Source organism: Trachurus trachurus (assembly GCF_905171665.1).
Source record: "Trachurus trachurus genome assembly, chromosome: 8".
Lineage (NCBI taxonomy): Eukaryota > Metazoa > Chordata > Actinopteri > Carangiformes > Carangidae > Trachurus > Trachurus trachurus.
The window spans coordinates 18,875,537-18,947,625 of record NC_139905.1 but is presented as its reverse complement, the minus strand read 5'-3'; the positions used below and the strand labels follow the sequence as shown (position 1 = coordinate 18,947,625).

The window sequence follows — 72,089 nt, the reverse complement described above, 5'->3', positions numbered from 1 at the left end:
TGATCATGTTCAGTCAGTGCTTGAGAGCTAGGAAGCAAACGCTTTTCTTACCTTCCTTCCTGATTAGTAATTAGTTACAACAAGTGTATTAGCCAGCCACATTCATTTGTAAAGCAGTGGAATTATAACTTTGAAACTAAAACTGAGATTTTTAAAATATTTTTTCTTTATTACAACAATGTTTCTGAAGTGGACCTTTGTGGAACTGTATAGCTGGGCTCGCTGCCTGTGGAGGTAACTTCTTGCTAGCAATAGACAACCGAGTAAGCCATTGCAAGATCTCAAGACAATTCAAACCTCAATTAGCATCATTCCAGGGTTGTACAGACCCTTGAAAGCTTGAAAGTGTATGATTTGTTTCATTTTCAATAAAATAACAGACATTTCACAGCAGAACAGCTCTATAGGTCTGGATATTAAAAAACTCCAGTTAATGCAGTATGGTCACAACTACTGATTTTAACTTCACAGGGACAATTAGACATGAACAATAGAATTATTAGCCTCTAGCAATCATAGTGAAAGTCATGGGTGAGCATCACTCAGTTCAATTATGTCAGTTTTCTATAGAAATATATTATGTATATGACATATGATCATCCTGAAAAAAATCACTTACCTATTGGGCACTGATTTTAAAGACAAAGGAAAAGAAAAAAAATATATTTTCTCTTTCAGGACTTCTGTATACTCTTTTTCAATATTCAATCTTGAATGAATTCTCTAAGTGACAACACAGTGTACTTTTATATCAACGTGCCTTGTTTATACAGTTATTGCACAGTCTGCATAATTTATTCCAACCAAATGTCATGCACAGCAGTAATTTAGTCGCGGCAGTGCCAACTCACTGATGCAAACTTACACATGCAAGTCATCCACTGGGTCGGCCAGAGTGCTGTTGGCTGGGAACATCAGGCAGTGGCATGGGAATAGCACATTGGTTTCACTGCCAGCAACATCAGGTTTGATTCTCCAATTATTATATTACAGTGTTTCTGACGGTTCGACCAAACCAGGTGCTCGTTGCTATTGTTACATTGCATATGACAAGAGCTGTCTCTAACATGCCAGGTGCAAGCTAGTAGAGAATGAATACTATAAGGGAAGAGTGACATATGGACTGTGGGTGTGAAAACAAAATTTAAGGACAAGACAACTTATCTTAACTCATGTGGTGCCCATCACCCTGTTCAAGTGTGAGCAATGAGGTAACCACATATTGAGACTTTTCTGTATTTTAAACAATGCAGAACATAGAACAATGACATTCAAAGCCTCTACTTTCATGAAGGAACAATGCTTAGTTAAAACAATATCCACTGAAACTCAGCCATGCATCATATGACTGCACTGTAGTATAAATCTAACAACTGCATCGTCTATGGCCCGACAATGTTTTTCTGTCATGTAAAATTAATTAACTCCTGTCAGGGCGCAATGCTTTCACTTGGGGGCTCGCTGACAACGTTTTTCAAAACCAATCAATATCAAAGTACCATGTACTTCATTAAGTGGAAGAATCAGACAACCGATCCAAAGTACTAATTTAATTCATCAATGTACAGTGTAAGAACAATAGAAGCACAACACACTGCCATGAGACGTCAGAGTAATACAATAATACTTGACAAAAATCTATGTTTTTGGTACACGCGGGAAGTCAAGCTTCAGCTATCACGGTTTTTTTTTTTTCCCAATTTGAAATAAATTGATGAACATTAATTTACCAAATGATCATGTCATTAGAAGTGCTAAAAGTGTTGTATGTCCTATTTTAATACATGAGCAAAGGTATGCGTTTTATTATGAGTTTCTCTGTATTGAGTCAGTGATACATGACATTATGACTACAGCAGATGTACGAGTCAGATCTTTTTCGGAAACCAGTCACTGGACAGAAGTCAGCCAGCACCATACGAGTGAGAAAAATGAGGAGAAAAGTAAATTAAAGCAGCCATGGATGAAGGAGCACAGAGGGCTGCTCTGTGGTTTGGCAGAGGGCTGAAAAATGTGGGGAGATATATGAAGGCTCATGATGTGAGGAGTGTGTGCTGAGCACAGACTCATTGTGTCTTTGGATATCATATATCATGTCATATGGATTTTAAAACCATATAGCATGTTTTTGTATAGTGGTGAGAACACTGTCTTTATCATACATTACATTCAATCCCAAACTGTTAATTTCAGCCAGTCTGTGGTTGTCATCATCATTTTGAGATACAGTATATGTTTAAAATGTTGACATACTGCTGGTATATTCCCAGGATATGATGCAGTATTTCTAGACCATGTATATATCATTCAGTTAATTTGATCATTTTTGTATTATGGCTGCTTGCATGCACAGATACAGACAACAAGGTTATCATGTATGGAGCTAGAACAGTCTCATAATGAATAAATGCACAGAAATTAATAAATGCACAAAAGAAGATTCACAAGTGTATTTGGGGATTTATGACTCAAAACACATTTTCAATGCACACACAAATATGTTTCATTCCATATATAAGTAAAAAAGATTCACATATAAAAAAAATAAGACTTATAAACATATTTCCGATGCACACACTAATAGAAAAAAAATTCACGAATATATGCATGTAAAAATATTTGCAATCTTCATCAAATACATATTTGGAGCTGATGAACTGTTGGACCTGCATTTACAAAGTGCTTTTAATTTGTAAACCTCGCTGCATTTGTGTGTGAGACTTTTGAGACTCCCCTGATGTGACTCTGATCCACAAATGCGTTTTTTCTAAGAGGAGCTCGCCTGTAGCCAATCAGATGTCTCCCTCCTTTACAGCCAATCACATGAGTGCCTCAACACGAGGAGTGTTGACGTAATTAAAATGTGCACAGGTGGCCAGAGGCTGCAGGTATTCAGCATGGATTGATCCCTTCCTGAACAGCCCCGATCGATCGCAACTGGCGGGCTAAAACTCTGCAGCCTCTGGCCTCCTGCATGCATTTTAATGACGTCATCAACCAACCTTTTACATGCATATAGTTGTGATTTTTTTTTCTATTTGTGTGTGCATCGGAATTATGTGTATGAGTCTTATTTTTTATATGGGAATTTATTAATTTCTATGTGCATTTAGGGGACTGTTTTAGCTCCATAATCAGGAAATGTGGGTTTTTAATAGAATTTAGGGGAATAGTACTTTTTAATGGCCTAAAAGGGGATGCGAATGGCATATACAGAAGTATAAATTGATTGATTTTTTTTGTGTGTGTTTTCGTTCTGTATGTCAGGTGGATGGAGGGGAAGAAAAAGAAGAAAATGAAAGGCAGGCTGAGGGCAGCCAGGCAGGTGAGTGAGGAAGCCGGCCAGCAAGTTGAAGTGGCGTAGGCGGATGAGGAGGACACGCAATGGGTGAGAGATTGCAGGAATTCCTGAGCACTCAACACATTTAGTACAGGAACAAGGAAACACGGGAAATAGCTCAAGTATATATTAGACACAGGAGTGGCCAGGAGAGTGACCACCGTGGAGGTTGGCTCAACAATCCACTCATGAGTGGGCGAAAAGCAGGGTGTCCCACGTGGAGGTGAACAGGAGCCATGAGAGGGAGAACCACACCATTCACACACACACACACATACACACAGGGTTGAAACAATCCCAACCACTTTGTCGTGGTTGGTGATAAAAAATTCACACTTCAACCTTGAACACACACAGTTTTGGTTTTCTAGAAAGAAGAAAATACAGTATATTTACAGTTTTCAGAGATAAATGATAAATCAGCGGTGCTCTGTAACACTGTACATGTACAGGTCTGTGGGATTAAGATTGGATGTGTTTGTCATCTGTCATGTAGACACACACGTATAGACTGGAGAGGTGGAGACACACAGGAGACAGAGAGAGAAGGGAAACAACACAAGGCGTAGCTGGAGTCAAGATCTCTGTGGAAATTCTGCCATGACAGTTACACTGTTGTGTGTAAATATAGGCTACATTTGCAAGATTCTCAATGGATGCATTTCATTGGTGATCGTAATTTTATTTTATTGCTGGACAAGTGACAACTCGATGCCTCATGATGCAAAGAGGCAGATACACACAAACACAGCAAATCTCCAAACACCAGCATTCACCCTGGTTATTATCCCACTGGCCTTTGTAGTAGTAGTTAATGCGCATAGACTGATAATGGGTCGTTAACATATACAGTATTGCAGCTCTGAAAACTACAAGCAAAAGCAAAGCGTTGGATTCACAGCTGCTTGTTCAGACACATGTTAAGTACATGTTGCACTTAATGTTGTTTTTGTTATAGCTTCTGGGTTAAGGTATTTGACATCAACAAGGAGCACTTAAGTCTGTTTTGTATTTTGAAAATTGTACATGCCAAGGGTACACTGCATCCTCTCCAAGACACAAAGTCAAACACACACACACACACATGCACACTCACACACACATCCACACAAACTGTGCACTGTAGGGCAAAGGGATCAGTCATGGACTCCCCAGAGCATGTCTGTGTTGTAGCGAATGCATTGCGACAGGGAACCTGACTCACCACAGCACCCGGGGAAGCTCGGAATCAGCGGCGAGCAGATCCAGCCAAGCGCTCGCAGCACCAAACCTCCTTTCGCAAAGGAGACAGCACCCAACGCGCAGGCATCCTACGACTGCCAGCGTCAATTACGATTACTTTTTTTACGAAAAAAAAAAAACATCTTCATGCTTCAATTCATCTTGCCTAAGTGGAGCTGAATTGTCATCATCAGTTATGGTCTCAGGGGTTTGACTGAAAGTGCTCCACGATCAGACCTAATATCGGGTTCAGTGTTTTCTTTGATGACACTGAATACAAGTCAGTGTTAGAGTTAATAGTGCTTTTCATATTAGTGATACATATCCCTCCATGGCCAGATACAGTACCAGATAATACAATGAAGCGTTTGTCAGATGACTGTGTCACACATGTCAGATATAATAGGATCAGCATTGCATGTTAGAGCATCAATGTTCTGTAGGCTTTACTTCTGAATCCTGTGGGATGCAGTAAATCCCAAGAGAAGTTTTTTCAAGGGCATGCTAGTTTCAAAGGCATGCTATTTTACAAATCTCTATGTTACATTGCTACAGAGACTGTTCCCCACTTCCACACTCAGATTACACATTGATTTACATTTCAAAGTTTCCAAGGTCCCATCATTTTTTTCACTTTCCCAATGTTTTACTTAAAAAGTTGATATCCACAAGAAGATAGATTTGTGATCTAATCAGTTGGGCACTCTTACTATAGTTTTACATCCCCCGATTCTCCCCACAAACTCATGGGGGGTGGGGTATTGGGTCCTAGGTTGAGCTTGGGGCATGGCTGTGAGCAGTGACTGTTTTATGTCACACCACAAAGTTATAGAAGTCCTAACGGCATCTCTCGAGGCTCGGTTTTTAAATATAGGCTGCGTGCATTTATCTAAGGACTGAATTCTTTGACACTTTCACAGTATCAATATTACAACATCAGCATTTTTTTTTTTAACTTATTGTTTTTCGCAGTCTGTAAAATTGCATCCTTAAATTCTAATGGATTAACTGTAGGTATATAATCCTATCCTTCAATACGATATAAGAAAGAATAGAAGAATGCATAATATTTAGTATTTTAGTATTGCGATTAAACAAATGATTTTTTTAAATCATTTGACAGCCCTAAAAATATCACATGGAAATTGCACCTACAGTACAGTATATAACATGTAACCTTTAAATAGGCCTACATTTGATGGTTTCTGAAGCCTTATCAAACTTACCAAACTTATCAAAATGAAACACAGTCGATTTCTCAGCATTTATTCCTTCATATAAACAGCTGTTATAGACCACTGTGGCCAGCTATGGTCATAGGAATTAATAATAACAATGTTTCCATTTCGTAGCTTTCGCGCATCTATTTTTTTTCTCAGCAGTTATTGTTCTCATATTGCCTAACATTCATTTTTATGCGCATAGGAGTGAGCGAGCAGCAGTGGTGACTCTGTCTTTTGAAATGCTGACACAAACATTTTAAAGCCTTCTCCCTCTCAGCTTTGATATCAACGTACCGGTCTTCATCTTGGTGCTGATACTATAGATAGATTACAGATGGAAAGTGTCAAATAGTGATGAGAGGAAAACTGAATGTCTCTGCTGTGACAGAGTCTCATAATAGCCTGATGCCAATTGTTAAAAAAAAGGCCCCTATTCTTGGTCCTCAAACCGTGTGAAGGAGTCACTGTTAGAAGATGTAAGGCATGGGACACTGAGTTTCTGGACTTGTCAGCAAAGAAAAGTTTCCTCATTGCATGTGCACTGAGAGACTGCATGCCCACTTTGGATCCACCTTCTTCTGTGAAATGCCATTTTCACAGATGAAAATATAACAAAAAGATGAAAACGTCCAGGAGGCGCTTTACTGACAGACTCCTCGCAGACTGCCTCAGACTGGCTTCTGTAGCTATGAGCCAAACAACAAAACACTCACAGACAGCATTCAGTCACAGCCATCACACTGGCTTCAAGGAGGAACACGGACTGCAACAGATTTGCCTTCTGTTGGTGGTGTGAAAAGGGACAGAGGGACATAAAATTATAATGATAAATGTAATAAATTGTATTATGAATCCTGACTTCCCAAGATGGAGCTATACAGTAGTACAAGATATACTTAAATTCAAATACAAACTATGTGGGCTAAGACTTAGTAAATGTATTTTTCTATCCTCAACTCAATATAAAAACATGTTTTACTGATGACAAAGGAGTGCAGTAGAAGAAAAACTGCCCACCAGTCATTCCCTGTCTCTGATGTCATTCAAATCTCACATCTCCTTGTCCTTTTAGGCAAGGCATGACATCTTTATTTATATAGCACATTTTATACCAAGAGGCAACTCAATGTGCTTTATATAAAGACCAAGCATTTAAAAAGAACAACCTGAAAAACATTTTAAAATTAAAACACACAGTTAAAGGCAATAACAAAGACAAAGAAAAAAGTAGAAGAAAAAAAGAATATATAAAAGAATTAAGAGGACTTGCAGTGCAAATCCAAGATTACAATTTCAAATTCTTTAAAAGAGCTCAGCCATAAGCACATGCAAAGAGAAATGTTTTTAACCCAGATTTAAAAGTGCCTACAGTTGGGGCTGATTTCAGTTCTGCTGGTAGTTTGTTCCAGTTGTGTGCAGCATAACAGCTAAATGCTGCTTCACCATGTCTGGTTTGAACTCTGTGCTCTACTATCTGACCTGAGTCAATAGATCTCAGAGTGGGTTTATATTATACTAACATGTCATTCATGTATTCTGGACCTAAACCATTCAGTGATTTGTAGACCAGTAGCAGAATGTATTCTGTAGCTGACTGGGAGCCAATGTAAGAACTGGGGTGATCTGATCTGATCTCTTTGTTCTGAATGAGCTGCAGCTGTTTGATGCTTTTTTGGGGGAGTCCAGTCAGAAGACCGTAGTCTAGTCTACTGGAGATGAAGGCATGAATCAGCTTCTCCTGATCAGTTTGGGACATAAAACCCTTAATTCTGGATATGTTCTTAAGTTGATAAAAAAAAGGCTGTTGACTGATTTGATACTGTTGAAGGTCAGATCTGAGTCTATCAGCACGCCAAGCTTTCGGAGTTTCTAGAGACACTGACTCAAGGTGTTTACTGACAGCAACCCTCTTCTATTTATAACAAAAACATTTACCCCAGGTTTTTCTTGATTTAACTGAAGGAAATTTTGGTTCATCCAGTTTTTGACTTGCTCTGCAGTGACACAATGTTCTATGCTCTTTCTGTGATTTCCAACGCATATATTGTTTTTCATTTTCTTTATAATTCACTGTCCTCACTTGTTCTTATGCACGCTGACTTTTTTCTTTGTTTACTTTTTTTTTTTTTTACTTTCTCTCATGCTAAGGGACTCTGCTTCTGTTGTGTTCCCTCTCTCCTCTTTGTATCTTCTCTTGCATATCTTTTCCTCTTTCTCACTCAAGTCCAACCGGTCAATGGCGAACTGGATACAGAGCTTTAATTACACCCCAGAGGAGCATCCTCCTCCTCCTCCTCTCGCCTCATCCTCTTATCATACTGCCTATTCCTCCTCTGCTTGCACACTTGCATATATATTTTCTTGCCTTTCTTTTATTCTCCATCTACATTGATGGAATTGTTGCATTTGCTGCTCTTTTTCTTGTAGCGTACTCTTTCTGCTCATGGTCACAATCGTCCTGCTCATTCTCTATATCCATGACAAGACTAGGAGTCCATAGCCTCTCCAGCAGGTCTGTAAGGCTGTATTTAGGCACAGCAGTGCTTTGACAGGTATTGACAAAAAGACACTTGTTTTCTAGCTTCACAATCTCAGTTCAGTGTTCAAATCAGTTCACATCAAATACATTTAAGAGCATGTTAAAACATACAAATGGGAGACAGTCTAAACAGCAACAGATAAAAACAGCAACAGTAAAAAAAAAAAATAATAATAAAAAAAAAAACAGAGAGAAAACACTATGAAATTACATAAAAATACATTCCAGTAGCTGTTGAGACATTTTTGTCTTGACCAAACTGGTGTAGTAGTCAGTGTACTGACTGAGTCTTTGACAATGTAGTGTATTGTTGAAGATGTAAGACCACAATTTATTTTCCTGTGTGTGATGTACACTCATCAGATTACTTTAGTCTTTACTATGTTGTTGTTTTTCTGTTCTCATTGTCCTTTGTTTTGTAATTGCCCTTTGACAGTGGTTTGGTCCCTGTCAGGAAATTGTCTTAATGCTGTCCTTCCACGGGGAGGTCAAAGAATAAGAGTCAGCTCAAAAACGCTTCAGCAGAGCAGATGTTTGCTGTCATGTGGCCATGAACTCTCTGGGCAGCTGAGAGTCTGATCCCACACCACCATCTTGCCAAAGGCATCCACTGATTATGATTCACTCATCTGGATCTTCAGTGGTCTGGTGGTGGTTGAGCTGATGCTGAAACAACCCTAAGGTAGCTCAGCAGCTTAAGATGTGATAGGTCCACACTGCAACAAACACAACCCTGACCCTGCAACCATACAATGTGGGGAGCCAAATAGCTCTATAACAGTGTAGGAAGTGGAAATGGTTGTCACACACACATTCCTTGATGAACATACTATAGAAAGGACCTGGATCCCGAGGCCCATAACACTAACCCTAACCCTAATTTCACAGCATGGGTGCCAAAATGGCCCCATAATAGTGTAGTTAATGGAATTGGTTGTCACATTGAAATTCCTTGATGGACATAGAAGTGACCTGGACCACAATGGCCACACTCAACGTGGCCCATCCCAAAACCCAAACCCTCGGCCCATAACCCGAACCCTAGGCCATTGGGGTTTTTCTTACACCTAACCCTTAGCCTCGTAAACCAGCCTCTCGCGGAAATGCATTTCATTTCATTTCTCGGGAGAGTCTGGCCTCGTCCCCCCTGCAAGCGTTTGGGGTGGGCGGGAGCTGGGCGGGAGTAGTAGCAAAGACGGTTTAATATCTTTGGTAGTAGCGTTGACAGACATCCCCATTCAGCCAATCATCAAGTTGGTGTAGTGACGGGGCTTTGCACCAGTCGGTCCCTGATTGGCCAACGTGCTGTGTCAATCACAGAGGGCGCCGCTGATTGGCTCGGCCTTCTGAGGGTTTCAGTCCAAACGCTTAGAATGGGGATGAGGCCAGACTCTCCCTCGGAATGAAATGAAATGCAGTTCCGCCAGAGGCTGGTTTACCAGGCTACCTACTGTAACCCTAACCCTAAATGAACAAGTGCAGCAGAACATTTTAAAGATACAAACCCAAACGGTGTGAATCACTTTACTTAGGGTGATTAAAAAAAACAACAACACTGGGCTGTTATACTTGATTAGGTAAAAAGGTTACATTTGGCAAATATAATTTTCAGATGATGTTTTCTTATTTGGTTTTCATCACTGATTAATTTTTCAGGCAGTTGAATCATTAGTCAGAAATAAAGACAAACCGATGATTAATATGTTTTGGTTAGTTACTTGCAGTGACTTTTGTTCTCTTCTCTACTTCAGGGCAACAGCATGAGTGGTGTTGGGGGACAATTTTAGTATTTGATGAACCAAGCTGTTGCCTCTCCTGTTGCTATTCTCTTTTTATTTTTAGTCCTCATGTCACTGTTTACTGAACATGTCAAAACAGTCATAGAGTTTTACCATAAGAGCCAAAATTTAAAGTTTTTTTTTGTTAAGGACTATCTGGCACACTGCTCTTACTTAGCATCATATCTGATGTCCATCTAATCTGTGCATGGGTGGACGATTATCTATTTAAGATCATTGTTGCTTGAAGAATTTAAAATACTTCTAAGGTAGGTCTAGAGAGACAGAAGTGGTATTGACAAGAAAAATGTTGATGCTAAGCGAGAGCAGTGTTTAACATACCTACATTTAAGACATTTGGATGTGCCAATATCTTAAAAAATATCCAAGTGTAATGAACACTGAGAACCCAAAAGCACAACACCGGAGACAGGCAAGTAGCAATAAGAAGTCAGTTTACTAAATCATTAAAGTCAGTCAGGCAGAGACAAAAAACCAGGGGATAAACAGAACTAGGCAAACAAATCCGATAAGACAGAGGCAGGCAGGAATCCAAAATCTGAAAAGGGTGACGAGCAGAGTCAGAACAGGAAGTTTAAACTAGAAATGCTGGAGAGCTTGACTGAGATACACAAGACAATCTGGCAGGGATCAAATGCAAATGAACAAGTATAAATACACTGAAGGTCTGGTGAGCAAATGGGCTGCAAGTAAAGATATTTGCATGGGAGGGAGGCAGGATCTAAAATGATAGGATGGTTAATGATGAGATGTGGAAATAAATTAAAATAAGTTGTTGGGACAACAGTGGCACAGGAGGTAGATTGGGTTGTTCAGTAACTGAAGGGTTGGTGGTCTGAATCCCGCTGGGCAAGACATCTTACCCTCCTTGCCTCATGCCGTTTGGTGCACATTGGCAGCCATGCTTCTGTCAGTCTGGCCCAGGTCAGCTGTGGCTGCAGCCTTAGCTTTCTACCACCGGCGTGAATGTGGTATTAATGAATAATGGTTTCTGTAAAGTTTTATATGCAGATCCCTAGAGAGTCCCATTGCTACATCATCACTACTATGGCATTAAGCTACAGTGAACAGCTTCAGAAAGGTGAGACTGTCTTGAGAGGAAATACTGCCAACTAATATTCAGCCTTCGCTGCCCCCGCTGGCCAACAATCTGTTTTTGTGGCACAGGACTCACTTTGCCCAGTGCAGAGTGGAGGCATCCTGGAATTGACACCACCTGCAGAGAATTATTGGAGAGTCTTTGTTTTCTTTCATGCTGTTTATGTTAAGCTTTGAAAGGAATTCCACAAAGTACTACACAAAGCTGCCAGAAACATACCGTTTTTCTCATTTTGCTAATTACGCCAGCTCCATCATTTTGCTTCTTTGCATTACTTGTATTGCATTATATAAAACGGTAATTCTTTATAAAGGAATAAAAACTAATTGATTTCTCACATCTATCACTACTCAGATGTCAGAATGGCTGGATTGCAATCTTGATTCAGTATCGAGAGAAAACTTTTTTCTTTTTTTTCTTTTAGTGTAGTAATGCAGAATATTAATGAGGATTAAATAGACCTGCTCTGGCTTCTATCACATGTCACAACACCCCTTGTATCTTTATCAAATATATATTTCCAAATTCCACGTAACTTTATTCAAGCAACACAGGAGCAACAAGAAGGCTTGATCTAGCCAAACATTTCACAGGGACCTAGAGCTGCCAAGCCAGAAAAATTAATGTTCTGTTCATGAATTATGGCATTATTCATATCCATGTCTTGCTGCTTCAGCACTCCTATTGAAAGTGAAGCTAAAGACAGCCTTAAATTTCATTTCTTCATAGCCGGTGCTAGCCTGTTACCAGGTTGATGACTCATGGTGAAAATGGATAAATCAAATGTTTTCCAGTAACGTACATAAGTCAGTGTGTGGGTGTGAGTCAGTGCATGCATGTGTGTGTGCATGCGTGGCCCCTCTGTCTCTCCCTGTACACCATTCACATTCTTTGTGTGCAGCAGGGAGGAGAGCTAGTGAAGCGTAGCATTGCACAACCCTGCTTGTTATCAGGTGGAGAAGACGAGGACTGAAAGTGGGCTGACAGGCTGGTGAGTAGAGAGAAAGAGGTGAATAGAGGGATGAGCACAGATTGAGAAAAAAAAATATGGGAGAAGGGCACGGATGAATGGAGAGGCAGAAAGAAAAGGGATGGAGGGCAGCAGGCATGGATAAATGAGAGAAAGAAAGAAAGGCAGACAGAGTGACACTTGAGTCTGTGCTGCAGACAAGAGACTAACAAATCCTCCTATGCTGTTTACAGATTGCATTTTAATACTGGTGATGGGATGCTTATCCCCTCTCTAACAGACCTTTGTCATTAGTAAAAGTTATATAATGATTGGTGGTGGTTGATGAGGTTAAGTTTGTGGCGTTGTCAAAGTTTAGTTTGGGTTTAGGCTCTAAAACTGCTTGAACTAAATCAGTGTAAGTCAAATAAACTGAGGAGTTAAAGGGAATAATAAAATGAGTTGTTTACCTAAAGACATTGGGAAATATTGTGAGTAATGGGGGTGACAGTCTAAATATCTATACTGTGTTGTGGGTCCAATTTAGGTTTGTTTACTAATTTCTTTACATGAACATGTTGGCTTTGAGTTAATTAATCCACTGCTGCTCTGAACCTTCTTTCTGGTCTCATGGGCCTGTTACACACACATACCACACCTATGCCACACACTAAAAAGCAGGGCAACATTTAGTATTGCACAGATTGTATTTGAAATCTATAAACACTCATGAGTATGAGTGTTGGCATAAGGAAAAATCTGAGGAAAAATGTGGAAATATTGAGGACAAATGCCACAAATTTCTCACAAAAAGTCCTGTTAACACTAATAAACAATGTCATGAGAATTTCAGGGAGGTTCATGTAGAGGACAATTTATTCAAATGTCCAACAGCCCCGAGCTGGCAAAAGGCAAAAGGCGCTGCCGGAGAGCAAAACAGTTAAAATGACTGTAGCAATTGTGTCACTGTGTAATGTACTTTACTTTGAAACTCATTATTTGTCTCATCCCTGTTGTTCATCATCTGAAACAGCTGAATTCATGTCACATGTGCATCTAATGTAGGCTACCTCAGTGTCCAGAGTGCATGTGTCATCCCAGTGCAGCCACTGCATCATTTTGGAATGTGTATAATGTTTTCCCTATCTTTTACTGTCTTATTACACATGCAGTGCACATGTCAGCCTGTATCAAATGGAAGAAGAAGAAGAAGAGCATTTCAGTCCTACTGATGTTCTAATCCCTGTGGGCTCCATATAAAGTGCTTAGGGGGATCTTGGATAACTAGGCAACACGCAGAGCCACAAATGTAATCTGGGCCATGGAATACTTGAGGCTGACCTCTTCTTCTTGAACATATTCTCCATGGTCAACGAATTGTCCAATGGATATATTATGTCTTCTGAAAAAAGTGTATTTCAAAGGCATTTTAGTCTTTACCTGGTGTGTGAGTCTGTGCATTTTCGTATCGTGAATATATCTTTGTGTATTCTTACGTAAATATGTAGTTTTGCATGCATATGCTACAGTACACATGTCCACAGAAACAGTCCTTTGTGTACCTGTAAGTGTGCAGCATGTGAAACTTTAACATAGAACTTCAATATTTGATTACTTGTACCAAAGCTTAAGGAATTAGTGATGTGAAATGAGTGTCTTAAATATTTGATCAGAGCCAGGTACCAAATACTGCCATGAAAAAGTATGCATCACTGACTCAAAATAGATCATCTCATTACAAATTTTGGCTTTCGCTTGATACTGAACTAGTACCATTTTTTATCAGGTAAGTAAACAGCAGTTAATGCAAATGCTATGTTGCAATAGTAAAACTGACCACATAGCTCATTAGAGCCTTATTATCAGGCTGGCTATTTGCATATTGACAATAAAAATGACAGTACTTTCATTATTGTCAGATTCAAATTCTACTGTTCTAAATTCAATGAGCTGCTTGTTTAAAACCATGCCTCAGAATTTTTTTTTTTTTTTTTTTTTTTTTTTTACATTTTACACAACATTTTGAGTTATGTCATAAAGTGATATTAGCACCCTATGAAGCTTTAAATTAAATACACAGGCAAAGGCAGAGATAATAACCTTTGCCACAAGAGGAAATGCACAGCAACCACTGTATTCTCTGCATGAGCATAACCGACCACTAACCGAGCTCTTGAGTTGGTAAACTAATTATATTGACCCCATGCAATGCAGGTTATTGAGAGCATGTTTCAAGCTGTCCAGGGGATTTGATGTGCAAAACACTTAAGTGAAAAGAGGCGGCTACTGAGCAATAAAATCCATAATATATTGATGCTGGAAAATCCTATATGTATAAACATATTTTACCAAACTGATGGCCAACTTATTATCTACTCAGTGCTAGATGTAATATCTCTAACAAACATGTGCGCTGCAATCTGCACTTAGGCAAGCTGCATCTGGAGAATAAATAAATAAAACCCCTCAGCATTCATTAGTTGGCATGTTGCATGCACAAACCAAAGTGCTCAGACATACTGCTCCACCGGCACTGACTTATGGGGTAACAAAAGTAAAGATTAAGTCCAGTTGTTTGTCTTCTCATCTTGCTGCAGTGTATAAACGTGTGTTTTCCTGTTGCATCTGTGCCGTAACGAGTGCAACAAGAGAAAACAGTACAATACTGCTTTTCAACTGGAATTATGTTGCTATTGATTATAATTTGTTTTTAAAAAAGCACAGCAAAAAAGCTTTTAAAACAGAAAGACTATCCATACTGACCTTACATACATTACATTAAAATAATGCACATACAATGACACAATAATTGTAAGACACCCACTGTAACTATACTTAATGTTTAAATTAGGAATTTGTTTGTGCTGTCTGGACCTTGTGTTGATGCTGCAGTTTGTACTCACTCAGTCAGACAGTCCTGGGGGGTTGCAAAGCTTTTAGGGCCATTTCACAGCAATAAATAAACCATTTGCTCAAAGCTCATTGCCATGTCTCTTTCTCACACATGCACAAATACAAATAGACATAGACACTGATGAGAAGAGATGGCTCTGTAAGAAACCGAAGAAGGTGTTGCAGCCTCAACCAATGCTGAGTTGATGCCATTGAAATTGGGAATTGGAAAAGTTTGTTGGTTACTCTTTGTGTGATTTTAGTCACTCCATACATAATAAATTAATAATGATTCTGTGAGTACTGAGTATATTTTGTATTTGTCATCTCCCACCTCCTCCTCTATCGCCATCCACTCCTCTTTGCTTTTTCCACCTCCTTCACTTCCTATTTTTTCCTGTGATTTGAATAAAGAGCCGCCACAATGTGATGAGCCCATTTGTTAGAAAAAAGACAAGCATCCAAACAAGACTGCAGCTACAGTTCATCACTTTCAAGCACAAGCTCAAGCAGAATTTTTCCCCCTCTTGTCATTAATTAAAAAGGTCCACGTATAAGTAAAGTGTATTTTAAGAGCAGTGCAGCACTCTATCTGCAATGCGCCTACGTCATCACTGTATGTCCATAATGAAATTTCTCATTTATTGATAATTTAATGCTGCAATGGTGCACTTTGCACATTCTCTGATGCAGGGAGTGTGTGCATGTGATGGGATATGTGTAAGATGTTCTGCAGAAATATGTCTGTTCATCTGTGTTTTTGTGCAGGGCTTCATGTGTTGTATAGCCTACCTGCAAACTGAGTTGAGAACAATTGATTTAGATACCCACTGGGATGTATTTAGGTTTTTAATTAAAGTCTCAGTGGTAACATTTAAGACATTAGTTGCATCTGTCCAGCATTTTTATTGAAAAGTAACCTCAACTGTGTTTATTCTTAGTCACATTTGTGTTATTATTTAACCTGTTTGTGTTTCCCTGCCATGTGGTGCTTGAGTGGCTGTCTGGGATCTGTTAGAGAGACTGTCGAGGGCTTTTGCTGTCATCTCTTACCAAAGAACAAGAGATCATCAGGCCAGTTGGGAAGAGGAGACCCCAGTGACCTCTTTACTGCAGGCTCACACTAATACATATACATAACTATGACCTCTTATCCAGTTACACAACTGTTTATAGTGATGTTTCAGACACTCATACTCTCCGTCTTCACATGCATTTATGTTTCTTACTATGCACTGACACTTTCTTTCTTCTTTTTTTTTTTTTACATGCACCCACACACACAAAAAACCCGACAGCATTTATCAGCAGCCGGAGTGTTGACAGAAAGTAAACAGCACTGTCTCCATCAGCCGATGTGTATCAGGGCAACAGGGACCCCATTCATTCCCATTATCAGTGATTACCACCACTGAGTGCTCCTCCTGCTCCTGATGGTTATCTGCACGAGCAGGCAAAATGATCTCTATCAGACACTAGGTATGAATACGTCCTTCATTTATCATTCTCTGTTAATTCATTCACACTTACAGGAAGAGGGTGAGGGGAATTATGTGATTGACAATGTCAATTATTTTCTCTGGGAAAATTGAAATAGATTTAACTGTGGACTTAAAGGGATAGTTCAGCTTTTTTTGAAGTGTGGTTGTTATCAGACACAGGCAGTAAACTGTTGTGAATGAGGGACAATTAATCAGAATATTTTCACCGCCTACAAGAAGTCCCGTCTCAAAATAATACACCAGTTCAAGAGTACAATATAAAGTAAAAATGTATAATCGATCAACTGGTTGGAAAAAAGTTAGCTTATCTGGAACTAACCAACTCATTCAGTATTCCTCCACACAGACAGGTTCTGTAACGTGCTGTATCACTCCACCTATCAGCAGTGTGTGGGAGAGTGATACAGCACGTCGCGGAGCCTGCCTGCGCGGAGGAGTACCGAGGAGTACTGAGTGAGTTGGTTAGTTCCAGATAAACTAACTTTTACAGGACAAAAAGTTTGAGCAATAAATAGAGAAATGCAACGAAATTTAGATGAAAAAGAAAAAGAGAGGGAAGTATTATGATTGCAGTCAGCAGGTTATAGGAAATATCATTGTGTAATATAGTTTATATCTCTTCTGGGAATTTTATATATCTAAATATGACGCTAACCAAATAAACTGCCTGTAAATTATTTCTGTCGAGGTGCCAACAGAAATCTAGAGCGCTATGACAAAAGACCATCTGTTAAAACTGCATTACCACACACACATACATACACACTCACATGAAGTGGCTTTAGCAATTCTACTTTTAACAACTTTATTGACTGATCGACTTACACATGCATTTTCATAATCGTCCTGCTTTTTACCCATTAGAGCTTCATATCACGCCGTCTTTACTATCTAAATGTATGATTACAGCCATTATTGTCAATACATACTCTGTGTGTGCCCATTATTATTATAGCTGTGACATAAGTCAGCATAGGGATCAAGGACACACTGCTCTTTCATCCTCTTAGCCAGCACTTAGTGACAGATGTAGACCACATAGATGCACACACACATACAGTACATGTACACACAAATTTGTAGACATAAGTCATGATCTATATTCAGCACTTTTTCTCTGAGAACTTTACTGTCCCCTGAATCTGTTGCTTGCCCTTTCTCTTTTCTCTCTCGACAGAGACTAATGGAGGAGACAAAGACAAGCTACAGTGAGGACCATCTTAATCCATCTCCATAAATGAAACAATTAGCATACACATCTTCTTCTGCCCACAGAGGAGCAGAGGCTTTTCGTCATAGTTAGATCAGGGTTTTTCTAACAATTTATTTGTTTCAGAATTATGTAACAAAAAAAGACACACATACACATATAGGCTGACCAGGATCTTAAAAAATACAATTTTGTTGAATTCAAGTGGATACTGTTCTTTAGGAAATGCTAATCCTGACACACCAGCTGACCATCTGTACAGAGATGTAGCCCACTGAATGTTGGTAATAACTGTGTCTGGGTTTAACGGCCTTATAAACCATAGCAGGAGCTCAGCAGTTTATTAAATGAACAACAGTGAAGCACACTCTCTGGCAACCCCACTGCTCTCTGCTGCAGTGTGTCTCTAATGCTTAGATGACAGGAATGTTTGGGGAAAAAATGCAAATGTTATGATCCATCTTATGAGACAGAAGCCATGTTCAGTTTCCCATAATGCAGGAGAGATCCCTAAAGTCAATATGCAGTTACTATTATCCTCTATTAGTGTGTAATGTGTATCACAAAACTAGTTCAGCCCATTACACTCCCAATATTCAAACACGCGCTCTTATTATAGTCTGATTTCACCTCAACAAAAAACAACTGCATGAAAGCATCAAAATGCAAATGGAAAACACCAACAGTGTGCTCAGACTGATCTTTGCGAGAAACCATGATTGTCAGGGTTAGAGTCAGGGTTATTGTGGGGTTCAATTTTATTGTGATCATTCAAAACTGTATTTCACAATGTCTGAGTGAAAATATAATGCTGGGTTGAGGTAGCCTATTTTGTGCCTTCAGAACCACACTGCGGTTTTCACTTAGATTTGAACCTGTTTACATTAATCTGCTAGTTCTGCACTATTTTTAGACGTCAGAATTAAATCCAAACAGGCACAGACACTGCAACACAGATAGCCAGGGGTTCAAGGGTTAACAAACATTACACTACAGCTCATTAATACAAGAAAGGAGGGGATGGGTTAGAGGGATTTATGTGGCGACAACATCCATTCATCTGTGTCTGTCACTATAAGACAAATAATGACTGGCCTCCCACCCAACAAATAGCCATGGCAGATGGAAGGAATGAAGAGACATAATTGTTATCCAAACAGCCACTCATGACAAGGAAGGAAATCAGTAATACATGACTGCATGGCTATACATAGAACAGAATGAATGCTGCAATACAATTGATGCTATACTGTGTTGCAAAATTCAGATTTCCTTCCATGGTGATAACAGAGTGGCTCAGGGTTTTTGTGGTACTTTATTAAAGATTTTATTGCAGCGATGCATTAATGCGTGTCTTTTATATGCTGCTGTGAAAATAACATCAACAAATTCTGCTGTGGCTTTACGATCACAATCTTTTCCTCTCTCGGCTCTGTATTTTCCATCCCAGCGCTGTAAATCCAGCCCCCATGCTTCCCTCTGCCTCATTCAAACGTTCAGTATGTTTGTGCCTCTCGACCTTTGTGTCCGTCAACACACTCACCTCATTTGCATTGCATCAACTCCCAGACTGCGTGGACGGGTTCGTATGTGTGTCTACTTGTTGTGACTGCTCGGAGCATCATTACCCAAATGACCTGACCTCCATAAATAATGAAATATCCCATAGATGGAGAAAAGGAAACATGTAAGGTTTGCAAAGTGCATTAAAGATGTCATGATACACATGAGACTCTTGTCATTCATCCCCCCCCACCCCCAACCCCCTTTCATTCCTCCTCTACCGCTCACCCTCCTCATGACCCAGAAAACATGAAACATGACTTTTAAATATATTTTTTTCCTCCTGTCATGTCTATCTTTTTTTCCCCCACTTTCTCTCATCAGATCGATATACAGACATAAAACATGTTTTCCCTCCCTTCTCCTTGCTTCACGTGCTCCACCACATGTACAGTATGGATTTAAAAACACAGTCATAAATACAAAGAGCAGACACTCCCACTACAGCACCCAAGAGAAATCACTTGTCACTGCAATGTGTAGCCTAAGAGCGTCTGCCCTTTACCTTCAATCCCCCCTCATCATAGGAGAGCTCCTCTGAGACCGAGAGAACAGCTGCGTGAAAGCCCATGACCCAGCCCAAGAGAGAAAGTAGTCTATCTTGGCCTTATATATACATAAATGATGTAAATTATCCCAAAGGCCAAGGCCACATCATTCACCTGCAGGCTCCGAGTTGCTTAAGGGGTGCCCTATGCATTTCTGATATGACTGTGAAGACATTTACACTTAATCATGCTCCGGTTCAGTGGTTTCAATTTATTTCAAGTTGGGCTTAGTCCCCATTAAAATATTAGAGTGTGGACATTAGAGACACTTATGGCCCTTTTTGATTCCATTGTGCATGCTGGGAAATATATATATAGGCTACATATAATAGAAATATTCATGCATGTGCACACATCAAGAATATGCATGGAACAGCCCTGATCCATGTGGGCACACAAGCCCGTTTTCGTAAGCATCACTACATGCTCGCACTCGTGCATATGCCGCCACACACACATTTGCATTTACAATAATCTACTCAAGTATGGCCCACATACATGTTTAATTGTGTATGCCGGCCTGATGTGATGCAACAGCGCTATCTTCTGTCCCGGGGAAAAACTGCAAGACTGCAGCAAATTGATCCAGTGTGAACAAGTGGTTCTCTGTGTTTTTTCTGTTCTTTCATCTATCTGCTGGTGTAACCTGCTGGTTCATCTGGATCAATGAAGTCTTTCACCTTACAATGAACATGTCAGTAACACTTGTTCATGTGTGTGTGTGTGTGTGTGTGTGTGTGTGTGTGCGCGCGTGCGTACAAGCTTTTGAGCTGACTAAAAACCCATCCACCTATACCGCCAGGCTGTGAGCCTTAGGTTTCTCTTTGTTCATGTGAACAATATATCAGAAAAATGCTACTTTCAGCCCACATCCTCTCTCCTACCTCTACTTTCACCGCTCTCCACTACCTTCTCTTTATTCCTAACCTTACCCTGCCCTTAATCATTCCCTTTTCTTGTGCCTCAGCCACACACAGACACACACCCTCTTGAATCTCTTGCTCATCCTCCTGTATATTTTTTTTCACACACACACACACACACACACACACGCCCCTTATCGCAGCTTTGTTTCTCTCCCCTCCCTCTCCTGTATCCTCCCACCCCCTCTGTGTTTCTCGATCTCTGTCTGTTTCCTCATTTTTCCCCTGACACCCTCCCACCCCTCTGCCTCTCTTTGCCTCTGTCTGACGTCATTGCAACCGCAGTGCACGATCCAGGGGCTCGCCTGACAGTCCACATCATTCTGTCAGAAGTGACGAAAACAGCCAGACAGATGAGCACAACAGCAGGTGGAGAAGGAGTTGGAGAGGGAGACGTGGCATAGACGGAGCGAGCCACACCCACAACACAGTGGCATTTAAAGGGTGGATGCAGTATTTTTAAGGCTATTTGGCCGGCAAGCTGTGGGCAAGGTCGGTCTAAGCTGCAGCATTTTTAATGATGTGACTCACAGTGGCATGGTGCAGAAAACTAGGCATGCAAGAGGCTTAGAAACAGCAGAGCATCACACTGATGTGTCAGAGGGCAGAGGCGGAAGGGAGGGAGACATAAACTTTTCACTGTATGTGTGAGCGTCACTGGCAAAAGAAGCAAGAACACAAGGAGCCTGAAGTAGAGATACGGGAACTGAAGGATGGACTCCTTTGTAGGTGAAATAGATAAAGACAATGAAAGAAGGTGATTAGCATTTGAAAGGATCATTGGATCCTGCAGGAGGCTTTGCAATGTGTGATCTCATACGCACGCACGCACACACACACACACACATGCACACAAAATCTCATTTTTTAAGAACAATAAATTAAAATGTAGTCTCACACTGTGCAAAATTTTCAGCTCAAGCATCAAAGCACCAGCTCCTGTCACGCATGAATCTTCTCAGAGATAGGAGAAGAGCGGATCATTTGGTTCCAATGCTCATTCAACTTGACTCCCACTAACTAATGTAAGATAACACAGGGCACTGCCCCCGAAGGCCAGTTGGTATTGCATGAGCACACATCTGCGAATATAGTCTAACATCTTATCACAGATGTGTGTGTGTTTGAATGCAAGCATGTGTAAATGTGTGGGGTGTGTGTGTGTGTGTGTGTGTGTATGTGTGGAGATGTAGGATGGAGGCGTGCGTGGGCTGTAATAAAGAAAACACAGTATAATGTCTTTCATTCAGTGTTTAAGCTATAATGAGTGTGCCAGGAACTCTTACTGCACTAGAGACATCTTGTGGAGAAGAATGTAAAAAACATCATGTTATGTTGTAGCATAATTCACAAGAGAAACTGTTTTACAAGATGCTCAAATATCTAAAGATTCATTGTTGAATCTCTTTTTTTGTGGGTTAACCTATTTTACAGTCAGATTTGTTTTTCCTGTTTGATTTAGTAATGTTATTTTGAGTAGTCTATAAAATGTTAATAATAGCCTATGTTATATATCTAGGCTATAGCCTATGTGTTAACCTGAAATAGAGCATAGGACCTCTAAAAAAAAAAAAAGCTTTTCTAGCACATAATGGCTCATAGGCCTAGAGCTTTTTCCTCTTATTGTCAGTTTATTAGAGGCAAACCTGTTTAAAAGCAAATACTAAACGGATAAACGCCTTATTCATACACAGACATCAACATAAACAAAAGCAGATCGGGTTTAGACCTCCACGATCATGTGCTGCTGATTGTATCTGACATGATAATATGCTGTTTTTTAATCGTGACTGCTGGTTGACGTCCGAGCTGCAGTGAATGAGGAAAGAAGAGAGAGGAAAAAATGAATGAATGGAATGAAACACGTCGTATGCCTACGTCACTAGCGTCTTCTGCGGAAGGATACTTTCACCGAGAAGTGTAGTTCCGGGATGCGGAACTACTTCTCGGGGATTGCTAGGGAAAACGTTGAAGGGCGCAAGGATACAACGGAGGTGTGCGTTGCTAGCAGGTGCACAACGCAGGGAAATCACAAATACGGAATGAGTAATGGCATAGCATATGGCGTTTTACTGCTTCTAACGACCGAAGACTAGTCCGCTAGGAACCGTAACCGTGTGTTTTCACTGGGATAATGTCACGGTAAGTAGGTGAGTGAGGCCATTTAACAATATTGTATGTAACTGTAAGCTAAAAGCTAAAGGTAGCTTGTATTGCTAACAGCTGACAACTCAGTGATTACATTACTCGGATATATTAGACGGGTGTGTGTAAACATTATTGACATACTGCACGTTTTATATCGTAACATTTGTAGATAAATGCAGTCGACCACATTAAAAAATATATATACGTGTCGCTCGTCTAACAGTCGTTTTACCCGACCTGACGTCAGCTGGGGTTTGACGAAACGTTAATTTGCTGAATTCAACATTGTGCTTTCTGCAGGATCACGATGAAATAACCGATTAGACACCTGAATACCAAGTATGCAGAATACTTTCCTCACACCCAAAGTGAATCTTTTTTTGCTCCACCACTTGTGCGTCTAAAATGATCGACCGTGCACAACGTCAGCCTTAATGCACAACATCTGGTGCACTGGGTGTTGTAACAGTGACACATCCAAAGCGGATGAATTCTGCATTTTTTAATATTTGTGTATAGCCTACACTATAATCTATCATCATGTTACACCCGAACATGCTGTATGTTCTCTAACCACCTACTAACCAAATCCAGTTGAGTCACTTGTTGCTCGTTGTGATCCAATGTCTTGCACTTGTTGTGAATTAAGTTTTAGAGCTATGGGCAGCTCAGTTTTAACCCAGAATGATCAAGGGATGTTAATACATATAAGCTCCTCCTCTGCCCTGTAGATTGGGGTGTTTAGACATGTATAAGTCCCTGGAAAGCAGAGGATTTGGGTGGATTGATTCTCCCATATCTTCTTATTTCCCTGTTCTTGGTGAAGTGATGTTCCTGTTCATCACTACAGCGACACATGACTACATGTGTAACTCAAACTGTGAATGAATAGATGTGACGTGTGGCGGTGTGTGAATGAGACAGTCTGCCAAACAGAACAAGGCACTGTAATGATTCAGCCTAAGCAAACTTGGGGGAGGGGGGAAGGGGTAACTGTCTGACATACATGGCTGTGTGGGTGGGAGCGTTAAAGAGGGGAAACTGACTCATAGTTGTTGTGGTTACAGTGGGCACAGGGGGAGGTGTTGAGTAGGGCAAGTTGACAGGACAATAATAAAAATATGATAAGAACTTTCTCTACTTTATAGTTGGCAGGAACACACCTTTTTGTGTAGAGGGGGTCTCGGGACAGAAGTATGTTGTGTTGTAATGCTCTCCCTTGAGGCTATTTTGTGATTGTCATGTTGGGCTGTATAAATAAAATTTTACCTGAATTGAAAGCAGGATGTTAGTATTTGCTATTCTTGCAGCAGGGTGTTGACCAGTGTGTGCAAACATGGGTGAGCACAGGCAGGCAGGCACACCTCAACAATAGCCAAGATCGTCTTGTGTTCAGAATAAAAGGGAAAGACTTCCTGTTCCAGGCCCAGCTGAAGTCTTCTGCTGTTACCAGATGAGATTTATTTTCTTCACTGTGTTTCTGGCAGTTTCTGACTGACTGAAACAAGTATCAGGGGTTATGTTTTAATGAGGCTTGTAACAGTAACTTACTGAAATGAATGATGTTTTCCAATTCTCTTCTTTAATCATCTGGTTGTATGTGGCCACTGTGGTAATGCTGTAAATGAGCAAGACTGATGTGTAGTTCACATAAAATCTCATAGACTTTGGTTGTTGACTGTTTTTTATGTTTTGGAAATTCATTTTGATATTATGTTAATGGGTGGTCTTGACTAGAGCTGATACTGGGCTTTTAAGGTCAGTACCATTATTGGAATTTTGTAGTTTAAAGGCCATTATAATTGCTTCTATTCAAGGTTCTTATAGTTTTCAATTTTTTAATATTTTTATTTTTAGTTAGTTTTTCAGTTTGCTTCTTTATTTCAGTTTAGTTTTAGTTAGTTCAACAAGTGAGTTTAGTTTTAGTTTAGTTTATATTTTTGAGGAATTGACTAGTTTTTATTTAGTCTTGGTCTAAGTTTGAGTTTTTCAGGTATTAGGAGAAAGCCTGTGACCTCTGAAGATGAACTTCCCAATTTGTGTGATTTTTCCCTTTTTAGTTGCATCCCATAAAAGTTTCCATCAGTCATCACGTTACTTTCACTCTTGTGAGTCGTACTTGAAGTTGTCCCATATTGAGCTGTAATGTTTTCTTCCTGCAACTTCAGCCATCTCTAAGAAAACTAAAACTAAGCAAATGTTATCTGCATTTCAGTTTTCAGTTTTTTTTGCATTGCACATTGTAGTTTTTTTTAATAGTTATTGTTTTTGGAAATATTTTCTGATTTCTCAATTATTTTTTCACTGCTAGTTTTAGTTTTAGTTAACTATGATAACTTTGGTTCTATTTCGTTTTAACACAGACATTTTTGACATGGTGTAACCATGAAATTATGCAATAGTAAGAAAATGTGTGACATGAGATATACCAAAATGGTTGATTTTTACAGTCACACCATACAAAATGTGAACCGGTAAATATAATGTCATAATGCTCTAAGAAGGATAACACAAGAAAACATTAATGTTCTCTAATCTATGTTCCTATATTTGCCAACATAGCCTACACTTAACTGTGGTGGCTCAAAGCATTTGGTTGTCCTATAATTTTGATGTAATATAAAGTTGTTGATTGGTGATACTTTTAACTCCCAAACTAATATCAGCTGCAGTTATTTGATACTCAAAGCTTTAATGACTTGCTATCAAATTGTAAATATTCAAGTTGCTAAAAATGATATGATTTGCTATAATTATTTGCTGGAAGGATCAAAAATGCCCATGCTCACGATTTCACAGTGTTCATAATAACATCTTCAATTTGGACGAATGCTGGAAATCCAACAACAGCAGGTTTACAGTGGGCAAAATACGTTTTTAATCCCCTGCTGAAGTTTACTCCCCCACAAAGAAATGGACGGTCTATAGTTTTCATAAGTTAATTTTAACAAAGAGAGACAGAGTGTCAACAAAAAATCCAGAGTAATATCATCATATAAAGATTATAAATTAATTTACATTTGATGAAGGGAAATTAGAGCCAAAATAAGATGGGGATCAAATACTTATTTTCCCCCACTGTAGTAGAGTATCGCATAAGACAAAGACAAAGCAGCACATCCTAATATTTAACAAACTAAGCAAATATTTGGGTTTTGTTTTGAAGAATGACTTTAAATCAATAGATTAATCAACTAATCATTTAACTCGCTGCATCCTTTGCAGTTACATTGGCAGTGCATGCAACAGTTTGTAGGGAGGTGGGGGGGGGGGGGGGGGGGGGGGGGGTTCTGTCATGTTGGTTTCCTTGGCAGGTGATTAAACTGTTTGTGTTCTTGTAAGGCAGCAGCTTCAAAATCCCAGTTCTCCCCTGAGCTCCACACAGAGCGAGTCTGAAAGTACTTGGCCATCCTCCAAACCTCAAATTGATTTCTCATCTCTCTTAAGTCTTAAATCCCTCTTCAGATGCCGCAAGTCTGCTGCTGGAATGAATCATTTTGGCAGTGTTTGCATGCTGGTGAGCCTCTTTTGGTTGTTTGGCTGTTGTGCGTGCGTGCGTGTGTGTGCGCGCGCGTGTGTGTTGTTGTGTGAGTGCTTGCATTTATGTGTCTTTATGTGTGGATTAGCAGCTTACATTCCAAATGCTGTCCCTTCTCACAGCTATACTCTACATTTTCTTCGACACATTGCTCCCTCATCTGTTTCACATGTGGTTTCACTGTAATGCTCACGGGTTAGAGATTGATTGGGAGGAGCTGAGAGACGTTTTCCTGAATCTGCTGAGATGTTACTGCCGCCGACTCATCAGTGTACAAGTCTTATTGTGATTTTATTGGCATCCAAATTTCCTCCCTCATACTCTCTCCCTGTCTGTTTCTCTTCCTTTTTTCTATCACTATCTCTTTATCACCCTTTTTTTTCCTTCTCAACACTAGATTCAGTTTGGCAGCAGCTTGCTTTGTAGTGGGTATTTTGGATGTGCTTTCTTTGGCTCTTGCTTCCACACTTCCAGTGTTTTATATGCAGCACATGTTGCTAATAGCAGTGCAACTCTGCAGTCATCCAAGAATATAGAGTAGCCTGAATGCCAATAGCCTGAGCAGAAATTGTTGCGACTGAACAAACCACAATGAATCAGTTTAGGTGAACTGCTCTGTGGGTGTCATGCCAGCTGAATGTTTGCAGACAGAAGGAAAGGAGAAACGCGTTGGTGTTGCTAGACAGACACAAGATTTTGTTTTATTTGGGACAGAATTTTTAAATTGCAGTCATATTCAAAAATTTACCAAGTGGTGGTGAGCGAGTGCTTCCCCAACAACAGTTCAGCTTCAAATCCCCAGAGAAAAAGTGAATACAGTCTTTGTTGTGAATTTCTAGTTAAGAGTTTTCAGACAGAAATGTCCAGAACTGTTGGTTAATTTTGCCCTAGGACTAAATAAAAATAGAGCATGAACAGACTTGAAGCAAGATAATCAGCCTCTAGTAAATGCAGCAGTCATATGGCCAGAAGAGAGACAAGAATCGCTCACAAGAATCTTTCTCTCTCAACATCTCTCCTTTACAGTTGTTGTTTCATCCTTCGTGAAGTAGTGAGTATTGCTTTGTTCCAGGATTGTTTGACTTAAGTTTTGGACTCTGGTTAAGGTACTTGCGTTGTTTTCTTAAGAGCAGCAATGGTGTGTAGGGTTCTGTCTGTATAGGCAAGGTTAGAGAGTGTCACCTTGGCTTGTCTTACATTCTCTATACAGGTTTCCCATGTTGAGGAACTAAACCACCAACCTTTTTCTCTTTCTCCATTTGCGCTGTCTCTACAGAGTGTGGACCATCTGTTGACCTTCCTTCTCCAGAGTGATTGCAGTCTCTGCACATACAAGCCATTCACTCCACCATCAACAAAATGTCAGGTATGGATTTGTGTGAATGAGCCTTTTCAATGTAAATGCTAAAAGCTCTCAGTCTAAAAGGGAAGGCTTTGTAAATTGGTTTCGGGTCAGCATCGAATGCACACCAACCTTGAACTGCAGAAAAAATGCCAGAATCATTAATATTTGATTTATTGCACTAGATTTAATCTCTTTGCTTTATATACAAATGCACTTTTATTAACTTTTTTTTTAACCAGCTTAGTTAATTTCAGAGTTTCCACATAATATCTGTCATATTTGCTTTTCTAACACAAGTGTCTTTTTTAGGAACCTACACACCAGCCCCTGGTGGGCCATTCTCTGCTCTCACCCCAAGCATGTGGCCTCAGGACATTTTGGCAAAGTACCATCAAGTGAGTGCAAATCTTCATTAATAATTTCTTCTGTTTTGATGATGATGTATAGAGATTGGAAAGAGATAAAGGATTTTGGAGCGAGGAATAAAGCTCATACAAATCACAGCACTTCTAAATAACAAAGCAACAGAAAATAAGATGACAAGCAGTGACTCATCTACACAATACGACAAGATGTTAATACAAAAAAAATGCCTCAGGAGTTTTGTCTTAATGTGATACTGATATCTGCTCTGTTGTCACCCAGCAGCATCTCTGTGCTATTAATTAACAAAAATGCATATTATTTGTTTGAATCTACAGAAAGACTCGTCAGAACAGCCTGAACTCCTATATGATGAGTTTGGCTTCAGAGTGGACCTTGAAGGTAGGCTACTAACACACACAGACACAACCTTTGTTTTCACGCCTTTTTGCCAGAATGATAAAATCCCTGAATCCCAGTCAAGAAGCACAAATCTTCATAGCTGGGTACAGTGGCTTCACAAATTAAGAGCATGTGATCTCAGAGTTAACTGAGTTGCTCTTTCATTTAAAAAAAAAAAAATTTTCTCTGCTGGTCTAATTTTTTTCCAGCAGCAGTACATTTTCTGCCTTTAGCTGATCGATGAGATATTTTATGAATACTCAATAGATACACATAACTGAGAACAGTGCGTCTCCAATCAGAGAGTTTGAGTTTGGCCTACTGACTTACTTTCCTCGAGTTTACTTTTCTCTCTGTTTCAATCATGCTCAGTTACATACAGTTTTCCCGACTCACAGGTCACATTGCGTTTATCTATGTTACATTATAATCACAGGGTTCCTACACAAGTATGGAAAAGTATGGAAAATGGAAACTATTGTGTGGAAATATATTTATCTAATAAATATCTGGGTTTGGTCTTATGTGAAGTTATTTGGGTTAATTATTTTGTTTGCCCTATTAGCTACAATCTCCTGGAAATTATTTGGTGACATAATGGCATACAAATCCAGAATAATAACAAATGATTAATTGCATAATTTATTTACACAATATGCATCTAATTACTCAAATGTCACAAATTATTTAAAAATGTTTTAACTGCGATCTCTGGAAATTAGGGTCTGGAAAAAGTATGGAATTTTGAATGTGTAGGAACCCTGTAATTACAACAAGAAGGCAAACAGCTATGTATGTATATAGCAACATGTATTGCTCTTGTCATTTAGACGGTGAGGAGCCCAAGTCCTGGCTGGGCACTGAAGGCTCACCCCAGCGTGAAGACCCCCAGCAGCGACTGCGCTGGCAAGCCCACCTGGAGTTCACCCACAATCACACAGTGGGCGACCTGACATGGGAGCTCATCGACCCCGTCCTTCCACGCTCTGAGCGCCTGCGTTCCCTGGTGCTGGGGGGCATACCTCACAGCATGAGGCCACAGGTAAATAGACTGGCACAGCAAGTGTGGACTATTTGTTGAACTGACTACAGGTGGTACACCTCTGGCTGAAGTGCCTTCCCTGTATTTGCATCCTTTATTGACACTAGCCGCAGTTCCCTCTGAGTGTTTACATCGTACAGTTATTAAGTACACAGAGCAAGCTTTGGAGCTTTAAAGATGTTCTGTCTGCCAGCTTTGGATGCGTCTGTCCGGAGCCCTGCAGAAAAAGAGAACTTCTGAGATCTCCTACAGAGAAATCATCAAGAACAGCTCCAATGAGGAATCCACCACAGCTAAACAGGTAAAATCCCCTACCTCCGCGTGCATATGCAAAAAACTCAATTCCAAAGTGGTTATTATACCCAGCACTAAGGCACAGTGCTTCTGAAGCATTTGACTGAATAGTATGGGAAACTACCTACGTGGAATGAGAGACTAGATCTTCACTGGCTTGTTGATATTGCACACTTTTGTAATTGATTACATGAATCCTGTTCAACCTCAAAACACGTGGATGAAGCAGCTATTAATCTGCTGCAGATCTGTGTAGGTATGCACATAATGTCCCAGTGCACCGTCACACCAAACGGTGAGCATTTGCCACAGTGCATTCACATGAAGAAAAAACAAGCTACTGCGCCGTCAACTGCACAGCTGGGTTTAGTAAACAATCAAGTCTGACAGTCTGTTGTGGTGTCATTTCCATTTTAATCAGTGGTCTTTGTAATCATGATGTTATTTTTAACTTCTGTCTCTCAGATAGAGAAGGACCTGTTGCGGACCATGCCAACCAATGCATGTTTCTGTAGTTTGACGAGTGTTGGAGTGCCAAGGCTGAGACGGGTACTGAAAGGGCTAGCCTGGCTCTACCCAGACATTGGGTACTGTCAGGGTACTGGCATGGTAGGAAACACAACTGTCCACAGAACCTAATGTCCCAATTACAAAAACAACATTAGACATTAAACCATCCCTGTCGTCCCTGCTGTCCTTTAACTGTCTCTTTCCCGTCCTTGGTTTCTGTAGGTCGTTTCCTGCCTGCTGCTCTTTCTTGAGGAGGAGGATGTTCTGTGGATGATGTGTGCCCTAATCGAAGACCTCCTTCCTCCGTCCTACTTCTCCTCCACTCTGCTCGGAGTCCAGACAGACCAGAGGGTTCTCCGACAGCTCATTGTTCAGTACCTGCCAGCCCTCGACCGCCTCCTGCAGGAGCATGACATAGGTATGGATGGGCATATTGAACGATGAGAATTATGAGATGGAACTGACTAATTGTTGTGTAGATTTTTTTTGTGTAGCAGCCTATTAGTATACAGAAAGTGTCATCCCTTCTATTTTGCACATCCAGAGCTGTCGCTGATCACACTCCATTGGTTCCTGACATCGTTTGCCAGTGTGGTGGACATCCGTCTGCTCCTGAGGATCTGGGATCTCCTCTTCTACCAGGGCTCATTGGTGCTTTTCCAGATCACACTGGGCATGCTCAAGATCAAGGTATTTCCTACTTCCCTGATACAGTTGAATTTGAATGTGCTAAAATGCTGTAGATTTATTTTTTTAATTTAATTTTTTTTATCGTTTCATTAATTTGTTTATCTTGCATGAAGAATGATGATGATACTGGTTTCTACACAGCAAAAACTGCCTATTTATCCTTGTGAAATTTGCTCCCCAACCCCCAGGAGGAGGAGCTCGTAACATCAGAGAACTCTGCTTCCATTTTTAACACTCTGTCGGACCTGCCCAGTCAGCTGAGAGATGGGCCTGCAGTTCTTGGGGAAGCTATGAGACTAGCAGGGACGCTGTCCCAGGACACTCTGGAGGCCCACCGTCACAAACACCTAGCCTATATCTTAAATGAACAAGCCCAGCTCAACAATGGCAACAACACAGCACTCAACACAAATCTCAACAAGGTCAGTTCTAAACAAGCGGTGTCTTGTTGTGCTTAAATACACGTGGTTCATACTTTTTGGTAATTAAACAAATGACACCTTTTTTGTTTTGTGAGCAGGTGGTGAGGAGACAGTCCCTCCGCAGGAAGTCCACCCTGTCTTCCCTGCTGTTTGGGGAGGATGAGGCAGAGGCTCTCAAGTCTAAGAACATTAAGCAGACGGAGCTGGTGGCTGCCCTGCGAGAGGCCATAGCCCGCACTGCAGAGCACTTCCACTGTTTGGACCCACGTCACTCCAGCACGGTGAGTTGACACAGTGAAGAGTTTTCTAATGTCCTGTGGTAGACTGTGATTTAGCCAGAATAGGGTTAAGAGAGGCTTTCCTCCTGGTGGCGGCATGTCGGGCTAAGTGATTTACTCCTAAATTAACTAATGTGATACCATCCATTCATAGCTGTTACGATAGATGCCTATTTTTAATTCACATTTCCATCAATTCCTTCATCCTCTCCCCTCAGGACCTGACTCCTGACTACTCCATGGAGAGCCACCAGCGAGATCACGAGAACTTTCTCGTTGTGTCCCGCAACCGACGGAGACGGGCGAAGGCTCTGCTGGACTTTGAGCGGCACGATGATGATGAGCTGGGCTTCAGAAAGAATGACATCATCACTGTGAGTCATCACTTACACGTAGATCCACGCAAACAAAACATGATGCAACACTTCATCTCCCAGTTCTTATCCTGCTGTGTTTTTATGTTGTTGTTGTTTTTTTCTTCTTCAGATCATTTCACAGAAGGATGAACACTGTTGGGTAGGGGAACTTAATGGCCTCAGAGGTAAGCCAGCATCTCTTATGGATCCACACTGAATATTGCCACTTAATTTACTCCGTCATAGCTCATTTGACGGATTTTTCTGTGGGTCTTTGTAACAGGCTGGTTTCCGGCAAAGTTTGTGGAGATCCTAGATGAGAGGAGCAAAGAGGTAAGGACGTTTCTGTACTCAATTTGTCCAGCAGATGTTTGTTTACAGTCTCAGTCTATGTCATATTTAATAGTCGTCATCTTTGTTTCCACAGTACTCGTTAGCAGGTGATGACTCTGTGACGGAGGCAGTGACGGACCTGGCCAGGGGCACACTGTGTCCAGCCCTCAAGGCCATATTTCAGCATGGGCTCAAGAAGCCGTCTATACTGGGAGGACCCTGTCACCCTTGGTTATTCATAGAAGAGGTAGGAGAGTTTCTTTTCTTTTGTAATTCCACATGGAACTACATTGCCCACTGCTGTTATATAAATTTCGTCTTCATCATTCTCTCTTTGTTTTCCTGGTTTTCTCTCAGGCAGCCAGCAGAGAGGTAGAGAGGGACTTCAATTCTGTCTACTCGAGGCTGGTGTTATGTAAAACCTACAGGTAGAACACGGACACTCAAATTTCAGACAGCTCTGAAAAACTGTAATCTGTTAAAGCAAAAACATGTTTAAAAAAATACAACATGTTGTGAAGAGTAGAGCATCCAGTATTTTCAAAGTGTGACCAGGGATACACTTGACTTTCATTTGCAATAGTGAGCAAATCAAATGTCATTTAGATCCGCCCTGACCCTGTATGCACACAGTGTTTAAACTCTTTCAGCAGTCCAACATTATAAAGTGACATGTTGTGTTGTTGCATTAACCAGGTTAGATGAAGATGGGAAAGTGTTGACGCCAGAAGAGCTGCTCTACAGAGTGAGTAACCATATGCACGCACAAAAAACTGCAAGTTGGTGGTATTTAGCTGAATGTTTGATATTTGTATTTCTTTTTATTTGTTTTATCAACATTAAAAACTTGTCCCAGTATGTTTGTTCAAAGCTGTGTGGGCCCAGTGAGGTGCAGCCATGTCTCTACACAGGCTGAAAAAATGATTTAGGCCGGTAGGAAGTACATGAGAGCCCTCTGTTGTCTCTTCCAGGCAGTGCAGTCTGTCAACATGAGCCACGACTCGGCACACGCGCAGATGGATGTCAAGTTCAGGTCTCTTGTCTGCGTCGGTCTCAAGTGAGTTTTTTTTTTTTTTTCAAGCTTAAAGTGTGCAAATCTACAAATGATGAGTAACATGCACTCACGCGTGGTTCTTAACTTGTCTGTTCCTCCAGTGAGCAGGTGCTGCACTTATGGCTGGAGGTGTTGTGCTCCAGCATGGCTGCTGTAGAGAAATGGTATCATCCGTGGTCATTCCTTCGCAGTCCTGGATGGGTCCAGATCAAGTGTGAGCTCAGGTAAAAAAAACATTACACATGAAATTACTATAAAACTGCAGTCTGAAACTTAGGTTTTGTTATCAAGGTTAAAGAGGATAAACTTTCTACTGAATTCCAGACTATGGCTGTTAATGTGAAATGTATTGTATATGCAAGACACACGATCTTACCAATGAATCAAATACAGTAAGTCTGTTGTTTCTGTTTTCTCAGGGTTCTATCGAAGTTTGCCTTCAGTCTCTCCCAAGATTGTGAGCTGCCTGACAAGAAAGAGGTGAGCCGAGCTGGTGCCCCAGTATCTGCCTTTAGAGCAGTAGTAAGCACATCTCACTTTTCAAGGACAACTTATTATTAGTCAGGGGGGAAAAACCGGATGACTTTATGCTGTTTCAGAAATCCGCTATTCTCAAAGCAGACGTTATGGATGTGCTGGTTCAGCATCACCTCTTTAGTTGGGATCTCTAGGTAACATGTCATATATGCGATTGTAGATGCTATAGTGTAGTCATTCATAGGTCTAGTCCCTGTCCTTTTCACCATTCATTAGATCATGTCGTTTCAGTGAATAGTGCCTGTCCTTTTTGTGTCTTTGTGGAGCCATTCAACAAAGTGATAGATTTGCTGTTGTCAGAAGTCGTCAAAAGGCAAAAAAACATAGAGTACTACCCTCTGTGTGTTGAGTATTGAGATCACCTCTGGGCAGACCCCAGTCAGTGATGTCAGCGGGTTTTCTTTCATTAGCTGTCAAATAGAAAATGCTTCCCTCTAAAACTGCTGATCGGTGTTTTGTTAGAGATCCAATATAATTGAGTTGCCCTCTGTGGTGTCATGTTTGTCTTTAAACACTTTCTGCATCTCTCATTTCCAGGAGAAGGAGCAGAGGCCGTTGAAAGAGGGAGTGCAGGACATGTTGGTGAAACATCACCTCTTCAGCTGGGACATTGACGGCTAGACACCCCGTCCTGTGCGTCTTGTGTATATTATGTCATTTCACTTGTTACCCACAGACTGTCCATCATACATTAGACACCATTGTCTGCTAAAGTAAGTGACTACTTCACAGACTCTTATCTGTCACATCATCTCCTCAGCGTTAAACAATGGTGACACCCTAATAATGATGACTGAGCAACTTTCCACCACAAAGGTCGACTTGTTTGTAAGAGCTGGAGCGCGTGTGCATTACGGTGCATACTTTATTTTTATTCAGAACCACTATAGGAGGTTTCACTTTATGTTTAAAACTATATGTTATACAAGTTTAACACTCCTAGTACAGAATAGTCTGTACACACTGGACTGGAACACTTAAGTATTTCTTAAGTGCTGACTACACTGGCTGTTCAGCTTGTTATAGCTGAGTGTGTGTTTTTGTGCAGGAGTGAGGCATGTCGTGGATTCTCTTTCACTGGTTGTGTCCATGTTAAATACAGCCTCAGGTGATCACAAACACTGAGCATTTTAACACGGTCCTAAATTCCACATTACCCTGTAAACTCCCCGAAAGTTAAGACCAAACAGAACATTCTTAAACACTGAGTTGTAAAGTTAAGAGATGATTTTTGAGAGGAATGCTGCTTACCTTGTCATGAATTCCCCCCAAATTATTAATGAAATATTTATGTTGCACCCGCCAAGTAAAGCCTTTTCATACAAGACTATGGGTGTGTGCTACCTTAATAGTAGTGTGTAGTCTGCACTTATGACACTATGACATAGTGTAAATGAAGCAGATTATTACTTTGTGTTACAGTAAATGTTACATAAAAATAAATAATAAATATATATATATATATAATTTGTAATGTTTTGTGTATTAAGTAAACACATCTGTTGTTTGTGACTGTCTGTACCCTTGCAAGCTAAAGCAGCTCAACACTGAGGGCTTAATTACCACTCTTCTCAATTTCCGATGCCAACTTGTAATTGCACATGCATGAGTTAACAGGGATTTCTGTTACTAATTTAAACTGTGGACCATGATTGATAGTGCTAGATTGTAAGTAGGGAGTTGATAGGGTTCATATGTTAAAACATATACTGTATATTATGTATTGATTATATTGTGATAATCAACAATCTAGAATTTAACTTTTCATGGTTTTTGATTTTGGGTATTTACTGTATACAGTAACAACAGTTGTGTTCTATTGGTTAGCCATGCCAAGCTAATTAGCTCTTCTAGATGAAACTGTCATGTAATTTCAGTGAAGTCTTTTTTCATTCTTCTCTGCACATGGGAAAGTTAGTTTCACTTCAATTTCTGGTTTTAAATGATTGTAGCATCTGTAGCCGGTGTCAATCACAATGTAGTGACCACCTCTTGAGATACAGAAAACCCAGCTGTGTCCAGCTATGTAAATGAGTTGCAGTATATTTAGGAAAAAGAACATAACCACACCGACAGATAACATAATATTGAACACATAATAAAAAATTGAGGCACACAGAGAGAAAGCACTGTTGAAAAGTTCAGTAAAGCCTTTTTATTAATGGTCAGTTTTTAACGGCAAAGTGGTTGTTGTTGTTTTTTGTCTTTGTTTTTTTTCTTAAATGTCACAACATGTTAACAGCAACAGGCCTAACGACAAGTTACAAGTAGCACTGCAAGTACTGCATGTCTTTTTAAAATCATGAGCAACTGTTGGAGTGACGGGATCATGTGCTGTTTCTGTTTGTACTAACACTACTGGTATAAGGTGTGTAGATAGAGGACTAACAGTGGAAGCATGAAGGATACTACTGAACCTTAAAGCGCAGATGAGAGTAAATGGAAAGATCCAAGACCATCCAAAAAGTCAACTTTCTGCATGTATGCCAAATAAATAACTGACAATTATAAAATGTAACAGCTTATATTTTCCATAGATCTAGAATTTGAAATCACTATGTGGCCTCTGCTACATTCATTTGTGATTTGCATACATTTTGTACAATGGCATCTTTCCAATCATAGCACAACTAAGAGCTAATTTACATATGCAGTATAAATAGTACATTAACTGTTTTTCATTGCAAATAAACACAGGGAATGCGTGGGGGAGTTCACTTATAGCTGCTCATATTGGTGCTGGACCCTTACTTTGGGTTTTGCCTCCCTCCCCACCACTGACACTCAGTTGGAGGACTGGATTGTAGGTTTCATAGACGCACGTTAAAGATGGATGAAATTAAATATATCATCATCATCCTGAGTGAGGCTAACCTCAGAAACCGCACTACTTTCCACTACCCAAACCATTCAAAAACAGTAAAGGCAGCTGACATTAAAATGTATTCAGGGTGTATGCCTTTCAGTTTTGGGACATACCCCTTTGTGTTCCCTTTTTAAAAATAAAAACAATAGGACCTGGTGTAAAAAGGCAAGTAGTAATAAGACCGAGGAGAGTGTCTTTCTCCAAACATCAGTTTTTCTTTGTGGCTTGTGGAATGAAGACACTTGGTGGAGTGATCGCGGGGAGGGAGATTTGCAAGGGACGAGTTCAGCAGCCGCCGATCCCCGATGAGGAGGGAGCTGCCGTGGAGTTGGTGCTGCTGTTCTGGCCTTTTCCTTTGTGCCTCTGGCCACCCCTTCTCCTCCCACCCCCTCCGGACTTTGGCTACAAGGAGAGACGACAAAAGCATTTGATAAGGCCACACGTTTTTAAGTCACAACTTAATGTAGTATCATCAGGCAGTGTGTTTTTGAAAAAGAGGGAGAACTCCACAATCTTGCTTTGTGCTACAAACACTACACTACATTCAGGTTCGCCATTCATGTTTTGCTTCATTTCGAATGCCCCCATTTTACCTTGTTCTCTTTGTTGCCCTCCTTTATCTGAGGGTCCTCATCTCCCTCTCCCTTTGGAAGCCAGCCACGCAAGCAAAGGAGAGGGGGAGAGTGTAAAGGAGCAATGTGGCAACACAATAAATGAGAGTTTGGGGGTGAAATATAACAAAATGAAGCAGGATGTAATGGGTGGTGGAAAAGATAATGCACAGAAAAAAAAGGGAGGAAGGAGGACACAGGAGTGTTAGGACAAGTGACACAGTAAGAGAAGAAAATGCATCTAGAAACACCAGAATAAACAACACCTTGTATATATTTTTAGAATATTAATAGTCTTATATTATTCATTGCTTCCATTGACTTGTGACTCACTGGTTGTGTCGTGCTTGATCCTCCCGACTGTGCTATTGTTGCTACATCGTCAGCGGCCGCCGTGGTGCCGTCCTCTTTTCGGAGCGGTGCCTTTTTTGTAGACTGCATTTTGATTTGTGGAGGTTTGGAATTTGATGGCAAATTATTGGTGGACTGCAGCAGCTGAAAAGAATTGGAGTCAATAAATGAGCCTCAATTCACAAGGGAGTAGATTAAGTAATTATGTGAGGCATATTGTGCATTTTCTGTTAACAAGTTAAGCATGTGTCAGCTACTTATATTCTCGATCGATAATAATTTTCTTTCCTATTATTCTGTTCTGATGTGGGAATTGGTTGTCAGCAGATTCCCTTTGATAGAGACATTAAGTAACTCCATCCAATTAGAGATTTAGTGCTGATTATACAAAATCTTTGAATATACTGTGGCACATTGTAAACTTTCCTAATTGTATTGAGGGCTTTGCTACCTTAGTGATGGTCCCCACAGCCTTGGTACGTCCCTCTCTGAACACCAGCCTCTGGTCACAGTGCAGGTACTCTGGGGTCTTGATGAATCGGAAGTGGACTGAAGCCTTGTCCCCTGTCCGTAAGCAGTCCCTGTTCATGGACAAGATGGTGGCCGTCTGCCTTATGCTGCCACAGTGGACTGAGTGGTGATAAGAAACACGGAAAGACAACAGGAAAAACAAGGTTATGAGAATTGAGAAGGAAACGATGAGTCATCAACAACATGTGCCTTTGAGTGTCGTTACTACTCACCCATAGCCTGGTATCTTGGGGATATCGTAGTGGGATGATGAAGCACCAGGATCTCGGCCTCAAACTCCCAAGTAGCCTGTGGGCTCAACCTTGGGGACACCATCACCATGCCTTTCCTTATGGACGAACGCTTGATCTGTACGAGGAGTAGACATAAATGTTACTATTCCACAGTGCTGAAAAATCATCACAACTTCTCTATTCAAGTCCGTGCTGCTTGGACTGTATCAGATGATGTTCACCATGCTGGTAACACTGAACCTGCCAAACAGCACTACATGATTTTAGTGGTAGTAGTTTATACAGCTGGTACATATATACATGTGTAGTGACTGAAAAGTGCCTGTGGTTTAAATAATTAAAAATCAAAAAACAATATTACAGAAGATTACAAGAAAAGTTCCACAAGTTTCATAAATAATACAGTATTATATTATGTTAAAGTTGTATAGTTAATTACTATTTTATGTTTGAACTTCCTTTATATTTGGAAATACAAATTAATTCATTTTCACTCAATGAGCAGCCGGCTTAACATGATAAACCTAGCCATTCCTACCTTTTTAAGAGCAAACGAGGCAGTCTGGCCACCTCTAACCTCCTTCACAGGCATTCTCTTCCGGTGGATCGATTTGACGGCAATAGGGATGAAACTGCCCAGGGGATCCGGCCCCAGTAGCATGGTGTCATTCAGACGTATGAGTCCACGTAAAGTAGTTCCTGACACTACTGTTCCCACTCCCTGAGATATAAACAGAACATGGCATTTGGTAGATGGAGACAAAAGTAAAACGCACTTGGCGTTGAGAGTTTGTCGGTGGTCAACGTACCGGTACAGAGTAGGTGTCGTCTATCTGAAACTCTGCGGGCTGGTCGTCGCGGTAGGATGTCCTGGAGGAGAGCAGGTTGAGGAACATCTTGAGCAGGTCCATGTTCTCTCCAGTTACATTGGATATCTGAAAGATGGGACACATCCTGGAGACACACACACATACACACGCAGATTACAAAGTAGTGTGTCATTCCTCTTCTGAATCAGGCTGGAGCAGACTTTTGATATGTACTATAATAGACTCTTTATTATGCTAAGAGGATTGCTACCAAACATGATCTTGATGTCTTTTTATAACGACAATAAAGAAAGAACAAGATCCTTATGATAAATAACATATGTACTAATCACGCATATAAACATCAACTATATTACCATAAATGATCAATATTGTACAGATGTAGCACCATTTATACCTCTCTGAACTGAAGTTTGAAGCGGTGACTATAACATCATCCTTGTTCTGTACCAGGACGGGGATCTTCCTACAGCCAGGGGACTTCAGTAACCTCTGGAGCAGCTTCAATGTCTCTGTTAGCAGGGAATTAAAACCACAAAAATTATAGCCCGATAAGGTGTGCAACACATTAATTAGGCTTTTAATTACAAACACAAGAGGTGACGCCGGGGGACTGACCTTGTAGGATGTTGGCCGGACACATGTCTATCTTCGTTACAACTACAAAGACGGGCACATTCAGAGCTAAGGCCAGGCCCAGGTGCTCTTTGGTCATCCCTACAATACCTGCATTACTGCCCACCTGGAGAGGGAAGGGGGGTGGAATTTAATTCCTATACTTCATTGACAACAGACTGCATATAGACATAGGAAAAACAGATATAAAGTACAATCAGACTTTTTGAAATAGAAATGTCCCCTTTCTGACCATGAGCATGCAGAAGTCAGGCAGGTGTCCAGTCATCCCAAACACAGTTGTCTTGAGGTACTTCTCATGGCCGGCCAGGTCGATGAAGGTGATGACCTTGGATGACTTCTCACAGATTTTGGTCCAGTCCAGGCTTCCTCCATGACTATCTGGTTTGTTCACCACCTGGGGACAGACAGAGAGGGGTCGCCATTACATTCACAGCATTCATACAGTCTCCTCCTCTATGTGGTGCTCCAAAAGGTCAATTCAATGTCTTGAACTGTATTTGTGCACTTATACATTAAGCACTTTTTCGTTTAACAATTCTTAACCAGTTTATAGGGAAAGCTGTGTTTACTTTATAGAACTACAATTAAAGAAAAAAAACCAGATAAAGATAACCTAAGTTCCAATTCATAAAGGGTGTCAGCCTGCTTCTTACTTTACATCATATTGACTGTGGTTTCTATGCGCTTTCTATGATGATAATGTGGTTTTAGAGCTGCAGTTCTGTTAGGGTCAAGCCAACAGCTAGACCTCTCTGCTCTCACCTGTCCCTCCTGGTCAAAGCCCAGGATGTCGTTGCCCACACTGCTGGTCCTGCCACTCTCCATCTCGTGCTTGTGCCTGAAGAGCTTCTGGCGGGCAAAGCCCCTGCCATTGTCCAGCTCCCCATGAGTTAACACTCCCAATAGAGTACTCTTACCAGCATCCACATTACCCACCACTGCAACCCTGAGGGATACAGGAGCACCAACATATCACTTAAACTGTATCAGGAAAGTCAAATCATACCTGATGAAATTGTAGTAAAAAAAAGATTGTCAATCCATCCAGAAATGTGGTCAGTGTCAATAAACCCCAAGCTGGGGCGGTGCGTGGTGCAGTGGTTAAGGCGGCCGCCCCATGTAGAGGCTACAGTCTTCAACGCAGGCGTCCCCGGTTCGAATCCCACGTCGGGCCGTACTTTCCTGCATGTCATTCCCCCTCTCTCTGCCTCCCCCTTTCCTGTCTATCTCACTATGCACTATCAAATAAAGGCAAAAACGCCAAAAAATATACTTAAAAAAAAAAAAAAAACCAAGCTAACCTTTACTATTTATAGTGTGATTTTTTAAATCTGATAAACAAGGACCAAGAGGGAAGACAAAATAGTTTCACTGCTGGAAAACAACTGGAAATGCCTGAGAAGAACAGCTGACCTGGTAAATGAACGGGAACTATCTCCGTTGCTGTGGGCATATCGCGTGGAATCCACTACTCGACAAAAACCATGAACCTTTTATATTCTCATCTCTGAGTGAGCACTCACCTGACCTCCAGGAAGTCCAGCTCACCCACACGCCTGCGAATCAGATAGTCACGAACCAGTCCAGCGGTCTCGTTGCGCTCTCGTAGTGGGATAAGATCAGCGTCCAGCTGCTCGCACATGGAGTGAACCGTGGCCACTGAGGCCTCCATGTCTTTCTCATCCAAACCCCAGTCACCCCCATCTACACCAGAGGAAAACAAGAGGTAAGAGCATTGATTAATTCATCTGTTATTAATTAAGTGAAAAGTTAGTTTCATATACACTATTGTAACTTTATCATTTTAGAAAAAAAAAACAGTTTGTATGTGTCTCTCACCGGAGCCCATCCCAACCACATAGATGGTCTCGCCACATCCCTCTTCCATCCTGTCCCGTAGCTGGCGCAGTAATGAGTCATACTGCTCTCCATTTGGGCTAACGAGGGCCAGCTATTGGGGTCCAAGAAAAGGAGAGGCGGAAGAAACAGAGAGTTATTACTTCATCACGAAGGTTGCTCTAGGACTGATGGGTAATTGAATACTATATTTTATCCATGGAGTTCAAAAGTTGGGGGGCAAATGTATCAGGTGTGGTTCCTTGTGACTGAACTTTAGAGTATGAATCACATTTTCCCTTCTGCACAAAGTAGACCTAGAGGGAATGGTGAGTTCAAAAGCTGTTCTCCACACACAGCTGTCTCTCTTCCCATGAAACTCCTCAAGGTTACGTGTCAGCACAAAACCATTATGTCTGCTTATATGGATCTAAAAAGCTTGTTACTGGAAACAGTAAATGAAGCACAACGGTATATTATGGTGGGTTTTGAAGGAATTAACCAAAAATGTAAATGTGTGGTTTATGTTTTGTTGTAGATAATAGATTGTGGCCAAAATGTATGCATCTATGGTGTTACAATAGGAGGAGCATATCATTATTTAGTATCATTACACTAGCACACAGTGTAATGTCTGATGGATAATATCTACTGACGTAAATCAAAGTTTGTTGACAAAGTAATTACTATCTGATGAAACTGACAGAAGGCAAGGTGAACCAGGAACTTCCTCCCTGATGCAACACCGTGTAAGCTGAGTGTATGGGACATGTAATACCTGTGTAGTCTGCAATTTGACCTGTTGTCCACACCAACCTGATGGCTGTCACTCTTATACACAAACCCATGTCAGAGTTACAGCTACCTTTATTAAACCAAGTAGTTTGACAGAGGTGTACTGTATAGGCTGTTGTTGTATTTCCTCATAGTTGTTGAGCGGGGAAAACCCCACTATGTTGTTTTGCTGAATTTCACGAGCCTGTGTTTTTGTCTCTGGTTGACTCACCATCACCGTCAACTCAGTGTTTTGGTTTGTTTGACAACAGAGCTGTTCGTGCAGCTTTAGTTGTTGAGTTTGCACAGTAACAGCATCAAAAGAGTTGGTTAGCCTGAGTGAGACATGCTGTGGTAACATATGGTGCAGTCTGCTCTCTCACTGATAAAGGCGACTAATGTAAACCTAAGGTTGGGCTAGCCAGTGTTAGCCGCAACTAGCTCTTTACTTATCGTCAGCAAAAGCAATAACCCCGAGTCCACACAACCCGTCGTGCATTATAATTTGCTACAATAATACTCAATAGTTACAGTGTGGGGCAGCATGCAGTGGCTGGTAATTACACGGTTATACACAAATAACACATTTTTTTTCATTCATTCATTCATCCAGTCCCAAGAGCAGAGCAGCTAGCTACCATTAGCTTGTACCTACACGCAGGGCCTAGCTTTACCTTGTTAGTAAAGTCAACCCCGCGGTCCTCGGGCTCGCCGTTGAGCATGTCCGCCTCATCGAAGCACTCGTCCCCGGTGTCGTCCCCGCATCCTCCCCGCTCCGGAGCGAAGATACTCGCCGGGACTAAGGCGTCAGCCAGCGGTACGGAGCCCGGGCTCACACCTGGCTCAGGCGCCGCTGCTATTGATGCCATTTCTATGCCAGCCTTTCAGTGATAAATTTCCAAGCTGTCCTAATTATTGTGGTGACGGTTGGCAACCAAACACACACTCGGTCGGTAGTCAGTGCACCGCGAGCTCCGCACACGCTATCGTTGAGCAGACAGCATTTAGCTATGCCTCATACATAAGTTAGAGTCAAATAGTATAAATGAGCTAACATACATACAATAACATGCTCCTTATTTATGTGCAGTCAGTTTGCATTCAAGCCATTTGAAAATAAATTACCACCACCACCTCATTCATACTTATGAGGAAGGTGCGTATGTGTACGCCTATTTCATTTCTGTTCACCAATGGTGACTCAGACTCTGTGGATATATTATCAGCGGACCAGTGGCAGTGAGGGGGTCGTTCATATGATTACAATGTGGGCCCGTCCCTCACAGGGCCAACAGGCCTGCCTATGTGTTTGTGTAGAGATGTAATCACAGTGTAAGTTCAGATGGCGCAATACAAAAGAAAAACAATGTAATCTCCTTCCAGTGCTATTCACCAGTTTTCCTATAGCCATTTAAATTACCTTTTTCTTTTTTCTTGTTCATGTAACAAATGTATGTCTCACAAAAATAATAGTCATTTTAGAACTAAAAGCAACCAGATTATGAGTTATTGCTGTTTGTTTGTGTGTGTGTGTGTGTGTGTGTGTGTGTGTGTGTGTGTGTGTGTGTGTGTGTGTGTGTGTGTGTGTGTGTGCGTGTGTGACATGAAAAGTTGACTGCTTTGGTACTATAATCTCATTGTGGAAGTGTGGATTGAGATTTGTAATAGTCAAGATTATGGCTAAAATGTATGCATTTGTTGAGTGTCAGTAGATGTAAATAGACTAGACTCATGGTCGCCTACAATAGAAACATATTATTTAGTATACACCAAAAGGTACATAGTGTAATGTCATAGGAATAGTATCTACTTAAGGAAATCAACATCTATTGATAAAGTTAGCACAGTGCATATCAGACAGGATGAATCTATCTGATCGGACTGACAGGAGCCAAAGGTGGACGAGGAACTGTCTCCCTGATGCAACCCTGTGCAAGCTGCTGTGTATGTGACATGTAACACCACTGTAATGTGCATTTTGACCCTTCCATACACAGACCTGATTGCTGTCACCATTTTGCACAAACTCACTCAAAACTCATACTCATCTGTTAGAGTTACAGCTGTAAACATGAGTTAATGACAGTTGAAGATAAATTGATGATTAAAACAAGTAATGATGACTTATTACAATCAGTAACCAGGGTTTCAGTTAACTTGTGTCAATTCATTATTATCCTTCATTATTAGTAGTCTATGCAGCCTTTAATTTTTAAATGTCAGCAATTAAATTAATGTTGTGTTGCAGTTCTTGAGATTGACCACTGGAGGGCAGTGGAAACTGATTATTTCAATAACACTCAGCTCAACTATCTACTCCACCCAGTATCAAAGCCTGTAATTGCAGTAAAAGCTCTTCAGTTGTATTCAATTTTGTAAAAAATCAGTAGCTATGAAGATAGTTTTAATTCTGGTTTATTATTGACAAGCAAGGTGTCAAAGATTCAACATAAATAGGCTACAGATTAGTAAGTGTGATAATGATAACCACAATTATTTTTATCTGTTCAATTCTGTGTAAAATGTATATGTGTAAAGATGTATTGCGGTGCTACTGTGTGTGTGTGTGTGTGTGTGTGTGTGTGTGTGTGTGTGTGTGTGTGTGTGTGTGTGTGTGTGTGTGTGTGTGTGTGTGTGTGTGTGTGTGTGCTGTTCCAATTTTTATGTGAAAGGTCTCTGCATCTGCTGACTGTCTTGAGACTGGGTCTTAGGGCACAGGAAAACATATCACATCTTTGTTACTCATTGAATTTCTGTTGCAAGAACTAGACAGTTGCAAGCCACCCTGATATATCTCTCCACAAACATTTAAGTGGAAGTGTGTGATAATGAATGCACACTAGAGGTCAATATAGATTGATCTTTGGCTTGGACACTGTCAATTCCTTGGATCGCGGAGACATGCCAGCTGTTTGAGCTAAACACAGACACTGTGTTTGTGAGCCAACATTCAGAACAGCTGAAGTACAGGAAATCGCACAAATGTGCTCTTGAAAATTGGATTATATGCTTGTTTGTCAGTGAGTATAATGTAAAAGCAGATGTGTTGTTAGTAATTAGACGACACAGAGGTCATGATTGTGTTAATCAGCAGATATAATGTGAAACACTGAGCCTCCTCACACCTTGCTCACAGATTTTCATTGTTACAAATAATATGCTGAAAAGCAACACATAACCAAATAGGACATACGCTTTCACTGTGTGGGCTTGTATTTCTGTCTTGTTTCAATTTAAGTTTTAAATTTCTGTGGAAGACATTTCTGCATTAGCTTGTTTTCATTAAGGATTGTTGTAAGGTTAATTTTATTGTTAGGTGTTAGGTCTGCATAAAGTTTGGGATTTACATTTGCATTTACATTTACTCATTTAGCAGGTGCTTTAATCCAAGGCAATTTCCAATCGGGCAGTAGGAGACCTTGGTGTAAGTACTAAATCTTACACCTATCCAATAAATGCAAGGAGATTAGGTAAAGAAGCACACTAAAAGTGCATAGTAAGTGCTGGTTAGGCATGTTAGGGTCTTAGAGGTCTTAGAGACAAGGTTCTCCAAGCAGAGGTGAGTCTTCAAGAAATTCTAGGGATACCTCGATAGAAATCACTAGCTTACTTGACCTAGGGGAACCACAGATGAGTCTGGAATGCAAATTGCCTGTGTGCAGGGGTAGCTGCAGAAGACATCCTGGAGGAACAGATTGGTGCAGAATAAGATAAAGCTATTGAGTTCAAGTAGATGTGTGCAGAGGCAGAAGTCACTCTGAAGACAAGCATCAGTGACTTGATTCAACTGGCTCTAGTAACGTGATCAGACTGTGTCCGTCAAGAGTAACATATGGAAGGATATAGGGTTGCAGTGAATAAACCTGTCATTTACAGTGATTACACCAATGAATACATTTGAGAGTACAGTGTCACAAAAACCACAGGCACTAGTCTACAGTCATAGTAATGGTAAGACGAGACAAAAAAGCTGGCAAGTGCATGTGAGGCGTAGGCATCAAGAGAATGTAACAGGCCTGGATACTTGACCTCAACATGGAGGGGATCCAGTGGCTCTGTCACTGTACCAACCATAGACTGTAAGGTACCAACATAAGAATCTTGTTCTGATCAATCCCGACGAGGTGGTCTCTTAACAGCGCCCCACGGTGCGTGGTGACCTCCGACCTCTAGGGGGCGTCCAAACTCCCACCTGGCTTCTTTTTTTTTCTTCTTAAAAAAAATAAAAATAAAGATAAGATAAAATAAAATCACCAAATTGAGCGAAATTGAGATGAAAGTTATTTTATTTGTAAATGAACACATCGTAATTAGTTTGCTTTTCACGAGCACGAGGATGACGGCAGGGGTCAGGTCAGGTCAGAGACCACGTCACATGGTAACCATGGAAATTTAGCGGCAAAGGACCATGGATGTATGCAAAGGACCTTTTAAAAACATCGTGAGGGAAAGAAAAGTTGGAGCAAATTACGCTGGATAACGTACAGCCTGCCGGAATACGAGCAGAAGAAGAAAGTTGGAGCAATGTAGCAGCAAAAAGAAAATACGTCAAAGGAAAACGACTCAGAAGTACTATTCTCTGGGCTTTATTTTTTTTGCTAGCATTAGCAAACGCTATCGTAGCGAGAGACGGTTTACTGACATAGCAGAGGTTGAGGATAGCAGGGCCACAGCATCTCTATTAACATTAGCTCAGGTGAGCACTAGCATGTAACAGAGGTGGAGAGCCACAGTCTTGTGACACCTGTTCACCTGCTCCATCCTTATCTCCACTGTACAGTGAGCAGGTCAGCAAATTAGCAGCCCCGCGATTTTTCCACCATTAGCCTACTTTCTATCTGTTTCCTGGGAACAGCAATGAAGCACCGACGCCTGAAGTCTTCATCAACACTGGCTACAAAGCCAGACCTCATCAGCAACCTGGATTTAAATGATTTGGAGGGTCTGACGCCACAGATAAGACCTTCAGAAGTTCAGATGAGGTAGGCTTCTGCTTATTATTATTATGGACTAGTGGTCAAATCTAAGGTTTACACTCTTGTGTCCCAGCTGTTGTGTTTACACAAGGAGAAGTTGACTTGACTTTAGTTTGTTTTGGTTGCAATTGACTGGCTAATATGATGAAAATCCTATGCAGTTCAGGATGCATTAGTGTGCTTGTGATTGATGGAAAAACTGTATCTAGGTGGAGGCAGTGATGATATTCAGTTTTACAGTATGTTAGGAGAATACTGTCACAGTTATGCACTATAAATCCTGTAAGGTAGAATACACCTACAGTGTTGACATTGTCCTTAAAATTATGATTGTTGGCTGTAGCCTGGCAGTGTAAGTTTCGAAAAATGTTTCTAACACATTGTAACCTCTATAGAGAATTAATAATTCAAAACCTTGGAAGTGTAAGGAGTGCGATGAGGATATGAGGGGTCACTGAATGGTTTGAGTATGAACATGATGTGAATCATATCATGCCATGGCCTTTGCAGATCTCATACAAACTCAAACAAACACACCTACCTATAGGAGATTTTGCCCCAAAGTCTTTGAGGTAGGATAATATCCTTGGAAAAACTGTGATCCATCCGTGCAGTCGACTTGTAGAATCAGTTTGTGGGTGCACTGAATCTAGTGTCTGTCAGCATGTGGTGGCTTTTTCCTTCTTTGACAGATGAAAGTCTATCCTTTTTACTGTGAGTCAGATTAAATCCATTTTGAGGATTTGACTCACTCTCACCGATTCTCTTTGGCCTTCTTCTCTAAGTTTACTTTACTGTAGTTCAGCAGTCAGACTGGCCTCAGACTCTGCCATTTGATCCTGCTATAAGTTACAGGCCGTCTACAGTAAGTGGGCATTAGGGCTAGAGGCTGTTCTAAATATTTGGCCGTCTCCTTGGCAACAAATACATTTCTATTTTTGTCTGTCACTGGCCACTCTTCCCCTTTGCTGTCAGACTGAACCACACCAAGTTACAAAGTGTCAGTCTCATGGCAACAAATAATCTATCACAAATGATTCTCATTTCTCTACTTCTTGTTAAGCGCTAAATTAGTTATTTATGGTATATCACTTCACTTTGACTCCATTGGTTGAAGTTCACAGATAGTATGGATTGTATTCGCCGTTTGAAATGTCAGTCAGGCTGAAGGACCCTCCCACGCTGAATATATTCTCTAGTCAAGATGCAGAGAGGAAAGGCCCTGCCTGCAGCACTCTCATTTCTTCTCAGCTGAACTCCTCGACACCATATCTGCAAAGATGATGAAAGTAAGTATGATTTTGATGGCACTTGCATGTCTTTACGCTCTGTATTTAATGACACATGGACAAGCAGTGTTAGGTGATATTTTGAAAATGTGGTTGAAATGTGCAAACTCACTCTGTGCCCTGCTAATGTAACTGGACCAGCTGAGCTGTGCTTTATTTATTTATTAAGTGGCTTATTTAATCTACAGTATCTTTTATTTAGATGTGAGATTCTTGGCTTTATGGATTTCTTCCTTTTATGGTCAAAATATTCACTACTGAGCATACTGCACTGCACTGCACACTAGTCACCTTTTAACTGGATAACAGCATGTGCATGGCTTTTCAGCTGCAGCAAATTCATAAGCTAGTTATCTGTTTATGTCATTATATTCTTCTCGTGGTAATTTAATCAGGGCGCAGTAGAACTGCTTGTTAGCATTAGTTCATATTATTCCAATCATGCTCCCTCTCATTCTCAGTATCTTGAACTGAACATTGGCAGCGATGCATTATGGCTGACAAACTTCAGGCTCATAAACTGAGTAGATTACAATAAAGGCCCTGTATCGTTCTGGCTTCTTTTCTTGGCCACAGGGGTAAACATGTGTTTGGAAAGAACACAGGAGAGTGGGGGCAGCAGGCCTAAATCAAATTACATGATGAAATGAAATAAAGTAATCATGCTGAGGTCGAAATAGATGTGACTGAACTGTGATTCCTGTGTTTACCTGTTGGTATACGTGTCTGTTGGTAGCCACATCTTGACACAGTCTTATACAATGCAGTATGCAGTTTATGTGACCTCAGCCCAGCCCACTCCTCCAGCCCGTGCACCATGTGTTGCATACGCACCTAACAGCTGGACTCTAACATGGAAAGAATGTCATACCCATGTCATCTTATTCACCCTACACTCCCTGACTTTTCATTTCGTTTTGGCTGCGCTTTCAAATACCTTTTTTAACTCCAAAATGTGCCTCTCGTGTTCTGCGAGAACTAAAACCACCAGCAACTTGATACTATTTCAGCCTGTGGACATTCACTGGGAGACATCGCTATTTCAGTCCAATGGAAGCAGCGTTTGTCTCCTTGTGCTAATCATTCTGACCCTGAACCTTATCAACTAAATAAACATGCTTTAAAGGTATTTTCAGTCAGAAAGTTTGGTCTCTTGTTAACTGTACCAAACATTTTTAACATCAGCAAGTGTGGTTCCCAACAATTGCAGTGCATAAACCTCAATAAAGATATTATTCCTATCCGCTGAAAAAGTGGGCAGGGTGTGTCAACCTTTGAAATGCTATACAGTAAAAGTCACATCTGTTGATTTTTTTCCCTTCATATGATGAAAAATGTGGGATTTACAAACGTGCATTTGCATTGGTGAATCATTCCCTGTTCTGCTTCTGTGGTGATTGCATGATGGTTTCATGATGATTCAGGAGCTTGTATTTCTGCTTTTTTTTCCTACCACTTTGACACATGTAGTTAACATGAATGTGAAAAACTGTAAACCTATAGGTCTATGTGTGTACTTGTTTTGTTCCTTGTTCCCCAGTGGCGATTTGTGTTTCACAATAGATTGCTCAATTAGAATTTCCTAATCATGACACAGCTCAGTATTCCCATGACATGTACAGTTTCAACCGAGCAGAGAATTTCTGCTGTGCTCAGTCCTTTTTTCCCTACTGTGTACTTGCTATCCATAATTGCACCAAGTAAAATATCATTTGGTTTAATGGCTGGTCCTCGTCGTTTTCAACATTTCCAGCCTCTGCCAAAATTGGCGTAGTGGAAAAGGGCCATGGCAAGTGGAACAGGGAAGAAGTGGAATATGTGAGCAGGCCATCAATGGCTGTAAAATTGAAAACATGTGTTGGATGGAGTAATGATTGGAGGGTTGGCTGAGGCTACTCTGGTGGTGTTTTAATTTATTTCTTTGCCTGTAGGTGCAATAAGAACAGGATCTAGTAAAACCCAGTAGTATTACCAAACAATAATGTACTGTCTCACTATCCTACCTTACCTCCTGCCATCTTTTCCTGCACAGGATATGGTTGTAAAGAACATGTCCTTCAAGGTTGGACAGATCTTGACTGTTGTTGGAGTTGCCAAGCCTGATGCTTCAAAGTAAGTGCTCATATGAAACTGTAAAACTGAATACGTTTTTTTGGTTCTTTTTTTTTTTTTTTACTTTCTTTTTAATTTTTAATTTTCGTTTTGCGACAACAAGACAAGCTGATCAAAGAAGTAACACAAACTCACAGCCTTCCGCTGTCACAAATCACAACATACAACACAAGATAATAATAATAATGGTTCTTATCGGTGCTCAGCATTACATTAACAGTATTTTACAAAACAAACAAACAAACACATTTCATGCTTGTTAGACAGATGGTCTTCAAGTTTGATTATTTGTCTCGTTTAAATCTAATGATATATATAATATCAATACCAAATGTGTGATGTGAAATATGATTGTTTGAGAAGGTTCACCATAAGGCTGAAACATTAGGACCAAAATATATTAATGTATATGGGTGGCAAAGTTTCTTCAGTTATTTTCTCTGTGAAATGCAGTAATTGAAATGACCACGAGTCATCCCTTATATAAATTAATGGAAGCGGGATCTGTGTTCAGTTAATAACTACTTATTTACCTCTTCAGTAATGATTAATGATGATTAGAAAATGCAGTTGCTGAGATTCTTGATTACTTCTTTTAACGTCTTTATTTATCTGTGCCACCAGTTTCTGTATGAATATTGGCCCCAGCGAGCAGGAAATTACAATGCACATGAACCCTCGTTTTGACGCTCACGGAGATCAGAACGCGGTGGTCTGCAACTCTTACGAGGGAGGCAACTGGTGTGAGGAGCACCGTGAGGGGGGCTTTCCATTCCAGCAAGGAGAGGAGTTCACGGTGAGGCCTGTCTGTCTGCCACATGCAATCCATGTCATGACTCTCTCTGTTAGTGACCTCTGCTGGAGAATATGTGTCACTGTACTTCTGATAACTAGTTGTTAATTTAGGTATCAATTGTGTTGTGTACAAAGATGAAATCCCGGAACGGAGAAGTTCAAGGTTTAACGTTTTTGTCTCCACTTTCTTTCTCCTTCTCTCTCTGTCTCTCACCTTTATCCCACTGTCTAGATCACCATTGAATTCACCCCTACGGAGTTCCTCGTCACACTTTCTGATGGCTCTAATATCCACTTCCCCAACCGCCTTGGTGCGGAGAAGTACTCGTGCATGAGCTTCGAAGGGGAGGCTCGCATCAAAAGCATTCAGATCAAGTAAACCCCTGCACTCCCAGGAATCCTCGGATTGAAATTCTGTTTTTCATTTTTCAGTTTGTCTGACATCAGGTAACATCCAACCCCAGCTTTAAAATTCCTGTATTCACGTGGTATTGGCCTTACAAGCTTATCATGTATCATCGCATTATGCAAGGATTTAGACTTGTTGACATGCACAGATGCAAATAACAAAATGAAAGATGGATAGATATCACAGACATCCTCATGTAGATTTACACAGAGAAATGTGTACAGTCAGGACTGTAACTGCCCTTTCTGCACAGTTCACAGAACATCTCACTAAATAGCAAACTAAACACAAAGTATTTCCAAGCCCATGTTATCTGACTTTTATTTACTTTGCAGTATTAAATTGAACAGTTACCACATAAAATGTGATCAGTTGCTCTTTAAGGTGCCTTTGCTTTATGTTTTCCCTCCCAGACATTCCAGATTTGTAACTGACCATAATGCTTCCCTGGAACAACTTGCAATTAAAGAATGGCCTTTTATGAAAAAAATATGGACTTTGGTTATTTCTTAAACAGCCATGTGCACAGTTTCTGTTGAAACAATTGTTTTCATTTGTACTTTTTACCCCCTCATTATTTCAGTTACAGTGTTGTAGACTACCCTGTCCTCACTTGCATATGTACATATCCAGTATGTAGATGCATATTCAGTCATGTCTGTCAAATAGCGCCTTTCTCTTTTAGTATTTGTGACAAAATGGGTGATATTGTTCCACTTTATAGATTGCTGTATTGACATCCACAGGCCACCGACACATGACAATTATTCATAATCCCTAAATGAAAATGAAAATGTAGATTAATAATAAGTCCTGTATCTGTATTGATAATGACAGGTTCAGTGCCATATACCCTACCGCTTTGCAAGGGCACTGCATTCACTGAGCATTAGAAATACTGTGCTTGATGCCTCGCTTTAGTCTCAAAACAGCCTCAGGTCTTGGTGGTATTGATTCCACATGATGTTTGAAACATTCCTTTGAGATTTTGCCCCGTGTTGATGTGATTGCATCACACCTTTTCTGCAGATTTGTAAGCTGCACATTTGTGATGCAATTTTCCCACTATATGAAATCCCAGTGGTTTTCCATTGGGTTCAGATAATAGCTTGGGAAGCAACTGAAGTCGACCGAACTTGACATTGTCATGTTGATGAAACTGGTTTGAGACAACCTTTACTTTGTGACATGAAGCATTAACCTGCCAAAGGGAGGAAGTACCATTGGGAGATGGTAAATGGAGGCATTCAAAGTAACATTAATCTGTATCAGACTGTGTCGAAACATATTCCCAAAACGTTACATCACCACCAGCCTGGACCCAACCCATGGAGTCAACTGGTCTTCATCTGACCAGTTTTGGTGAGCATGTGCACACTGCAGCCTCAGATTTCTAATATTGGCTGTCAGGTCTGGAACCTGATGTTATCCCCTGTTGTTGTGGCCCGTCCACCCCAGGGCTGAAGTTGCTTTTTTGCTCACCGCAATTATAGCCTTCTTCAGTTTCAACCAGTCTACAGTAGGCATTCTACTCTGACCTCTGTCATCAACACTGTGTTTCCATGCACAGTCGGTCGCTCAGTATTTTTTTTTTTTTTTTGATTTTTTTTTTATATGAACAATACTGGCTCTCCTGATCTTAAGCGGAACGAATTCATGCATTGCATTGCTGTCACGTGATTGGATAATTGCATGAATGAAGCCAGAAATGCCAAATGAAATGTTGAGTGAGTGTATCTTACTTCTACTTACTACAATATATTATTACCCATGTCAGCCACTAGATGTCACCTTTAGTACAGTAATTTCATTTAACAGAAGCTGGTGGGAAAATGTTGGAGAATTTAGGATATACACTGTTTATATTTTTTTATCAGTAAATTATGATCCCTGTGATTTTTTACCAGTGATTGTGCCCACTTGATTGCATAATACAAACTTTAATTGTGTGAACAGGATATCTCACCTCGAAACTGTGAAGAAAAATAGTGAGAAAATATCTGAAACAACAATCCTAATTTGACAGCTCTATTGATCTAATCAGCATGGGTATACATACATGCAGTGGTGAACATATGGAAATGAAACTCAAAATTAGATCTGGAATTAAATCTCTGCAGTAGTTCCAACCGGGGCACAGTTTTTACGTGTGTGTGTGTGTGTGTGTGTGTGTGTGTGTGTGTGTGTGTGTGTGTGTGTGTGTGTGTTTCAGAGACTTCTGAGTATTATTATAATCTAATCTGATGTAACAGAAGGAAATGTGTGTGTCAGGCTGATTTAAGGAGAGAAAAAGAGGAAGTGAAGAGGAGAGTCTCTCTGTGTGTGTGTGTGTGTGTGTGTGTGTGTGTGAACAGGTTTCCGTGCTCCGATCCTTCAAAACAGGCTGACGGGCTCATCTTTGGATGACCTTACCTTTCTTTTGTTTGTCAGGGTTCATTAACGGCAATGCAATACCATCCATGTGATCAGTCTGACATGGCTTCTCCAAGTGCATACTGTACTGTACATTGTGTGTGTGTGTGTGTGCGCACGTGTGGTAATGAGTTCTCTAAAGCTACCTGGCAGTGTCAAAGGTGATCTCTCTGGAGGAGGGAAGGAGCAGATTTGGTTGCCTTGATGACCACAGTCCAGTCCCTCTCTTCTTTTCCCATTCACCTTATTTCTATCTCCCTCTGGCTTTTTCCACTCCACCCCCCCCCCCCCTATTTCCTCTGTATTTATCTCTTGTCTTCTTTACCTCTGTTACCCTTTCCTCCTTTTCTCTCTTCCTCTTTTTTGTCTGTAATCCATCCCTCTTTCCACAGACCTAATTGGAAATAACTCATTTTAAAACTTCCCCTCTTCATTATTTTGTGCCAGACAAGATCAATATCCAGGGCTATGTTGTTAGTGTGCTTCTGCGCTTGTGTTTGTTCCTCATCCACATGGATAATTTTAGCAAGGGCCGCGACTGACCTCTTCCCGTTCACTTTTTGTTCATTTTTACACACACCGATGGTCAAACTAATACAGTTAGATGATCTGTGTGTAGCTGATTGACCGGTGTATTTCAAAAGAGGGGATGAATCTGAAATATTGCATGGCCTGTGTGTTGTTGATCCATTGTCTCCTTTTTTTTGGTGATTTCTTGTGAAGGACGACCCTCCAGTCGCTCCACACACATCCAATCAATCATGTCAGGGCTTTAATCAACACATTCAAATCAACTTGCTTATTGTAGGCCCTGGAGGAACGCACACACAGGCACACAAACATGCACACACACACATGCCCATTTATGTAAATGCATGTGATTCCAGGAGGCAGACACCACGCATATGCTGTGTTGTCAGTTCTCTAAATCCATTTCATGTAATCAGTATCAAAGATGTTTAACATATCCCAGTGTTTCCTTCACCTGTGCCATGCCACTTAGGCAGTGTGAGTGAGTAAATGTGCTGAAATGTGTGGAAAGGGATGATTCACCTCAGCTTACATAAAACCTTTGTCTATATTTAGCGCCAGCATGACTCCAGATTTCTGCACTGAAGCTATCAGCCACACATTGAGATGTGCGTGGGCCCGCCCAGAGCTGACTGCGGTCCTGTGGATTCATATTCTACATGCCTGCATCACCTCAGGCTTGGTTTTTATCTTATTAACATGACGATACACAAACACAACCTGTTGGTTTGCAGCATCATGATACCATCCGCCTTGGGAATTTAGATGTACAGTACATTACGGTTCATTTATCTGTATGTGAGCCATGAAACAAAACAATTTATGAAATAGAACAGTTGTGCAGGAGAAGGCAAAAAAAAAAACTCAGGTGACTTTGGCTGTCCCCCAAAGAGCGTTTAGAATCTAGTTCCACACAGAAATGCAAGCTGAAAAAACAACTCAAACAAAACAAACAAAGGAAAGAGAGAGGCATGGAAGGGAATCTAAGTTTGAGGAAGGATGTTTATTAGTGTAGAAGGTCTGCAGCAGAGGCCGAAGGATAGAGTATATTGGTGATGCAAAACACCCCAGACACACTGCAAATGTGCATTTATAAGATTACAGTGACCAGTCAGGTGGATAATTATTTAAATTCAACAAAGAGAGGTTGGAAAATTAATCTCAATTGAAGCTTTTTTTTTTAAATGAACTGAAAACTTTTGCAGTTAATGCACAATTATTTCACCAACACAATGAATTAACCCAAGAATAAAAAAAATCCTCTTTCATCATTCTTTAATGCAAATATTATTATAAAGTTGACTTAACACTGAACTAATGATTCAGTTGTGTATGATGCAGAATGAGGACCGTTATTTGTTTGCCTTACAAGTAAAAAATCAACAAGCCTTGTGAAACTTTGCCTAATATGTGATCATTATGAGCAATGACACCAGTCATAAATAGTAGAATTCAGTATTATTAGAAATGTAGCCAAGTGGGCTGGCTACTCTGCAGGAGAGAATACTAAATTACTATTATAATATTTTTCTTTTTTCTTTCTTTTTTTTTTTCAAAAGACTTTTTCACTACTTGTTCAGATAGATACTGTTTCTCAGAATGCCATCATTGCTCAGCTCAGCTGGTTAGCCCTCGTGTCAGTGATGTGAGATATCGGTCACCTTTGTGGAAACATTGGTATGACTTGTCTTTGTTTGTTTTTTTTTCTTTTTGAATATTTTTTATTATTCTTAAAATCTCTTATGTCAAGGATATGTTGTTGATATTGATAAACTGATAGATTAATTGATTGAGTGATTTGTTTTGAGTGTTGTATGTTTTTATTATGGATTTTGAGTCTGACAATAAACAATGATGATGATGATGGTGAATATTGCTGTATGATATGACTTTCCATCCAATTGTAAGTGTCTCTGGAGTGGAAATCCTGCAGTTCTTCTCCTGCTACCTGATATTCAAAATGGTATGGCTGACATTGATATTCTTTGGTTGTGCACTGTGGCTGATAAAACCTGAACTGAGCTGTGACCCTGACACGCAGCTTGATTCTCAGAGGAGTAGCATGTGAAATATCTGTCTATAAATATCTATCAGACTGAGAGGGACCCATTGTACTCCCACTTTTCTTCATTTGGTGATATGAAAGGACTTAAGAGGAGTCAAAGGGAGGATTGCTGCTGTAAATGACATTACTGGAGTCATATGCTTGGTGTGTGAACCTGCAAGAAATAGCTTGTTTGTGTGAACTAGGCTCTGTCAGTCGCTCTTTGTCAGTATTTTGTATGGTATTACTATCACTGTTCTGTGTACCAGTCAATCTGCAAAGGTGGAAGCCCAGGGGAACTTTTAGTGTTGTCCCGGGCAAACTGCAGAACAGCCCTGACAGCTACACTGTCACTGATCTGCCACACAGTGACAGTGACAGTGTCTGTGTGAGTGTGTGTGTGTGTGTGCAGACGAGTATGCACAACAGCACAGATGACCTTTTGCATGGAGGAAGCCCTTTCAAACATCAAGTATCAGTCCTTAGCCGCACTGCATATATCTAATGTTATCTGCTGTTACAGCCTCTAAGAGAAGAATTCAAGTAGAGTAATAGATGTACGGTCTGTCTGTCTGCATCTAAGTGAGATAAATGTACTGCATAGTGTAGTAAAATGCAGTTTACCACCTAGCCTATAGCCTCCAACCACTATTGTAATGCACCTCACACATATTGTGTCAAAGTTACTCTCCCTGTCTGCTTAAGTTGTCTTTAGGGCAGAAGTAAAGCTCATCATGTGAACTGACCACCTACGTATAGGTTTGATTTCATACATCTGGACAGCTGTTGTAATGCTGCAGCCTTAACTTAGACTGACCTCTAGTGCCACAACTGAAAACTGACCTGTGCCGTCTGATGTTGAATTCTAATTTCCCTGTTTAGAACCGGTGTGAACGTGTGTCTTTCTGATCAGAGCAACAAGTGGACATCCAGCTTTTAGGAAAGGTGTGAATGCGCCCAAGATGCATTGGTATCTGACAGCATTCAGATAAGTCCCAGCTCACAGTGAGGTGAACTGCCTGTACTCAACTGATGTGTGTGTTTCCTGTGTGTGATTACATACTCAGTGACGTGCTGTATCACTCTGCCTATCAGCTGTTCAGGGGTCAATGACAGGATGCAACCCAATGTTAAGTGGTGTAACCAGTATTCTTTCAAGAAAGAATCTGACTATATACAGGAAAATAAATTTAGACTCCAATGTGGAATAAATGTTATTATTTATGCAATGTTTCTTGACAGTTTCTACATAATTTGTCACATTATTTAGAAGAAAAGCGATGTTTTTAGGTTTATGTCCTGCTCAGTATTGTCAAATACATTGCATTAAAATTTAAATATAGAAATACAGCAAAAATCTACTTCAATTTAAAGTTTGGTGAAGAAAAAAAAAATAGTAGACCTACACTTAAATCCACTGTAGGTGGATAAAATAATTAATACTTCTCATTCTTTTGTGGTTACACTATTTGATATTTTCAGGGCTTTCTTACTAATGTTTTTTTAAAAAGGTTCAAATGTCATAAAAACAACGTGAATAGAAAATGTATATTTTAACAAATCTGATGCATCCTTTTAAATGATTTTTTCAAAGATATTTCTAAATTTCTTATCTTGCCAATCTTATTTGTCACTGACCCTTAGATCAGTGGTGTTTGGATACAGCGGAGTGGGTGGAGGAGTACTGAGTGAATTGGTTATTTCCAGATAAACAAACTATTTTCCGACCAGCTTACGCATTGTAAGTTTGACTCTATGTCCTACTCTTCAACTGGGAATTCTTATCGTCCTCATCGGAATCGTCCCTCATTCACAACAGTTTACTGCCTGTGTCTCGGTGCAGCGCGATGTGCAGGTGTTTCTTGTGGGGGGGGGGGGGTTCAAATTTCACCCATTATCTACTCACCCTCATGTCGACTAAGGGCTGGGAGAATTTTCAGAGTCCTACGTGCCTTCTCTGAGTTACGGGGGGGGGGGGGGGGTGAATGGTGGTCACTTTTCTTCGTTCAAAAAGACACACCAAAAAACATCCAAATACCTCCATGCTGCTCGTCTGTAATGTCCCTCTTGTATTGTAGCCCCGACATGAGAAATTGTTCCGCCGGTCAGTGCAACAGGAAGAGCAGTGAACTGTGACACTGGGAGCTTCCGCTACAAACAAGCTTAAAACATAGACTTATTTAATTTTTTTCAGAACATTTTTTCATGTTGGGGCTTCAATACAAGAGGGACATTACAGACGAGCAGTATGGAGGATGTGGATGTTTTTTGGTGTGGACGAACAAAAGTGAGCACCATTCACAATAGGGGTGTAACGGTACACAAAAGTCACGGTTCGGTACGTACCTCGGTTCAGGGGTCACGGTTCGGTACGGTTTCGGTACAACAGACACTAATTGAATGTAAAACTAAAATCTGTCTTGTGTTATAAAAGTTAAAAGAAAAAAAGAATACAAAATAAAACAAGTGCATTAGGAGTGTTATAATGCCATTCATTAATTCTAGAGGAAAAAAAACGTGCACTTGACAACTGGCAACTATTATTCTAATTATTAAATTATTATTATTAAAAAATATTATTAAAAAAACAAAACAATAAACTGACATCAATGTTGGTTTACACAGTTAAATTAGACTAGCAGTTACTTTGGTGATGTTTCTGGTCCTGCCTGTGTTCATAAAACATATTAGGCAGCTACACGCACATCCCCCAAAAAACTGAAGACTAGGTGCTGGACCACCAAGAAAGACACAGGTAAGGAAAAAAGGAGACCGCACACTAGTTAAAAGCTCCCGTGACAGTTTAATGTCACTCACACGTTTCGGGCGTCAGCCCTTCATCAGACAAAATGTGTCTGATTATATATAGTGTGCGGTCTCCTTTTCTCCTCACCTGTCTGTGTTCATGTCAAGAGGCTTAAAAGCTGCGGGATAAGTTGTTGCACACAACTAGTCTTTTTCCTCGCACCAGTGATTGACATATCGGGTTGAACATGCGCTACGTGTTTGATGCGTTTCTAGCGACGCACCGCGCATCCGTGAAACATCGCCGACGGACTTTGTCCGGTGGACCAGTCGCGAGCATGGATGTATTATGGTCGCGAGCCGCCGCCGCCGCCGCCGTTTGTTTCATTGAGAAGCCACAGTGACATGAATGAAGCAGACAGCTCTCCTCCTCTAACTTCACTCTCTCATCACTTCTCTTCTTCGTCTGCTATGGCGGCTGCAGGCAGCTTCGAGGCTCATTACCGCCACCTGGATTCGAGTGAGGACTCGACTTTTTTTTTTTTTTTTTATAATATTCATTCAGACGTATTCGTCGTGTGACTGTGTGCACCGAACCGTGACCCCCGTACCGTGACGGCACGGGACGAATACATATACCGTTACACCCCTAATTCACAACCATTATATGGACAAATACTACTGCGCGGACCCCCCCACAACTCCGAGAAGGCACGGAGGACTCTGAAAATTCTCCCAGCCCTTAGTTGACATGAGGGTGAGTAGATAATGAGTTTGAATTTTGGGTGAACTATCCCTTTAATGGTCATTTGTACCTCATACTGTACAACCCCACTTCAAAAAAGCAGAACTATCCCTTTAATTTCAACTGGGTCATATAATCTCAAATCAAACTCTGCCATTGTGCATTTACTAGGAATAACGATCACAACATTTCACTGATTGTTGCCCTACCAAAGCTCCTCCGCTGAGATGGCCATTGTTGATCGCAAGCATTCATGGTTTCACACTTAACGTTCTGACTACTTAGTGCAGCATATAGTAAACCCTCCAATCGTCACACTTGTCATTGTGAATACACTAAAAATAGCAAGTGTGAGTATGGGAGGTACACGCATTTGTGACAAAGCACTAGCCTGTGTAGTTTTCATTTCCAGGCCAGCAAAGTGAAACTGACGTACGAGTTTACTGGAGACGTATGTGGAGATGCGTTCTAATCTCAGGTGTGAACCGATGTGCTCAGAACTGTCCACTTGTGAGAGGCGTGCTAATGCCAGGTGTGAACAGGGCCAACATGTGTGAACAGAGCTACCACTCTACCCTATTCCCTCAATACATCAAACCTTCAGGGTGTGATGCAGGAACCACCGACCTAACTGTTCAGTCGAATCACTGCGGGTTCCTACTGAAGACTTACAGTCTTGTATCCCTTTATTATGCTTTTCAACCACTGATGATTAACCTCTATTCATAAATGCACTAGTTTCACAACACTTAGAATTATCTATTATATGCCAGTGTACCCTGTTTATGCCTCAGGAACATTTACTTATTATTTCACAAAATCCTTTTAGATAAATGTGTTTGCTAAATACCTAAGTTTGAAATTTAATTTGGGCCAGAGATCTTAGACCACAAATAATGGTTTTGCGAGTCAAGCATTCATTACAATGCATTGATCTGTGCTTACGTGCAATTCAGAGGGATCATAAATTTTCCTCTGGCAAGTATGTAATGAGTCACAATCAGGAAAGGCCTTCGTAATTTAAATGCCAGGTCCACCTTAAAACAGAATTTGTATTTAACGTCCTCGTAAACCTGGAAAGCACCGTCACAATGCTGCAATAGTTTCAATCTGACCATGTCTACCAGTAAATTAAACTTCTGATCTATTACAGGGTCCATCAGGCGACTATAAATGTTGAACAGAGAGTTCCATTTACTGCTCCAAATATTGTAGGGACGGGGATGTTACATCAAGTAAATTGTGGGCTAAGTTGTGGGAGTTGTGTGATTCATATTTCAAATATGTCCGTAAGAACAATATACCACTCATCTGGTGGGGTGGGGTGGGGGGGCAAAAACAATACAAAGCAAAACAGGTTCTTCATATTTCTAACGACTTAGGAATAAAAGACGATGCTTCATTAACGTTCTTTTTTTTTTCTTCCTCAGCAGAACTGTCAAATGAAACATTGTCCTAAATGACAAAACTACACTGAAGGAGCTGACAAGAAACACATTGTGATTGTATTGCGATTGTGGGTGTGTGCCAGAGATAAAATAAGCATAAGGGGCCCATAAGCTCCGCGGCGGTCCAAAATCCACACAGCACTCTGAACGCTAGTTTGCTTACTGCTGACTGTAAACACAGGGACAGGTTTTCATATGTAGGCCCAGTGTTCTTTTGACGTACTCGTCCCCATCTGTCCGGCGTTGGCTGGCTTCGTCTGGCAGCTTTGCAGCACAGTCCTCACGCCTTACTGTCTCCCACTTGCTTTACTGTACATCACTTCCACCAACATTCAGTCTTGCTTTGCCTGTGTCCAGTCAGTGTGGCAGCTTCTGTGTGAGGAAATTAAGGTTGTACTCTTTTTTTTATTTTTTTATCAAAGAATCATCATCTAAATGAAGACTATTTTTCATCCTGTCATATTCTGTCCTTTCTCTGAGTAGCCATCTGTTTTTCTTCAATTTTATTTCATGGCTATCCTCATTTCACCGTGGCTAGTTTGTGGTCACTGAGCCTATATTTGGTCAGGACCTGTCTTTGTGTTTTAATTCTGAATGAACGCACATAGATACACAGCGACCGGATCATCTTTATTTAGGTCCAGGTAGCAGTGACGTCCATGTTGTATTTTTATATGTATGACAAAGTTTTTTTTTGTCCCCCCTTGTCTTCTTCCCTCCCCCGTGCCTTTCTTTCCTGATCCCCCTATCCCCCCCATCACCTCGGCTTCTTCACACCCCTCCCTGAACTCATCTCTTCCTTTATCCGCTCTGTTGCCTCTTGCCACCACCTTTCTCTCTCTCTCACCCTCCGTCTGAAGAAATGTCCCTCGTAATCTCTCTCTTTTACTTCAGGTTTACTCACACTCGCCCCCTCAGGCAGGGTGAGTCAGGTGTGACCACATCTCTGGGTTGCAAGTATATACTGCTTGGGTTACATCTACACACACACTCCAATCTCTACACCACACAGCACATGTTCCCCACGGTTTCTCTGTCAGATATGGGTTTCTCCAGCTGTCCGGCTTTTGCATCCACATCATCCATGCTGTTGTCACTTTCCCATCTCTGCTCTGTCTTGTGCGTGTGTGTGTGTGTGTGTGTGTGTGTGTGTAGGTATGTGAGGCATTTTCAGGTCTCTGCACTGTTGAAATGATATGCATCCTGTCAATTTGAATCAGTGTGCTCTGGACCTCCATACACCCACACAGTCTGTGTGTGTGTGTGTGTGTGTGTGTGTTTGTGTGTGTTTGTGTGTGTGTGTGTGTGTAATGTCAGGACAAAGAATACAGTGATGTAGACAGTTTTCTCATGTGTGTAGTATTACTTGGATACATGCAGGATCAAACGGAACTGCACAAAATAATGGTTTTTGTGTTTCGGGTGTATAGGTAGCCATACATTATTTCTTAAATGGACAAGTTGTGACCTGCACATTCATCACGCTATGAGATAATAACGGAATGTTACGAGACGGAGTTGTTTTAGAGGTAAATTCATGCAAAACCGCTGATGCACGTTGCGTTCAGGGACAGTTTTTCAGCAAGCAGTCTCTGTATTTACCTCGAAAACGGTTCCGCCTCATAACATTCCCTTATTATCTCATAGGGTGGTGAATGTGCAGGTCACAACTTGTCCACAAAAGCGTTTTGGAGTTTTTGGATTGTGTATTTTATGAGTTTGAAGAGGGAAACCAAGAAATTCCATTAGCCTCTGTAGTGTAGCTCTGAGCAGCTTGCGGCTCTGCTCCGCCGTTCTAAAAATAGCTTGCACCGACAATTAAAGGTGACGAACATACTGCTATGACTATAGGGATTATGGCAATGGACCAATTTGCCAAAAATGTTGAACTATCCCTTTAAAGTGTGTTTCAACAAGTATAGTGTTATTATGTTGTAATATACAACTCTATATTACTCTTTTATTGTTTTGCAGGCGTTGAGGCTATCAGTATGAGTGTGACATCCCTTCATTTTTACCGGTACAGGTGGTGCCTTCTCCTCCCTTTCTCATTTTTACATCCCTTTATTTCCCTTCACTCACCCACCTTTTCCCACCTCCACCCTCAAACCACAGTGGCCTCCGCTGGGCTCCGCTTGCTACTTTTCTTGCATGTCTGCCTGAATGTTTGGATCGATAAGAGCCGGCTGCGTAATAGAATTAGGCTCTAATGGAAAGTACAAACTAGCTTTCTATTTACTAAATCCCTCCAGGGGGGTACTGGGTAGGTAAAGAGCAGACTGTGAAATGAGACTGTAGACGAAGACGCTTGTGCACAATTTTCACGCGTGTGGTTGTGTGTGGTTGTGTGTGCGTGTCTGCACGTTTGTCCGTAAGATGAAGGGAAATACTGTAAACAGACTTGAGATCAAGTCAAATTGGTTTAAATTCTTCAGCTTCTGTCTCAACGTCAGGTAAATGGATTTTTCCACCAGTGATGAGTGTGTTTGGGGACAACAGGAGTTCATACACTTATTTTGATTCATAGCCTACATTTATTTTGTACAATACAATACAACAATACAATGCATACAATATTGCATTATATATTTCATTATAGTAACTATCATCACATGACCACCATTAATGTTGCGTCTCGTCTCGTTTTCGTCACGTGATAGAGGTTAGTTGACGATATTTTGTCATAATTTTCATTGTCGAAAACAACCCTATTTGACTGGTCCTCTTTTAATTACATCATCACCTTGCGCCCCCTTCTTCTTTTTCTTCTTCTTCTATGGTTTCGATAATTTCGAAATTATTTCGATAAGCATCTATTGACATGAGTTGCAACACCACAGCAACCTTCTATGGATCATCGCGATGTAAACATGCACAATAAATACACTGCAAAAGTTTTCCTGAAATGCAATGAGAAAGTTTGGAGTTTGTTTACAGCGCACAAGCTTTCCACTCTTCTTCTCTGTTTCTGGTGTATTTGTGTGGCAGTGTTACAGCACCACTACAGGCCTGTGTATGTACTACAGCATGTTGAGTCATCGCGATATTTAACAGTGTCATCGCACATCGGACATTTTGCTGATATCCTGCAGGTCTAGCTTATACTATAATAGTAGCATAAAATGATCTGAAAAAAGACAATTACATCATTAATCGCAATTATTTGTACAGCAATTAATCGTCAACTTACATTTCATTATTGTGATAGCCCAACTTGCATCTGAAGCAAACCTGAGAGAAAAAAAATGAGAATGCCTTAAATGTACAGTATATAAGAATATGAACAGGAGTGATACAAAGGAAAATATTGTTTAGTCGGTGTGATTTTTGTTTAAAACAAAACATTTGCTGCCAATGCACAAAGCTAACAGCACACAGCTAAACAAACAATCCATCAGTCCACTGGGCATAAAAATAAAAATCACAGCTGGGGTTTAATGGAAGCAGAGTTGTTGTGCGGATTGCTTTTGATGCACCAGTGTTTACATTTAACAGACCAGGCCTAAATGTGAACATTTGAATTTGAAACAACTTTTTTTGTGAATTTTACTTTGACCTTATTGTTGCTTTTTCTTGTTCTCTGCCTTACGGCTTAACTTTACACCCCCACCCCCATCCCACCCCTCTTTGGCTATCTATCCTTTTACCACTCTTTCCTGATCTGACCCTTCAGTAAGGATGCCTCAGTGTCGTCTAGACATGACGGATATGAAACATGCAGACATTAAGGGGCTTATTCACTCAAAGATGGACACGTGTCCAGTCAACTGGGACTCTGAATGTTTTATAAAAACACAGGAGGTCACAGTTCATGTTTCAGTTGAGTAGGTCTAAGCGTGTGAGTGTGTGTGTGTGTGTGTGTGTAAAGGAAGAGAAATTGTATTTGACAGGCAAGGATTTTTTATGCAGCACAAAGCAAATTCAGAGTTCTTTATAAATAATAATAATTAATTATTCACATTTCATGTTACATGAGATTAAAGAGGTGTATGTTCACATTTTAACAACTTAGTCATTAAATTGAACTCCTGGTGTGTTTGCCTGTCTGTGTGTATCCGCACACTACCAGTCTATACAGTAAGACACATACCAACAAGCTACAAAAACACAAGCACACAAAGCGTTTAAAAGTGTGTGAATCTTCATGTTAGTGTGAAGACAGTGGTTTTTAACACCGTTTGTATAGTTAGTGTGAGGTTTGAGCCTCTGGCACCGATCACTTTCATTCAGATCCCTCCGTGCTCCATACCTCCAGGACCCCCCCCTCCCCTTATCTACTCCCAGAGAGGGTGAGAACCACACTTCACACATAGATACAGCTCACTCACACATATACACACATCTTGGAATGTAGCCTATCTCTTCCCAGCAGCCCCGAAGGCTCTGTACAGCTGTGTTTATACAGCATCTCTGGAAATGAGTCTCTCTCAATGTGGTCATCCACACTGACATACAACACCTGATTTAAACAAAGTTTCACATCACCTTTGCAGGCTTGTTTTAAAGCGGTGTCAAACAGAGCATTTAAATGTTGCCATGAAGCAAGCAATCAGTACCGGACTAAGGGATGAGTTTTTGGTTGGGAAGTGTTTAATGAGGATAAAGTGCCAAAAATGCCAGGGGTCAACACTATGTCTAAGTAATTAAAAGTAAGAGTAGTATTTTGCATCAGGCTTTTGCGCAGATGTGTATTATATTAGCAGTATGAATAGATGGCAGATAAATAGATATAGACGGACTGTCAGTACTGCTGTCAGTACAAATAATGGGTGATTTTCAGTCTGTCAGGTTTGGCAGTGAAAATCAAGCAGTAACGTTATTGTTCCGAATAAGAAAGACCACCGCCGTGACTCCTGTTGTGTTATTTCTCTGTCTACTCTTATTGCATTTCCTTGTTGTGATGCCATGCAGTGTGACACAAAGTGACTTGGTGTGATGGGATGTGATGTGACACTAGGTGACAGGATGTGCCGTGATGTGATGCAATGCAACATGATGCTACATTCTCATTAGACATAGACATTCCCACTGTGTTTGGTAACTAATGTAGCCTAATGAGCGTTGTTAAATTGTCATGCCAAAGTGGCTCTTACCAAAATAAAAGCCCACTTCAATTTTAGAAGGCGTAACACCAAGTCAGATATGAAGAACAAGCTACAAAAGTAGATAGGAAAAGATTAGTTTGGTAGCTTGTTTATCATCAAAACACACAGGGTACGTAGCTTTGTTTCTTTGTTCTTCTTGCTAATTGCCTGAACCAAGCGTTGTATTTCCTCATAAGTGCCAACCCAGACAAAGCACAGAGTCAGCAAATGCCCCCCACTCCTCCCCCCAGTTCCAAATGTGCTCCCTAAACCTCAATTATTCACAACTTATGAATAACGCACTTTACCTCAAGCTGGCAAGTGGGGGTATTTTTGCACATGGCGCCCTGAATTAGTCATAAACTCACAATGGCAAAACATACAATTTTCATGCCTCCAGCCTTTTTTCCTTTGTGGGGTTTAAAAGTGCCATAATAAGTATTTTGCTGTCAATACATGTAGAGAGTGTCTAATACTAACCTGTATGCTTTAGCTTCAAAGCCACTTCCTGCTTTCAGCGTGACTGACCTGGCATGTGAAGGAATGTAGTCATGTTTAATTGATTTAAAATCTCTACAGCCTTTACTTTACACTTTACATTGTATGGATCAGCATTATTTCAAATTGCCATCAAACAATTAAAGACCTTTTTAGCTTGTGAAGTTCTTGTCCCAGATATTCTGTATCTAAACAGTGTGGTGTCCAACGTCAGTCTGCCTCTTTGACCTTCTGAGTATTGAAATATTTTTCTTTTTTTTTTAATCATTGACATTACTTCATAGGTGGCATAAAACACCAGTGAGATTGTTCTTTCTCCTAAGGTCAGGAGGAGGGAGACTTGACTTTTAATGAGGGAAAAAGTGAAAACTGATACTTGTCATCTCAAAGGTGATGGTTAAAAACAGTAGTTAAATCCATGCTAGGAGGTATCTGGGCGCTCTGACCCCTCTGTGGAGAAGGTTAAGGCAGTTAAATGGAGGGAAGAAGCGCGTCCCATGGCCTACATTAATATACTTTCCAAATGAGAAGTTTTCAGCACGCTGGACAGCGCCCAACAGGACCTGCGCGCCTGTGAGCTGTCCATGGTGCTGAAAGAAGGAAGGCAGTGCAATGCAATGTGCGCGCGTGTGTAGCTTATCTTTTGGTAAGTTGAGAAGGAAAATGATTTGGTAATATTACCAAATCATTTTCCTTCTCAACTGATTTTTCATCTGCATTAGTACGGCCACCTCTCTCTCTCTCTCCCTTTCTCACTCTCCCAGACCTCCTCGGCAGCGAGAGTTGAATCGACTTTCTATTGCTGTAATGCAACATACAGTTACCTTCTTAAGACGAGGTGTCGCCCACCCACCCACCTCGTGTAGTTGTTCGTGCAAGAGTCCTTCGCGTTCACACTGATGATGCGTTTGCTTGTCCTGTCTCATGAAAGAAACGCTCAGGCCGGTTATCACCGCTGTGTGCGTCTCTATGTTATTTGTGTGTGTGTTGTGTTGTGTGTATGTGTGTGTGTTTTGCCATTTGTGTCTTGAATCACAGTGCTGGTGTGAACTGGTTATAAGGCTAGAACTCTATGCCCCATCAAATATTAAATCCACCACATAGCGTTTTCTCCTCACAGATTGCGTTTCCGCACGCCACACACACACACACACACACACACACACACACACACACACACACACACACACACACACTGCAAAAAAGCCAACTTGCATTTTTTGGCCTAAAACAGTCATTTAAGTTGGTTAAACTTGAAGATATAAATTATTGACAGTTTAGGCAATAATATTAGTTAGCACAACAAAGCAAGCCAGTTGTGTGCTTCAAAACGATTTGGTTGGTTGGTCATACTTATATCTTTAAGTTGGAGTTCAATATAAGGGACAACAGTTCTGCCAACTCTTAATTATTTGTTGTGAAATGCGGGAAAGCCAACTTTCCGAGTTGGCACACTGAAGACTCACTCTAGCTGTGGCCATGCTGCCTGGAGCTGCTCCACACAGGTAAGCAACCTTTCATTCAATTAAGTTAAAATGATAAGGGGATTTGATTTTATTCCCAGTTGTGTTGTGCCGCGCTATACGTTGTTTGATGGAGAAGGCGACCTACACATTTTCAGCATTTAGGCTAGTACGCAAAACAGTTTTTCAGTCATTAGCGATAGCTAACGTTAGCGGCTAACTGATGCTAGCGGCGCTGTAAGTTAACTTGCCTGGGCAAATACCGGTTTATCTTCTGACTGGTTGGTATTTTTTTTAAGTGTTTGGGTTACAGTCCTACAGTGGGTGCATGTACTAACGTTAGGCTACAGTTATTTTCACCCTGTCCTCCGTGTTTTAGCTGATTGCTAGGTTCATTTTCTAAAAAAAAGTTTTGGGGTTACAGTCTCGCAGTGTGTGCGTGTTATGGGCATGGATGTATTATATTAAGGTTATGGGCCACAGTTATTTTTTAGCGTGTCCTCCGTGTTTTTCCCGGTCGCTATCCAAGTAGTGTCCTTAATATATTTTAATTGTTATTCAATGGGACAGAATATTATATTGTCAGTCTTGTCATCCCTAGTCCAGTCTGTTGTTTACATTATCAGTAAATGAATAAAATAAAAATAAAACCTCAGGCTCTCAATGACTATCATCCATTGGTTGCATACACAGTGGGAGGGAAGGTGCTGGTGACTCCAAAAGTGTGCCTGCTCCACTGAAGTGACACAGAATGGTGAGTGAACTCTGATTACACATTATAGACAAAACTGTGTTGCTCTTACACACATTTTCTCTCTTTCTCTCATTCAAACAAGATGCTATCTGTCATTTTATTTTGAAAGATTTTCTGTATGTGTTTCTGTTAGTTTTACTTCCTGTGTTTTCTCGTTTTCCCTCCTGAGTTGATTTCCTGATTTGTTTCACCTGTGTCTTGTTTCATTCACCTGTTTCCTGTTTGCAATCACCCTTTATCTATGTGTTTAGGTTTGGTTGTCAGTGCAGTTTTTGTTGGATTCTTTTGTAGGTTGTGTGTTTTTGGGCTGCACCAGCTTGCTCTGCCTAAGGAGACATCTTTTTTTTTGTCAGTATCTGATTTTGAAGCACATATCTAATTTATTATAATGATGATTTGCAGGTAGAACACAGTGCAAGACGTTGCTACATTGTTTATGAATTTAACTTTTCAAGTAATTGTCTTGAAAGTCAATGCAACCTTACCCCTCTGTGTTTTGTCCCTGTTTGTTGTGACACAGGATGGATTACTGCTGCTGGTGAAAATCTCCCCAAGGATGTCCCGTAAAGTGGCACTTTCTGAAGTACCTGAATCGGTTGAGCAGTTGCAAAACATTCTTCAAGAGAATCTTCAACTTCAAGGCAGCTTCACACTACAGTATGAAGATCCAGACTTCAGCAATGCTCTTTGTAATTTAATTGACATACATGAGTTGCCACCACAGCGTGCTATCTTGCACATCCTTTGGGAGGAGTCTGCACATGTTCAGCAAGAGTCAGACTCTGCTGATTCATTGTCTTCCCTGGACACAGCCAGTTTATCCAGCAGAGAGTCAGTCCAGAGTCCCTCAACTTTTATTAAGAACCATCTGCGAAGTGTCTCGGAGTGGCCTTCACCTTTTCCCATCCCGTCCTTCTCCTATGATGTGGAGCTGAAGTTGCGCAAAGGCAATGAGGCATATGAACAGACCAAGAAGGGTATCAACCTAACAAGAGACATGAAGATGGAGATTTTGGACAAGATTGCTCAGGCAGTTTTTGATGTAAAAGCATATCCTGATCAAGACCAGATTGAGTCAGTTGCTTCTGCTCTCATCAGTAGACACCCCTGCCTTCGTGAGCCAGGTAGTGAAACAGGGTGTGATGGATGGAAAATGAGCATAAAATATAAGCTTGGCAATTACAGGTCCAAGCTGCGTCAGGCAGGCTGTATTGAGGTTAGCATTAACCAGAAAAAAAGGAGCTGTGAAGATGATGGTGCGAGTCCTTCTCTGAAGAGAGCAAAGCGAGGTGAGATCAACCATTTCCCTGACCATCCAGAAAACCACAATGATGACTCACTGGATGATGAAAGACTAGCCCTGGTTGAGGAGTTAAAGAAGAAGAATAAGAATGATGCACTGATCAGACAAAAGATGGAGCTGACTTTCTCCTTGAGGCGCAAGGAGATCGTGGAGCTGCAGCCTATGGTGTCAGAGGTTCTGGGACGGTGGCCTGGTCTGTTTTGTGAGGCAGAGGTAAGCAGGTGAACCAAGAATATATTATGTTGTGTTTATGATTTAGTCTTTTTTTTTTAAAGTGAGTAGAAGAGTTGTGTGTGTTGATTACAATGCATATTTTAACATGAAGATTGTGTTGAGATTGTATTGACTTTGAGGATTTTTGTCATCATTGAGGATTTGAATTTCCTTTTCACACTTTTCAACAGATAATGGAAGAGTTTTATCGCATCACAAACAAGAACCTATTGGACAACTTCAGAGCAGCCCTTCATCAGCACACTTGGAGGCTCCTGAGACTCTATCGGGCGAGGAGGACAGCTTTTTCATCTGAGATGGATCAGATCCTCAACGGCTTAGATCAAGAGGTGAATTCATAACATTATGGATATAGAGAATGTGAAGTTACGTCACGCCAGCGCAATCTTTAGAGGATCGCGGGTGTAAACACTCGCTTGTCTCCCTAAAAAAAAAAAAAAGTCCCCCAAGTTGCTT

The 72,089-nt window shown here is 40.8% G+C and overlaps 3 protein-coding genes across 5 annotated transcripts; 2 read left to right on the top strand and 1 right to left on the bottom strand.

The window, feature by feature from the left end:
* The first annotated feature begins 22,774 nt into the window (after positions 1-22,774).
* On the top strand, positions 22,775-35,528 carry sgsm3 (small G protein signaling modulator 3). 3 transcript variants are annotated; one of them, XM_083977343.1, is made up of 21 exons: positions 22,775-22,950; positions 27,771-27,860; positions 28,149-28,234; positions 28,541-28,604; positions 29,435-29,646; positions 29,840-29,947; positions 30,406-30,549; positions 30,673-30,868; positions 30,995-31,140; positions 31,329-31,562; positions 31,661-31,843; positions 32,059-32,214; positions 32,327-32,381; positions 32,480-32,529; positions 32,624-32,776; positions 32,887-32,957; positions 33,226-33,274; positions 33,501-33,586; positions 33,685-33,807; positions 34,003-34,105; positions 34,658-35,526. In XM_083977343.1, the coding sequence occupies exons 2-21, from the start codon at positions 27,854-27,856 to the stop codon at positions 34,739-34,741; spliced, it is 2,310 nt and encodes a 769-aa protein (XP_083833469.1). In that variant the 5' UTR covers positions 22,775-22,950; positions 27,771-27,853; the 3' UTR covers positions 34,742-35,526. The 3 variants fall into 3 exon arrangements, with proteins under 3 accessions (XP_083833469.1, XP_083833471.1, XP_083833470.1); XM_083977345.1 differs by having other exon boundaries at positions 34,003-34,063; positions 34,658-35,521; XM_083977344.1 differs by having other exon boundaries at positions 22,804-22,958; positions 34,658-35,528.
* A 166-nt stretch (positions 35,529-35,694) lies between these two features.
* Positions 35,695-43,886, bottom strand: gtpbp1 (GTP binding protein 1). The gene is made up of 13 exons (XM_083977346.1): positions 43,466-43,886; positions 42,021-42,132; positions 41,705-41,885; positions 40,944-41,127; positions 40,411-40,575; positions 40,161-40,284; positions 39,940-40,054; positions 39,522-39,666; positions 39,251-39,433; positions 38,692-38,827; positions 38,400-38,578; positions 37,931-38,092; positions 35,695-37,388 (listed from the first exon to the last, which is right to left on the bottom strand). The coding sequence occupies exons 1-13, from the start codon at positions 43,658-43,660 to the stop codon at positions 37,272-37,274; spliced, it is 1,998 nt and encodes a 665-aa protein (XP_083833472.1). The 5' UTR covers positions 43,661-43,886; the 3' UTR covers positions 35,695-37,271.
* Positions 43,887-48,833: 4,947 nt separating this feature from the next.
* On the top strand, positions 48,834-52,577 carry lgals2a (lectin, galactoside-binding, soluble, 2a). Its single transcript, XM_083977177.1, has 4 exons — positions 48,834-49,056; positions 51,089-51,168; positions 51,793-51,964; positions 52,196-52,577. Exons 1-4 carry the CDS (start codon positions 49,048-49,050, stop codon positions 52,340-52,342), a joined length of 408 nt encoding a protein of 135 aa, XP_083833303.1. The 5' UTR covers positions 48,834-49,047; the 3' UTR covers positions 52,343-52,577.
* Positions 52,578-72,089: the final 19,512 nt, after the last annotated feature.

Excerpts from the sequence above, each read along its gene's own strand:
- sgsm3 (XM_083977344.1), top strand. Across the intron at positions 31,844-32,058 it reads ACCCACGTCACTCCAGCACG|GACCTGACTCCTGACTACTC; the intron begins GTGAGTTGACAC and ends CTCTCCCCTCAG. Across the intron at positions 34,106-34,657 it reads TATCTGCCTTTAGAGCAGTA|GAGAAGGAGCAGAGGCCGTT; the intron begins GTAAGCACATCT and ends TCTCATTTCCAG.
- gtpbp1 (XM_083977346.1), bottom strand. The coding sequence starts at position 43,660 with ATGGCATCAATAGCAGCGGCGCCTGAGCCAGGTGTGAGCCCGGGCTCC. Across the intron at positions 39,667-39,939 it reads TCAAACTTCAGTTCAGAGAG|GATGTGTCCCATCTTTCAGA; the intron begins GTATAAATGGTG and ends GTGTGTCTCCAG. Across the intron at positions 39,434-39,521 it reads ACGACACCTACTCTGTACCG|GGAGTGGGAACAGTAGTGTC; the intron begins GTACGTTGACCA and ends TTTATATCTCAG.
- lgals2a (XM_083977177.1), top strand. Across the intron at positions 51,169-51,792 it reads GCCAAGCCTGATGCTTCAAA|TTTCTGTATGAATATTGGCC; the intron begins GTAAGTGCTCAT and ends CTGTGCCACCAG. Across the intron at positions 51,965-52,195 it reads AGCAAGGAGAGGAGTTCACG|ATCACCATTGAATTCACCCC; the intron begins GTGAGGCCTGTC and ends CCCACTGTCTAG.